At 40.0% G+C, this 72,089-nt stretch overlaps 1 protein-coding gene across 2 annotated transcripts; it reads right to left on the bottom strand.

The window, feature by feature from the left end:
- Positions 1-18,383: 18,383 nt before the first annotated feature.
- On the bottom strand, positions 18,384-71,815 carry DDX4 (DEAD-box helicase 4). Of its 2 annotated transcripts, XM_040977697.1 has the most exons (21): positions 71,744-71,815; positions 62,460-62,520; positions 59,914-59,991; positions 52,571-52,648; positions 51,161-51,211; positions 47,682-47,741; positions 43,336-43,437; positions 42,420-42,500; positions 41,902-41,949; positions 40,177-40,224; positions 40,033-40,080; positions 39,389-39,531; positions 38,604-38,756; positions 34,225-34,379; positions 31,447-31,576; positions 29,988-30,154; positions 26,484-26,629; positions 22,487-22,586; positions 20,527-20,797; positions 20,314-20,424; positions 18,384-19,072 (listed from the first exon to the last, which is right to left on the bottom strand). In XM_040977697.1, exons 1-21 carry the CDS (start codon positions 71,813-71,815, stop codon positions 18,986-18,988), a joined length of 2,190 nt encoding a protein of 729 aa, XP_040833631.1. In that variant the 3' UTR covers positions 18,384-18,985. The 2 variants fall into 2 exon arrangements, with proteins under 2 accessions (XP_040833631.1, XP_040833632.1); XM_040977698.1 differs by lacking the exon at positions 59,914-59,991.
- Between the last annotated feature and the right edge of the window lie 274 nt (positions 71,816-72,089).

Here is a 72,089-nt window from a genome sequence, read left to right as displayed (position 1 = left end):
GCATGGCATCCAGTTTGTGTGCCAGTTTGCATTGTGGTCCATCCAGCTCCATGCTTATGGTCTGAGAAAGTAGTGGAGGATGGCCCAATTCCTTGAGACCCTGTACCCACATGAGACCAGGAAGAGGATCCTGGCTCCAACTTTGAATCAGCTCATCTCTGGCCATTGCAGCCATACGGGGAGTGAACCATTGGATGGAAGATTTTTCTGTCTCTCCTTCTTTCTATAAATCTCCCTTTCTGATGAAAATACTTAAAAAAATTTTTTTTACATTTTTGTTCTAGGAATCGTGCTATTAGACTTTTAACTATAGGAAATAATCACTAGATATTTCAGAGACATACCTCCAAGGACAGTCACTGTGGCAATACTTACAAACCAGAAAAACTGCTAACTAAATTAGAAAGAGCTCCTGGAAAAAAATGACTGCCTGCAGGATTCAGGTAAAGGAACAAGATGTGCCTGGAATGTACCAAAGAGTAAAAAAACATTCAAAACAACAAAAGGACAGGGCATGTCAAAAGGGACTCAGGAATCAATTTGAATGAACTCCCAGGGGCCAAAATAAGCCATCTAAACAACTTCATTAATGTATGCTGGATTATACAGTATCAAATGAGTGTCAGTCCATAATGATATAAACAAATGATTAAGTAAAATGGGGAAATGGAGACAAATTTTACTTTCTGAAAAATTCTAAGTGGTATCTGCAGCTGCATCTTTCTTCAGGAAGTGATGTTTACTTCCCTTTCTGCTCCCCATTTAAGAGTGGACTAAATTTAGAGATTCATTTCCAAAGAACTAAGGATAGAAAGTGAAAAACATTAATTTTTAATGGAGAAGCCTGAAAATCAACCCGATGAAGGTTATCAGCACTGCTGATGTCATAAGTATATCATCTACACTTAAGACAACGTAACAAGAAGGACACTTTGGGGATGGTGCAAGAGCTCAATTGGTTATTTCTCCACCTGTATATGGGCACCAGTTTGTACCCTAGCTCCCTGCTTGTAGTTAGCAAAAGAAATGGAGAATGGACTGAGCCATTCTGACCCTGCACCCATGATGGAGACCTGGAGGGGGCTCCTGGCTTCAGGTCAGGTCAGCCGGGCTCCATGCATTGCAACCATTTGGGGAGTGAGCCAGTAGATGCAAGATCTTTTTTGTCTCCCCTTCTCTTGGAAAATCTACCTTTCAAATAAAAATAAGTCTTTTAAAAATAAAAGAAGGACACTTCATCTCTGCTTTTGCCTACTAAAACCTATTAACAGCAGGCTAATGATGAGACACATATCAAAGAAGCCAATTTGGGGGTATTCTACAGGATTCCAGGTCAGTACTTCTCAAGATGGTTTGGAACTGAAAAGCAAACGGAGACCAACGTAAGGAGAGTCAAAAGACATGACAACTCATGCAATACCCTTCACTGAATCTAGGACAGGAAAAAACATTAATGAAAGAACCAGACTTTCAGAAAAAGTCTACGGGTTCAACTATTAGTGATATATCCATTATTCATTTTATAGTTTTGACAAATACGTCATGGAGACAAAGTTGTTAATAATGGGGAAAAGAAATGTAAAATTATTTCAAAATGAACTTTTATTTTAATCCAGAAAAAAAAAGTATTATCCAAGGTACTGATTTCAAAACCAGTTACTACTTTGAAGCAATATAAAATGGTGCTTTAATACACACTAGGACTGAACTCACACCATTTTACCAGAATCTAACCTAACAGGGGAAGGAAAGTAGTCATGACAAGTCCATCTAGTAAGATGAAAAGCAACAAGAGAAACTGGGTTCAGACACCTGCATCCTGATTAAAGTATGTGGATATGAGGCCCAGCTCCACTTCCAGTGCCAGCTTCCTGCTTGATACGCATCCTGAGAGCCAGTGGTGAGAGCTCCAGTACCCTGTCTCTTCCACCCACATGAGTTCTGGGTCCCTGGCTTTAGCTTGCTCAAGCCATAGCTGTGGCGAGCATTTAGAGAAAGAACCAGAGGATAGGAAATCTCTTTCTCTGCTTTCAGATAAAAACAAAAATACACTTAAAAATTTTACAATAATCATCCTTGGGCAAGAACTTGGAACAACTTTTTAAAAAGTTTTTTATGCCAAAGAGAAAAAGATTTTCTGGTTATTCCTGGAACAGCCACAATGTCCACGTCAGGGTCAGGCTGAATCTAGCCATCCAAGTGGTTGGGTTCCTGCCACCCATGTGGGAGAGCAGGCTAGGATTCCTTGTTCTTAATCTCACCCTGGTTCCATCCTGGCTGTTGTGTCATCTGGGGAGCGAGCCAGTCTGTGGAAGTATATGTATATGTGCTCTTCTCACCCACCTCCTGCTCCTTCACCTTGCAACTGAATCTTTAAAACATGCATACACACAAGACAGAAAAGGAAGACAAAAATACAAGCCAGGAATACGGCCAAAAAACAGAAAACTGATTTAGTAGACAGACATTAATCCAACTATAGCAGTAATCATATAGATGCCTTTAGAAGCAGGGATTTGATGCAGGAGTTAAAACACCACTACTTCTTTATCAGAATGCCTAGGCTGCAGTCTGTTCCTGATTCCAGCTTCATGGAAATGCACACCCTAGAAAGAAGCAGTGATGGCTGAAGTGGCTAGATCTTTATCCATCACATGGAAGACTCAGAGGGAGTGCTGGAATCTTGGCTTTCGTCTGGTCCAGACTAGGCTGTTGAGGGTATCTGGGGGAGTCAATCAGTAGATAGAAACATTTTTCTCTCTGCTTCTCAAATACAGTTTTAGGGGCAAGCTCTGTGGCACAGTAGATAAAGCTGCTGCTTGCAGTGTCGTTATCAGTATGAGTGTGAGTTCACATCCTGCCTGCTCCACTTCTGATCCAGCTCCCTACTAATGTGTCAGGGAAATCAGCAGAGGATAACCCAACATGAGAGATCCAGAAGAAGCTGCAGACTCCTAACTACAGCCTGGCCTAGCCCCAGCCACTAATACCATTGTGGAGTAAAACAGTGGATAAAAGATCCCTCTCTTTGTCTCTCATTCTCTAACGCTGACTTTAAAAGAAATACATTTTAAATATACATATATATGTGTATATGTATACTCAAATGTTAATGCACTAAAGTTAAATAAATAACAGGGATTCTTCAATTAGATTAAAAAAAAAACAAGATCCAACAACATGTTGTCTTTAAGAAACATATTTTAAATATAGTGATACATACAAATTTAAATTAAAGGGACAGAGATAGCTAAGCCATGCTAACATATATCAAAACAAAGTAGCAATCACAACATTAATTTCAGAGAGAAAGATGTCAAAACAAGGAAAGCTATGGGAGATAAAGTGGAGCATTATATAACATTAGAAGATGGAATTCTCCAAGAAAGCACAATAGTCGTTAATTCATGCGTATCGAACAGTAGGGCATCCAAACCTGAGAGAGGCACTGCAGGCAAAGCAGCACACCCACCAGTCAATACTCCCCTAGCAGAAATGGACAGACCCGAGAGGCTCCATGACCCACAATGCACTGCGCTAGGCCCAGCAGTTAAGACGCCCCGTAGAAACCTGCATCCAGGTGAGAGCAGGGAGCTGGAATCAGAAGCTGATGCAAAATCTGGGAGGCAGCAAGTGATGGCTCAAATACTTGAGTTCCTGTCACCAGCTTGGGAGCAGGTTTCCTGGCTCCCAGTTCCTGTCTGGCCCAGCCTTAGTTATCACAGACATTTGAATTCAGATGCAAACTCTGTCTTCCTCTGCTTCTCAGTACTTTTTGTTTTTTAAAAGATAAACCATAAAAAAGACTGAGAATTCACTGCCAAGATTTAAGGTTTGCCACAGCAAACTTCACAGGAAGTAAGAAAAACATTCCCTATCACTGGCTGCACTGCCTCCTACAAAGATGACTGAAGAAAATCCAATAGAGTTCTCTTGTGAGAACTACTAGGAAACACTACTTCCTGCAGGATCAACCCACAGTTTACAAAATCCTAATTTTCTTTGCACCACAAATTTTCAAGATCCCACTCAGCACTGGAACAAGATTACCAAGCAGGAGTACAGCGACAGGGGCCAAAATAGGTGAGGGCTGCAGAAAATGCAGAAGTGGAACAGAACGGTGTGTTTGAGAGCGCACATGATAGAGTCTCAGACAAGACTAGCTGGCTGCATCATGCAGACAACTGGAGAAAGCAAAGCTGAGGCTGGAGAACAGACACAACACGTGCCCTGCGATCTTTCAATTCAATTCTACACATGCAACCTCCACGTTCATCCTGTTTCAACATTGTGGAAGCAAAATGCAGTGTGAGCCCTTCCCAGGAAAAGTCTTCAGCTTAAATGGAAAAAGACTATCAACAAAGTGCTAAAGGAAAAAAATAACAAGTGCCATCAAGCAGCTTTATATAAAGTGCTCTGGGAAATGGGAGAGGGGAGCCATTAGTTCTGCCCTAGGGAACTGGGTCCCAGAAACTTGCGAGAGAAAACGGGTTTTAGCAAAGCCATGTCCCTGAGGAGTGAACCTGCAAAATGAGTAACAAACATTCCTCACAGAAGTGTGGGGTAGCTAGGTGATTCCCAGCAGGCTGTCTCGTCTTGCTAACTTCATCCAGGCAGCTTTCAACACGACTGTCCACTCTCCTCGGGCTGTAGGCAGTGGTCTGTCGGTAAATGTCTAACAGGTTTTCCAAGAGAAATTTTTAGTTTTGATATGTGACTTACACTGACATCTGTGATGTGAAACAATTCTCCCATGGCCAATTTCAAACAACCAATGTGACACAAGTGACCTGGGAAGAGATGTACAGTGGCACATCACACAGGATTCCTACCAGGCTGGCACCAGAGACAGCAATGTCTCTAACAGCACAGGTAGTAGTAATGTGTAGTAAAACAATTCAGGGCTGACTTTTGACTATCTCACTTTCGCTTTGAATACAACTTCTCCAGTTATATAAAGTTTTTAATAGTCATATTTTGCAATCTGCTCACTAAATTTCTGGAAATGCAGCACTTGGCCCTGGTGAGTAGATGACAGCTGCTCCAAGACAATCCTAAACCAACACAGCACACTGCTGATTTCCCCCTGCTGCCACTTCACTATCGCGCCTTCTCTCCCTGACTTCTATGTGTTAGAGTGTCCCAAAGCTTATTTAATGGCATTTTTTAAATTAAAATTTACTATTTGAGTTGAACTTTGGTGTTTATGGCACCTGGAGTTGTTTAATAATTGTCTGAAAATGAATAATGGTAGTTCTATGAAAATCATAAGACTCAATAGCAGTCTTTCTTAGCCAGGTTCCTCACCTGAATTCACACACACAGGAAAGAATTTAAAAGTACATACTACATTTTTTTTAAAAAAGACACATATATACTATATTTTTAAAAAAGGTAGTACCAATATAGATGCATGCATGTTCATTCATATCATATAAAATACAATAAAATCTAGCTAGGGCGCTTGAGATGTATATACAAAACATACTTGAAATTTCTGAATGTTCAGCAATCACAATATCCCTGAAAGATATCTGTGATCTTATAAACAGACACACTGGTAGATAAGACTATTAGACTAAGAAATTCTTGTTTATTTTCCAGAGAATAATTGTCTTAAATTGAGTATTTAATAACTCGTTGTTCTCAGCTCCCAACTCCATGCCTTTAAGAACTGAACTACAATTTCCACTGCGTGGTGGCTTCACAGACTAATAGAAAGTAGCTGGAGTTGTACTGGTTCAACAAAGGAAAATGCCAGCAAAAAGCCCAAGTAGCTAAGAATACAACCCCACTTCAGAAAGAACATTTCAATTAGGTAATTTAAGGTGGATTTCTGAACTCTCCTTTCCTGGAATGTAACAGAATTGCATAACTTCCAAGGAAATACAAGTGGACTCCATTACATTATTGTGCTGAACACTAATGCAGTATATACTTTCTGGAAACTCTACAAACCTTTCAAGCATTTATCTAATTAATCTTCAAGAATGTTTTTGGGATGGGAATTTGGTATAGTGATTAAAACATCACTTGAGATGCCAAGTTCTGATATGGGAGTGTCCGAGTTTGAGGTCTGCTCCCAACAACAGCTTCCTGCTATTACACAATCTGGAGGTCAATGACTGATGGATCAAGTAATTGGGTTCCCAACTCCTCACACAAAACACCCGGATCGGCCTGGTCCAGTCCTAACTTTTGTGGGCATTGGGGAGGAAACCATCAGGTGAGAATGCTGCTTCTGCCACTCAAATCTTTTTTTTTAAAAAAGAACAAATTAGTATTTATGATCTATAATGAAAAATGTCATTTATATTTTCATAGGCTTAAGCATACTTTATAATTATCAAATGGCTTTATCATTGCAACTAACAGAAATAGTAATAAATCCATGAATAAATCCAGCAGTCACTCACTCATTTTTCTTTTATTGCTTCATTAACAGAAAAAAAATTTGCAATTTGAAGTACGGGTCCTAGTCCATGAGATAGGATTTAGCTAGGAAGGATCATGTTTAGAAAGGCAGATTCTGCAGCACAGTGGATGAAGCCACTGCCTACAATGCCAGCATTCCAAATGGACAATTCAACTCCCAGGTGCTCCAATCCTGATACAACTCCCTGACAACGTACTGCAAAATGAAGAGAATGGCCAAAGTGTTTGGGCCCATGCACCTACAAGAGAGACCCAGAAGCTGTTCCTGGCTCCTGACTTGGGTCTGCGCCATTTGGGATGTAAATCAGTGAACACAAGCTATGTCTATCTCTGTCACTCCCTCCATGTAATTCTGCCTTTAAGATAAATTTTCATAAGTCAGAGCTGTATTCAGCTTTAGTTCTCTGTCCCATCTTGCTCCTCCCTCCCCCAAATAGGAGCTGATAAACATGCTGTTCTCCAAAAGAAATTTCCCATGTTGGGGCCCGGCGTGGTAGCTAAGCTGCTAAAGTCCTCACCTTGTGCATGCTGGAACCCCATATGGAAGCGGGTTCATGTCCCAGAGGCCCTGCTTCCCATCCAGCTCCCTGTTTGTGGCCTGGGAAAGCAGTCAAGGACACCCCAAAGTCTTGGGGCCATGCACCTGCATGGGAGACCGGAAGAGGTCCCGACTCCTGGCTTCGAATCAGCACAGCTACGGCCTTCGTGGCCACTTGGGCAGTGAATCAACGAACAGAAGATCTTCCTGTTTATCTGACTTTCCAATAAAAATAAAATAAATCTCAAAAAAAAAATTTCCCACAGCACAGAGGCAAGTCTGTCACGTGCCTGCAGCTCAGCATCTGACAGCCTGCTGGGCACTGCATAAACACTGCTTGCATAAACAGACTATTCTTTATGACTCGCAAATCTCACAGAAATGTTCCCATCCAAATTTCTGTTATCTTCTGTTTCTAAATTTTTAAAAATCCATTCACTTTTGGTCAACATAAAAATGTCTCACTCCTACTCTCAGAGTATTGAGGGAGTCGAGCTGAAAATCTCTGACACTCAATGTCAGTCCTGTGTGTATCCCATAAGGCCAAGAAAAAATGGACTAGCACTCCTAATTTTTTATCAGGAATGTAATAATTTTTTTGGTTTTGATTTCAAATATATTTTCCCTTCAATTCACTGTCCAATCTCTTCCTACTTTTTAATATTCTACATAAAGTGCATGTGATTTATGCAAGTGCAGACCCCACACACTGCATTTGGCTTAATAGTTTGTTAACAAAAAGCCCCACATTTTGACTTTCTGCAACATCAACAAGTTATATAGCCAATTCTCTCTCCAAGTCTGACCCATAATGAGGGATGCTAATCAGAATCATCTAAAGAGTTTGTTCTCAGCAGACATGCTGGATACATCTAGAACTCACCTCTGGCTTTAGATACATTTACAGATACATGAGTTTCTGTTTTTCTGGTCACAAAACCTCTCTCTCTCCCTCTGCTTTCTCTCCTAGCATGGAGTAGAACACAGCATGAACCCAAACTAGCATCCAATGGGGTTCTGGGACAATCAACCAGCTAACTGCTATGCTACACCACACGTTAAAATTTATCAACAAGCACAACCCAGTCCCTTCTGAAAGGCTCAGGGGCAGATTAGAAGGAATACTATCAAATCTATGCAAACTAGTAGAGGAAGCTTTCACAGTGACCAGCTTCTAACAGCAGACAGGAAACTGTGGCTCCACACACAGCATTCTAAGAAAAGGAAGGACATGCGCTGTGTCCCAGAGCATAGTGAAGAAGTGTTTAGGGCAATGGGAAAACGGGGAGGAAGAGAAGGGGACAGAAGGAGGGGAACCCCTATACCTGCACAACTGTATCATGGAAAATCATGATAATAAAAATACATAAATAAGAAAAGCGTTTAGGGGAGTAACTCTTGCCAAACCATACCAGTGACTATGTTAAAAAGAATCCTCTACAACCACAGGCCAGACTGAATGACTGGGTTTCACCCCCCAGATGAAAATTCATACTGTTACGTCTCAAAGAAAGGGAACAGCAGTATATGAGTATCATTTTTGGAATGATAATTCACTGAGAATAACCATTCTAGAAGCCCAATTACTCTCCTTTCTCTTTCCCTTTCTTCCTCCCAACAGCTCTTAAACTCCCTCTCGAACAGCATAGAGAGCAGATGTGAGCCACCTATTGGGAGGGGGGGGCAGCGTTGAGAGGGGGAGCGCAGATCAAAGCCAAGGTTTACAAAAATCAATATTTCTGCCAGAAAGGGGCTTTTTTTTCCCTGAGACTAACTGTTGCTTCTGATCCCAATCGACAACAAAACTTGGACAACAGATAAATAACCCAGTGGTAACTGCAATCTCTTCTCCGGATCATTCCTTGTTAGTCTGCAGAATGGGTGAGGCAAAGGTAGCAAGGTGCTGTGAAGTACATTCAGGAATAAAGCGGGACACAAGAGTTGCTTTAAAGCACACTGTCTTATCTCAAGGGTCTAGGGGGCAGATTCAAACAACACAATGTCTAGAGCATGACAGTGCAGAAGTACAGAATCTAAACAGCCTTTATTATTAATGGTATACCTCCTGTAAACACATCAACCTTGGCCACGTTTAGTCGAAGCCAGAGAATTCAAACTGTAAGTTAACCAAGATTCTGAAATAACAATACATACAGAGCCATGATCTAACTAAAAAGCTGAAAGATATTTATGCAACTAGAAGTATCTAAATTCACTAAAGCCAAAAATCCTATGTTAAATGCAATGGACTCTTGTGTTCTGCCTTTGTAATATAACCTTTACCTTTGATATTTATGTTTGTGGGAAACACCTTCTGCTTACTTAATATCATAGAGACCTAAATTAGGACTTATGCCTAAAATGCAAAACTTCCCAAAGAAGAACAAAAACAAAACCCTGGGCCCAGTGAGATGACTTAGTAGCTAAATCCTCACCTTGTACTCCTGGGATCCCATATGAGCACCGGTTGGTGTCCTGGCTGCCCTGCTTCCCATCCAGCTCCCTGGTTGTGGCCTGGGAAAAACAGTCAAGGACAGCCCAAAGCTTTGGGAGCCTGCACCCACGTGCAAGAGACCTGGAAGAAGTTCCTGGCTCCTGGCTTCGGATCAGTTCGGCTCTGGCCATTGCAGCCACTTGGAGTGAATGGAGGATCTTTCTGGATCTCTTTCTCTCTGTGAACATGCCTTTCCAATGAAAATACATAAATCTGAAGGGGGAAAAACAGCAGTAAAACTTTCAGGAAGCAAAAGGGCTGAGACCTTTCCTCCAGGAAGTCTTCTGCCAGAGCAGCTCTCCCCACTGCTGGTGGAAGCAGCCCAGGTGCAGACACCACATTCAGCTCCAGAGAAGGCAGGGTTTGGTTGCTAAGGGGGAGTGCTCATTCCTTTGTGGATTCTCCCACTTTAAACATGGGTGGTCTCGTGACCTGTTATCACCAATAGAATTCACCAAAGTAACACCACGCTAGTTCCAGATGTAAAACTTAAAAGAGGTTTTAGCAGCTTCTGCTTTTACATTCTTGGGAGCCCTGAGCGGGCACATAAAAACTGTGGCTATTTGCTGGAGAATCCCCATACAGAGACCCTGTGGAAAGGCTAGGTAGAGGAAAGGCGCTAACAGCACTTAAAGGAGATCCCAGAGACCCAGTAAGAATCAACACTACTCCTACAGGTCCCAATTGTCAGCCATTGGAGCCATCCAAGCTGGCAGTAGTCAAGTATACTGAAGAAGCCTTCAGGCACCACACAGGACAGCAGGAAGGTATCCTGACCCACAGATGGAAGCTCTTTGTGTCTCTCCTTCTCTGTGTAAATCTGTGTCTCCAGTAAAAAATGAAATAAATCTTTAAAAAGAATGTTAATATGCCCCAAATTTTGGTCAATCTGAGTCAACCAGAGTCATCATTTCACTGATGAGTTACATACACAGATAAGAAAAAAGAAAACTATCACTACTTAGTGGTGAACCTCCATTTTATTCATTGTACCCATGATTATTAACCATATTTAGACCCTAATACATTGAAAATTCTATTTTAAATCATAGCAGTAAATTTAGGATTAACACCTCTTTTTTTTAAGGTTTTATTTTTATTGGAAAGTCAGATATACAGATATCGGGGGTCCTCCTGCCCACGGAAGAAATCACCCAACACTTGAGAGAGTCTCAAAGATCTTATGACTGTTACACTCCAGCCCCTCCCCCGCCAAGTCCCCGCTTAACTGTCAAACTTGTCCAATCAGCTTAAAGATACCCAAGGCACACCAATCAGGGCAAAGGGCCAATCACAGGGCAGGAAATTGTCAGTGTCCCCAACATACAGAGAGGAGGTGAAACAGAGGAAGATCTTCCATCTGCTGATTCACTCCCCAAGCAGCCACAACAGCTGAACCTGTGCCAATCCGAAGCCAGGAGCCTCTTTCAAGTCTCCCACACAAGTGCAGGGTCCCAAGGCTTTTGGCCATCCTCAACTACCTTCCCAGGCCACAAGCAAGGAGCTGGATGGGAAGCGGGGCCACCAGGATTAGAACTGGCACCCATATAGGATGCCAGCACATGCAAGGTGAGTACTTTAGTCGTTAGGCTGCTGTGCTGCACCCCAGCACCTCTATTTCTTTCTTTCTTTTTTAAGATTTATTTATGTATTGGAAAGTCAGAGAGGAAGATCTTCCGTCCGATGATTCACTCCCCAAGTGAGTGCAACGGCCGATGCTATGCTGATCTAAAGCCAGGATCCAGGAACTTCTTCCAGGTATCCCACATGGGTGCAGGGTCCCAAAGCTTTGGGCCATCCTCTACTGCTTTCCTAGGCCACAAGCAGGGAGCTGGATGGGAAGTGCAGCTGCCGGGATTAGAACCAGCATCCATACGGGATCCCGGTGCATTCAAGGCGAGGACTTTAACCACTAGGCCACGCCGCTGGGCCCAGCACCTCTATTTCTAAATAATTGAAATAAATTATTGGAACGGAATTCTCCTTTTCAGATGACTGGCAACACAATAAAATACCTCTGCTGAAGAAAACTCAGCTTGAAATTTTCAGCAGTTGCAGTTCAACCTTCAACTGACAAGATACAAGTTGTCAATAAGTCTCCACAAGTAGCCTCCTCTGAGAGGAATCAATTAATTGATAGATGAATATAATAAGATGCCAAAAAACAGTCAATTAGTAAGCCTCAGTCATGCAGAATAATATCCCAAGGGCAAATTACAATTAAGAGTTTGAATCATCAGTTGGCAATGTGGTCACTCACTAGCTTCCCAATAACGATGTGCATTTAGCACTGATAAAGCAGCGAACATTAAAACCTGGGCATTAAGACACAATCACACTGGCACTCAGGTACAATAACTTTTCTTCTTACACAGGTCTCTTCAAAATAAGTGTATGTTCACTACACAGACTGTTTGACTTCATTAAATAAAAGCCACAGGGAGAAAATCAGTTATTTCTTTTAGACTAAGTAAAACCTAACAGCAGGATATGCTAGGCATCATACACCTGGCAACTCACACCAAGGCTACACCAAGTAGTTATTTACTATGGTAGTTAAGGCTACACCAAGTAATTATTTACTATGAGCTGTCATTCTCACCCTGTTATACAAGAGCTGCTTCTATACATTTTTTAGAAAGCATTTTGAAGTGCATTGACATTTTTGAGAATTTCTTTTCATCTCTCACACAAAAATCTTCTCCCCAAGATAAAGCAACAAATTTGTTTAACATACCCTTAAGAATTTGAGATTGTAAAGCCCTACATTCATAAACAGAGGAAAATTTGCTTTTTGTTCCTGAATGAAGAGTCCAAAAAAAAAAAAGACTCCAAATTCAGAAAACACAGAACAAAACTAAAAGCATCTTTCAAGAAACCCACAATAGGAAACCAAATCTCAGATATTCCTCAATGATTCCTTAACCACCACCTAAATTATAGCAAAACATTTACTCCAGAAAGGACTCAGAACAGACCTGAATTGCCAGTCCTGAAAAAACTTCTGTGCTCACTGCAGTGTGCAGCACGCGCATGCCCACCCTCCTTGCATGGAGTGCCTTGGGGGAAGTCTGCTAACAGGATACAGGAAAGTAGATGAACCTCCTGAAACTCTGTTGTAAGGTTTTCCCTTAATTCATATCCGATCCACAGATCAGCCACTGCAGTTCTGCAGGGAGAGCTGCAGTAAGATCCCTGTTGCCCGTCCTCCTGACCACCCATCCACCTTCCCTTCAGTAATACTCACCTGGGTGCTACCAGCATGTGCTCCCTGCAGCTCTGTTGCAGCAGCCCCACATAACCAACCTGCGTTCTGTTTTGGGAAGTCTGGTGCTACTCGGCAGAGCTCTCCATGTTCACTGGCGGAGGCACTCTTCCAAGGCTGACAGCTGCATGTGGCTCCCCCGCTGATCCACCCTCAGGCAGCCACCCAGTGACTCAGGGTCTGCACTCTCCTGGCCAGCGCCCAAGGTCAGGGCTTGGGGATGCTGTAAATCTCTTCAGGCATGAATTATACAGAGGAACCTCTGGGAACAACACCCTGGGCTTGGCGGAGCTTACAATCAGGGCTTCTTGAAGTTGTTATAGTAGGGTTTTCCAGAAGGCGCTTAGGATACTAAACAAGTTTTCCGCTTCCAAATAAAACACCTATGGAGACCAATGAAATCAGAACAATCATTTCCTCCTTTCCCAAGATCCCAGGGACAGATAGTGGGAGAAGGCCACCATCCTGCACCTTCTCTACACCACTGTCATTCTTGAGCCCTCGGATCAATAGCTGATGGTTGCTGTCCGCATTTTGTGCTTTACTTCCACTCCTAATAAAGTATAAAGAATTCAAGGAAGGAATGTTAACCTTCATCAGTCATCTCTCAGGGTCTCTCAGGGTCTCTCCTGAGAGCAGTTTAAACAGAATGAGAAAAAAGAATACTAGATTTCTAAGAGTGAAGGAAAAAACACAAAAATGGGATTAGTAAATTTGACTTAAGCTGTCCCTGAGCTGCTTTGTAATATACACACAGCTTTTAAAGTGATGGTTACGACTGATGCCTCCAGGGCTGGCACAGTGACACAGCATGCTAATCCTCCACCTTATGATATTGGCATCCCATATGGGCAATGGCTTATGTCCCAGTCCATTTCTGATTCAACTCTATGCTTTTGCCTTGAAAAAGCAGTAGAGGATGGCTAAAGTCCTTGGAACCTTGCACCCACATGGGAGACCAAGTAGAACTTTCTGGCTTCCAGGCCCAGCATGAGGGCTCACTGGCTAAACCCTCACCTTGCAAGTACTATGATCCTATATGGGTGAGTGCTGGTTCTAGACCCAGTTGCTCCACTTCCCATCCAGCTCCCTGCTTGTGGCCTGGGAAAGCAGTAGAGGATGGCTCGAAGCCTGGAGCCCTGCAGTCATGTGGGAGACCTGGAATAAGTTCATGGCTCCTGTGGAGTGAACCAACAGATGGATTATCTTTCTGTATCTCTTTCTGTAAATCTGATCTTTCCAATAAAAAAATAAATAGATCTTAAAATAAGTTCTTGGCTGCCAGCTTTAGACGGCTAACCTTTAGCCTTTGCAGCCATTTGGGGAGTATACAAGTGGATAGGAGACCTTCTCTCCTCTCTGTAAAAAAAATGACTTCCTAATAAAAATAAATAAATCTGTAAATAAATCTACAATTTTCTACTTATTTTATTGGAAAGGCATATTTTTATAGAGAGAAGGTCTTCCACCTGCTGGTTCACTCCCCAAATGGCTGCAGTGGCCAGAGCTGAGCCAATGCAAAGCCAGCAGTCAGGAGCTTCTTCCTGTTCACCCACACAGGTGCAGGATCCCAAGACTTTGGACCAAGCTTTACTGATTTCCCAGACCACAAGTAGAGAGCTGAATTTCACGAAGTAGAGCAGCAGACCACAAAATAGCACCAATCCAGGATGCTGGGGCTTGGAGGCAGAGGGTTAGCCAATTAGGCCATTGCACCATCCCCATAAATCTTTTTAAAATTAAAAAAAAACTAAAATAATAATAAAAGACTGCTACAACTATACAGCAGTCAAACAATTACCCAATGTAATTTGATCTGAAGCTGGGAGCCAGGAGTTTCTTCCGGATCTCCCTTGTGGGCACAGAAGTCTAACGCCTTGAGTCATCCTCCACTGCTTTCCCAGGACATCAACAAGGAGCTGAATCAGAAGTGAAGCAACCAGGACACGAATCAGTGCCCATATAGGATGTCAGCATTTGCAGGAAGAGGATTAGCCTGAAACAGTACCACATGGCCCCATTTTTTGAGATCTTTCAAGAACACTAAGTGTAAATCTAGAAAGAAAATAATGATAAAAGTAACACCACCACCACCACATAATTCTTCCAGCAAGAAAAAAAGACAAACTACATGTTCCACAAATGGTTCCAAAAGAATATGGCCCTAATTTAAAACAAACTGTTACATGAAATGTCTTGGCAGAATTTTCATCCGACTCTAACACTTAGTATCATTCTCTCCTCCAGAGAAGACACAAAATTAAAATAATAATAATAATAATAATTGGTTCATCTAACATCTTTACATAAACACTGAATTGATTCTCAACTTCAACATCAACCAATAGGCCTAACAGAGAATTAATTATTATAGAATTTAAATACCAACCTGGGGGAAAATATATCTGTACAGAGTATATATTTTATAAGTATCACTTAAAAACAGAAGGGAAAGATGTCTTTATCACTACCTCATAAAATACAACTTTATGGTGAGTTAAACAGAGGCAAATTAGGGCCTGGCACAATAGTTCGGTGGTTAAATATTAGCCTTGCATGTGCCAGGATCCCATATGAGCACTGGCTCATGTCCTGGCTGCTCTACTTCCCATCCAGGTCCCTGCTGCAGCCTGTGAAAACAGCCGAGGATGGCCTAAAGCCTTCTGCACCTGCATGGGAGACTCAGAAGAAGCTCCTGGTTTCAGCTCAGCTCAGCTCAGCTCCAGCCATTGTGGCCATGTGTGGAATGAACCAGTGGATGGAAAATCTCTGTCTCTCCTCTCTGTAAATCTGACCTTCCTATAAAAATAAATCTTTTAAAAGAGAGCGTGAGCAAACAAGCAAGCAAGTTAAAGGTTTATCTGTAAAACAGAAAGCCAACAGATGTCCAAACTTGACAAGATGAAAGTAAACTATAATGGCAATGATCAGAAACAAAGGTAGACGACTGAGGGATACTGCAAAGACATAAGATACTGCTTTATGTTAAAAAATGCTTCTGTATCCAGCACAATGTCTCAACCAGTTAATCCTCCACCTCCAAGTGCTGGTTCATGTCTTGTTGCTTTGCTTTCCATCCAGCTCTCTGCTTATGGCCTGGGAAAGCATTAAAGTATGGCCCAAAGTCTTGGAAGCCCATACCTATGTGGGAAACCTGGAAGAAATTCCTGGCTTCAATCGGCTCAGTTCCAGCTGTTGCAGCCACTTGGAAAGTAAACCAGAGGATGGAAGATCTTTTTTCTTTTTCTCTGTAAATCTACCTTTCCAATAAAAAAACATTTTTGAAAGATTTGTTTTATTTTTATTGGAAAGTCAGATATACAGAAAGGAAGAGAGATAGAGAGGAAGATCTTCCATCCCATGATTCACTCCCCAGGAGGCCGCAACAGCTGGAGTTGAGCCAATCTGAAGCCAGGAGCTTCTTCTGGGTCTCCCACATGGGTGCAGGGTCCCAAAGCTTTGGGCTGTCCTCGACTGCTTTCCCAGGACACAAGCAGGGAGCTGGATGGGAAGCGGGGTTACCGGGATTAGAACCGGCGCCCATATGGGATCCTGGGCGTGCAAGGCGAGGACCTTAACCACTGCACCATCGCGCCGGGCTCAATAAAAAAAAATTTTTTTAATCACTTCTATAGAATTTTGTTTTCTAGTTATATAAGTACTAGTTACTTTAATGATTTTTTTAAAAAATTTTTTTATTCAGAGAGGAGGAGAGGCAGAGAAAAAGATTTTCTGTCGCTGGTTCACTCCCCAAGTGGCTTCAACGGCCAGAACTAAGCCAGTCCAAAGCTGGGAGCCAGGAACTTCTTCCAGGTCTCCTTCACAGGTGCAGGGTCCCAAGGCTTTGGGCCGGCCTCAACCACTTTCTCAGGCCACAAGCAGGGAGCTGGATGGAAGTGGAGTAGCCGGAATTAGAACTGGTGCCCAAATGGGATGCTGGCACATGCAAGGCAAGGACTTTAACCAAGAGGCCACTGCATTGAACCCCACTTTGATAATTTTTAAAGAATTAATTAAAATCTATTGGTAGAGATTCTGCGAAGGTAAATGAACATATGGATATTTATGATCTATAATGGTGAATATGATTTTCTTTCTTGCTATATATTTGAGTAATTCTACTACGATAATTTAACACATTAACCTAGATAAACTTTTTAAAAATAACCAAGGCATCTATAATTATGCTTAAAAAGGTTTAAGAGAAATGGAATTTAAAAGACACAACAAACTTTTCATTATCTTTTTAAATCTTTTTTTAAAAGATTTATTTATTATTATTATTATTATTTTTATTGGAAAGGCAGATATACAGAGAGGAGAGACAGAGAGGAAGATCTTCCATCTGATGATTCACTCCCCAAGTGAGCGCAACGGCCGATACTATGCCAATCCAAAGACCCTTCATATGACCAGGAAGTTCTCTTAATTAAAAAAAAAAAGATAAGAATGGCCTGTTCTCTTGTCAAACAAAGATAAAATTCAGACACATAAATAACAATGCATACACCACTTATTGTCTTTCCCAGAAGTGAGACTACCAAGTAAAAGTGAAATACTTCCATGTTTTTATTAGCTAAACTTCCCTTCCATGTTGTCCATGTCTTTGTGTATTTGTGAGTATTCCTACATATTCACACACAAAGATTACTCATTGATTATGTGCAGTGGTCACATTACTTTTGTCTATTTTTAAGCTTTATATGTATTATGTCATTAAATTAAAAAAATAAAATCTGTTGTTTCCTTTTTCTGTCCTTAAAGCTCAACAAACTTTGGGCCAGCGCAAAGGCTCAGTGGCTAAATTCTTGTCCGATACACACTGAGAGCCCATACACACATCAGTGTGTGTGCTGGCTGCTCCACTTCCCTTCCACCTCCCTGCTTGTGGCCTGGAAAAACAGCAGAGGATGGTCCAAAGCCTGAGATCCTGTACTCACATGGGAGACCCAGAAGGAGCTCCTGGCCCTGGCTTCAGATTGGCTCAGCTGAGGCTGTTGTGGCAACTGGATAGCAAACCAATGCACTAAAGATCTTTCTCTCTCTTCATAAAATTTGCTTTTCCAATAAAAATAAGTCTTTTTAAAAAAGTGATCCGTAGTTCAAAAGTTTAATATTTAGTTTCTAACTTTTGAAGTTGAATTTATTGTAATTCACATAAAATTAACTTTGAATATAGCATGCATTGGCATCTAACTAGTTTTCTAACACCACCTATTGAATATGCCTTACTTTTTTGCATCTGACACTGCAGTAACTAAGTTCCTGTGATGACATTAAACACTCATGTGTGCCTACTGTTGTCTCTCCACCATTCATACCTCATTTGTTTTACTAAAATTTGTATTCATTCCTTTAATGGTAAACCATTAATAAATTTAAAACTTATATTATAGAAATAATAAGTTCAAGACAAAATGATAAATGAAAAAATACAGGGTTATTTCATGAACCATAAAATGCAATTTAAAAATTAGGGCAAGAGTGAATAGAATTAATTCTTGGATTTGATTTCTAAGATATATTGTCATTACATCTGTATAACATATTCTGTGATATCACAGGATGAAAGCAATTAAATTTTTTAAAATAACAGTTGAGAATTATATGAAAGAAAGAAAAATTAAAAGTGCTGTTGGAAGACTTAAGGGAAAAATGTGTTTCATCCTTTATTTTCAAGGGAAGTCTGTATATCATAAAAACAAACATTCGTTTCATCTTTGGATACAGAACTGAAGTTGCACACATTTAACCATTTTCATCACACATCAGATGATCTAAAACCAAAGTCACCTTGAAAGGCTACAGTCTTCTACTGTTTTATGAAAATCGTTATCACATTATAGTGATCACTATTTCTTTAAAGACTCAATTAAAAATGAAACAATAATTTTAACTAAAAGCATATCATATCCCATTGCTTGTTTCTTAGAATCAACAAACACCGTTTCAAGACTAAGCCTTTAGACATGAAACATGTCTAAGTCTCCTAAAGAATATTCTAGAAATAAGCAAGACATTTAGAATGCTTTAATATTTCCAGTAAACACCACCTGCTTCAGGAACTGCAATGCTGTAACTTGTAGCATTTCACATAACTAGTCAGTCAGAATATTTTAAAGGGTGGGAGTGAGAACAGAAGGACAGAAGACACAAGAATGTCCAGTTTCACACTTCTGTTAATAACTCAAAAATCAAAATTATTTTCTTCTCTGCATCAAAACTATACCCCAGGTTTGACACGTTTTCAACTTTAATCCCATGACTCATCATCTACAGGATTGGGAGTTTGCGAAGAAGAAAATCCTGCAGTGTTCAATGTGCTCTTGCCCTGGAAATTCTTAAAAAAACAGAAAAACAGAAAGAGAAAATATTTACTTTTATGAGTTTTAAAGTTACATCATCTAAAGTAAGTAAAACCACACACTTTTTCTAGGTTGCCTTTATAAAATACATAAAGAGCTTTAGTTTCACTAAATCAGACTAGAAAAAAAATGTATTTCAAAATTGGAGGACAAAATATTTCAAGGAAAAGATTTTTTAAGTGACTATACTTTCAGGCAAGTAGAAAACAATGTTTGTGGTATATTTCAACAAAGAAGAATAGCAAGTATGAATACTGCTTCCATATAAAAACTGAAATGTCAGAAAAGCTTTGTAAATTGATAACTCCAATATGCTCTCTTTGGTCAAGAGAGTCAAAATACCAAACTTAAATTTTGTAAATAGCTCAGAAGATGCAAGTAAATTTGGGAAAGGAGGATGTTTAAATATAAATCTCTCAAAGTTAATTCATTTTGTTTGCAACCAAAAATATAATCCAGCAATGAGCCAGTGCTAGTGATCAGGGTGACAGCTGAGCACCAGTGTCCCAGCTCTGCGTGCCTGGGTTTGACTCCCAGCTCCAGCATCTGATTCCAGCCTCTCACCAGTGTGCGCACAGCAGCAGGTAATGGCCTGGGTGATTATGTCTTCCCAGTCGTGTAGAACTGAACTGAGGTTTCCAACTTTCAGCCCAGTTCTAAACCACTCAAGGATGAACCAAATGTTCTCTATGTGCTCTCTCAGCCTCTTGAACAAATGTTCAACAAATCATTAACTTGAAAAGCAGAGTTGCAGAGACAAAGAAATCTTTCACTCCCTAGTTTACTACTCAAATGACCACAATGGCTAGGACTGGGCCGGCCTAAAGCCAGGAGCCTCACCTACATCTCTTGCATTGCTGACAGAGGCCCAAGTACTTGGGCCATCTTCCTCTGCTTTCCCAAACACATTAGCAGGAAGCTGGATCAGAAGTAGAGCAACCGTGACTCAAACCTGTGCTTACATGAGATGCTGATGCTGCAAGCAGTACATTAACCTAATATGCCACATTCAAGCCCAATTAAAAAAAAAAACAACTTCTTTTAGCATATGTAAGCATACATACAAAGAAATAATAAAGTAGCTACCCTCATTTAGGTAAATCAAATGTTTAATTATGCAAATAACTGTTCAAATACATCATTAAATATTCTTACTTCACAGTATTAAGCACACTTACAACTGAAAGCCATGTTAAAAAATTTCCCCTCGACTAACCTTTCTAGTATCCACTGATGCAAACATGTTTCCTCTTGTACTACCACTAAAGCCAGGAGTGTATGAACTAAAGGCAATTTCTTCCAACCATGCAGGAACATCCTGTTGAGCCTTAAAAAAATCATATGCAAACAAGTCTCAAAGATTAGAAAACTCAATTTTTTAAATATACATAAAATATCTACTTTTAACAATAAAGCAATTAACACTTACATCTGTCAGTACTTTCACAAGAGGCTGTGCTAAATGGTTATCTGACTCAGGATCAAAGAAGGAAATAGCTCTGCCAGTATTCCCACAACGACCAGTGCGCCCAATTCGATGAACATACTCATCAATAGCAGAAGGAAGATCAAAATTGATAACGTGTTGAACATTTTCAATATCCAGCCCTCGGGCAGCTACTGAAGTAGCAACAAGAACTGGACATTTTCCACAACGAAAATCTCCAAGAGCTTGCTCTCTTTCCCTCTGTTCTCGATCACTTGAAAGAAAAACATATTTCATGACATACATTTTTAATAATATTAAAAACAGCATTTAATAATCTATCCACTTCTTATATGCCTGCCACTGCACTTCCAAAGCATCACTTTATTTAACCCTTGCTGTATTTTGAGTGGAACAATTATCCCTAGTTGCAGATGATACAAGGTGACAGCTAACTTAACAATGCTTTGAAAAGTTCATGGAAAATTTGCAGTATTATTTAATTACATGTCCGTGAACTTATCTGAATCATGCTCATATGCAGAGCCAGAATATAAGTTCAAGTATGACAAATGTCAAATTCTACTTACTAATAATCTCTATGCTGACAAAAAAATTTTTTAAACTATTGGATTAAATGTTTGCTTAAACACAACCATCATTTTCTACTGTCAGAGGTTTGCATGTAATAGCCAATGGGTGGTTAATCCATTAGAACCATACTGATCAGGCAGCTGTACCCACCAGTACATGAGATCGCTGGTGTGGGAGATGGACTGAACCTGTATTAACTGGCACACTCAATAGTCTAGTCTGAGATTACCGCAGTCAAGGTTTCTTGGAGATTCCCCAACTATACCAATGGACTCAAATTTCATCCTCAAGGTAAACCACAAGATAAATATTCCAATCTTGGAGTGCATGCATTACATCTGGGCTTCCTTGGCCAATGGTGCCTGTGCAGTACACAATGTACCCAAAAAGGCATGGGGGATTATGACAGCTAGCTTATCTAGGCCAGTTGAGGACGTTGAGTGCTGCATCCGAAGAGGGAAAGCAAAAACAGATTGGACAACTCTCCTGGCTAAGCTTTGCAACAAGTGATGGCATTCATGGACACACTAAGGTAGACCTGGTGAGGCAGAAGACCTTAGAAAAATTTTCCCAACCCTGGCATGACAAAACCAACAAACTCTCAGAAGCATCAAAACAACTTAAATAACATGGGTCTCTAAGGCATCATCAAATGACCATCCCCACTAACTCTGAGTGCTGATATAGTTGGATAGCAAGGAGTCATCCCCTCTCTCCCCCAGCACCCCCATTAACACTGGAGAAGAAAGAACTGAAACATTTTTATTCACCCACCTCCCTCCACACCTGGAGCCTCCTCACCCAAAACAGAGGTCCACATGGATATGCATGCCTTTCAACTGTGTAATCAGTATTTTAAACCTTAAAATGTTAGGCCCACATTGCTTCTTGATTCACCAAATAACTAAGGTGAAATCAATTTGATTCACCAAATAACTAAGGTGAAATCAAATGATAAAGTCATACTAATATTATATTTGTAACCACTTTGATATAGTAAAGGCAGGCATCAGAAATAACTGTATTTAGCTTGAAAAAAAACTTTATACATAATGAACAGAGATTCTTTGGTGGATCTCTTGAGAAGTTCCCACTCCCAATGTATAGTCTAAAGCAAATCTTTAACTGTCCATCCCTGCAAATCAATTCTTCTAAAAATTAAGCATGAAGAGGAAGGAAGTTTAGGCCTCCTGGGTATTACTTCTACCTTCCCATGGCAAGGAAAAAAGAAAATGAATGAGTACTGATTGCATATTGAGATAATTCTGACTCCTAATCCTAAGATTTTTATTAGCTACATATAAACTCATGTTTCTTAAATGCCAAGGAGAATTCAGTCCTCTACTAGGAATCCTATCAATGTACTTACCCATGAATGCTTGTAGTTGCTATCTTTTCTTGACAAAGAAAAGTTGCAATAAAATCTGCTTTTTTCTTAGTTTCCACAAAAACCATTGTTCTTTCATCACCTGAGGCAATCACCAACAAATTACAACATCAGGAAGACATAAAAGTAGAAAAAAAGAGTTGAAACAGTTGGTTTCAATTTCCTCAGTTGTGTAAGTACCAAGATCCAGGTCTAAAAAGGGACTCAATTTTTTTCTGAATAAATATCAAAGACAAAAACACAAGGACTGTTTTCTTCTTTTGTAAATGCCTTTACTCTCTACTTTCCAAAATAATATAATCTTTCTTTCATCTCTGACTCTCCAAGGCATATATAATAGTGACATCCAACCTAACTCCACTGAACTCTAGTAATTCTTGGTGTGGTATTATTTAATTTAAACCCCTTTACTTCTTAAATATTTTATATAACATTAAATGTTAGGCTTATCCCAGCTTCTGAACTTATTAATGTATATTTACTTATTTGCTTCAAGTATTTAACTTGTAAAAATGCCAGCAATGGTCCAATGTTTTTTACATACAATTCTCCTACAAAATGTTAGACAAACACGATTTTGTTCTCTTGACGGAAGGAAAGATGAAATAATGAAATAATCATTCCTTACCGACCATTACACTCCCATCAGTTCGCTTCATTCACAAATTCAACAAATATTATACTGTCTCCTAGATGCCAGTCTCCAGATATTAAAGATATAAAATTTCTGCTCTAAGGTTTGGCACCACGGAACTAGGGTTCCATTTGGGCCCCACTTTGAGTCCTGGCTTCTTCACTTTTGATCCAGTTGCCTGCTTCTGGCCTGAAAAAGCAATGGAGGATGGCTCAAGTCCTTGGGTCCCAGGACCCACATGAGAGACCTAGAAGAAGTTCCCAAGTCCTAGCTTCAGACTGGCTCAGCACCAGCTATTGGGGTCATTTGGGAGGTGAACCAGTGGATGAAAGATCTTTGTTTCTCCTCTCTGCAACTCTTTCAAATAAAAATAAACAAATCTTTAAAAATTCTGTTTTACTGTGGAGAGGGCAATAATATGTGTTAGTCCTAAAGAGGAAAAAGTCTGAAGGAACAGGTCAAAAGGCTGTTACTTTACTGATTTATTTTTATTTGAAAAGCAAAGTCCCAGAGAGATCTTTTCTCCTCTTGTTCATTCCTCAAACGGCTTCAACTGAGCTGATATGAAACCTGGAACTTCTTCTGGTTCTCCCACCTGAGAACTTGGGCCATCCTTCCCTGCTTTTAGTCCATTAGCAGGGAGCTGGTTTAGAAGTCGAGCACCTGGGACATGAACCAGCTCCAATATAGAATGCAGTGCCACAGGCAGAGGCTTAGCCAGTTACTCCATGGCATCACCCTCTAACACAGGATTACTTTACACAATTAGATTTCATTTGAGTAATAATATAAAATCATAAACTGCCCATTTATCTGGGGAAAGAGCATTAAAGATGGAGGGACATAAAGGACGAAGGCTCTGGAGACATGGACTTTCTGTGCTAACAAAACAGAGGCCCCCTCCAGACCTCTAAATTCTGTGCAGAACGAACTGCAAGTACAAAGGTCATGAGGCAGCAATGCTTCGGGTTTACATGAAAAACAGTCATGAGGAAAGTGTGGCTGGAACATGGAGAGAACAGCAGAGCATAGGGGATGAAGTCAGTGGGGTAGTGGGAGGGCATATTGTCCATGGCCTGAAATAAGGTCACTGCAAGAACTTTATTACTCTGAGAAGGGAAACTATTGGATTTTGAACAGAAAAATGACATGATCTTTATTTAAACTGAGCAGCTAATAAGTTCTAGATATATTTTGATGGTAGAAAAAAACAGGATTTTGTTAACAGATCAAATAGATAGCTAGAGGATGAAATCCCCAAATTTTGTACTTGAGTAACTAGAAGCATGAACTAACATTACTTGATACGAAGACTACACAGGACAATGATTTAGAGACGATGTTTAAGCCCCCCCAAAATCAAAATGGTAGCTGATTGTCATCATAACAACTGAACAAAATCTTTGTCACATTGTAATTTTGTATTTATTTGAAGTTAATGATTTTATGTTTTAAGAAAAATATTCTTTCATCAGTTTTGGATGATAAGGTGTGTGAAGCTAAAACTGACTCCTAGAATAGAGGAGAGACCAGGTACATAGACTATTGAACAGTTCTCATTTTTCTTAGTTCCCCAATCCCAAGAAAAGACTTATCTGTTTATTTGTAAGAGGAGAGAAAGAGGGAAAGGAAGGAAGGAAGGGAGGGAGGGAGGGAGGGAGAAAGAAAAAAACGTAGGTAGGTAGGTAGGTAGGTAGGTAGGAAGGAAGGAAGGAAGGTAGGTAGGTAGGTAGGTAGGTAGGTAGGTAGGTAGGTAGGTAGGTAGGTGGATCTTCCATTCAGATTCATTCCCCAGATGTCTACAACAGCCAGCACTGGGTCAAGCCAAAGCTAGAAACCCTACCCAGATCTCCCATGCAGGTAACAGTGGCCCAAACACTTGGGCCATCCTCCACTTTCCTTTCCTGGACCAAAAGCCAAGCTGGGAAACAAAGCAGTGCCCAAATGAGATTCCTGCACAGAGAGTAGTACCAGCTTTACTTGCTACACCAAAACACCAGCCATTAAGTTCCCCCTGCTCCCACCCACCTACTTGTTTGACATTCGTTGTAGTTCAGACAATACACTGCTATTCCCCACTGGTTACAGCAATGATTAGCTGGTTTTATGATCAGATTTGGTGTATTTTTTTTTAATAAATCAACTGTCTTTTCTATGTTAGATAATAATTCTGCTGATGATCTTTATTTCTTTATTCCTCCACTGTGAGCTAAAATTGAAAAGGAAGATTTAGAATAGAGAAATTTAACTTGCTTCTTTGCCTTCTGTACTTTACTTGTCTTACTTGCTGAGAATAGCTGAATAGGATGTCTTTGGTAAATGATTAGGCTCAATTGGGATTCAGGATACAAAATTCAACAGTGGCCCTGAGATAAGTATCTCAGGAGGAATCAAGGTAAAATAGTGAGGAACCGAAAAGTCTCTGACTTCTTGGAGGAGGCTCCAAAGGTCTGAGAAAAGTAAACTTGGTCTGAAAAAAAAAGCAAACTCAAGGAAAATTGTGACAAAGAACTAAAAGAAACAGCAGTCTTATGATGTAATGGTCAGGAAAAAATAGCCCCTAACTTTACTGTTCTATGATTCTATTTGTACCTATTAGTAAGCTATTTTTCAAAATGCTGTGTAAGTGATTTTGGCCTACAAAAGACAGGTGATGTAGCGACTTGGTACAGATGTGCCACCCTCCTGTGTGAGGAACTGGCCTTCGTCTCAGTGCGCTGGCATCTGAATAATCCTCCTGCTTTTGCATCAAGCCTCGTCTTCGTTGATCATTGGGGAGACTCACTTTCTCAAGAGTCGGTAAGGCTGTCCTCACATTGCGCGGCCTTACAAAATCAACCAGGAATTTAGAAAGGACTCGTGAGACAAGCCTTTTTCTTAGTGGTTATGTCTATGTCCCCTCAGCAGAGTAACCAGATTCAATGCTTGGCTCCAGCTCTGACCCCAGGCTCCTGGAGGCGGCAGGTGAGGGCTTCAGAAGCTGGATCCCTCAAATCCATGTGGGAGGGACTGAGTTTACAATGTCAGCCCTGGCTCAGCCCTAGTCATTACAGACATCTGAGGAGTCAATTAGCAGATGGAAGAATAAATACCTCCCCTCATTCTTTAAAAAGTAATCAAAATACTTCTGTTGGGATAGTATTTAGTCAAATGCTGTTAAACTAAGTCTCCAATACCTCCTAATCCCATTATGGAGAGAAAAGGCCTACATATATAGTTTGCACAGAAAATGGAACCATAATATATTTAAGTTACATTAAAAACAAACTATGTAGCTATTTTATAAAAAATCACTTTTGAAAAATCATAATTATGATTTCAGAAAATCACATCAGTATAACATACCTATGTTTCGCAGAATTTCAACAAGCTTTTCTCGTTTTGCATACTGGCCAACCTGAAGAACGGTCTGCTGAACATCTCTACATGCTCCACCCACTTGTCCAACAGCAACAAACAAATAACTTGATTTTAAAAACTCCCCAGCCAACCTTGAAAAACAAAACATTACTCCTTATCTCCTCCATTAATACAATAGTCACAGAATTCTAAGTGTAGCTACAATATTAGGCAGTGGATTATTATAGCTGAAACAGGAAATGGTGATTTAATTGAAATATCACATCCAAGGCTCAATACAAAATGTTAAAATTTTGCAAAAAACATAACTTCGTGTCAAACCATGGTTACATAATTTTCACCAGTTTTTCGATCAATAGAAACTATATAAAATGTGCATCATCATAATAATTGTGAGCTGATGAGAGATACCTAGCCTACCAGTTTAGCCACAATAGGATGCCTATACTGGGGTGCCTGCCTCCATCTCTGGATGCATGATTCAGACCCAGACTCTTCAAGGAATCAGTGATGGCTAAAGTGTTTGGGTCCCCACTGCCCATGTAGGAGACGTGAACTGAGTCCCTCCCTCAGGATTTTCATCCCAGCTCCACCCTGATCACTAAAGGTATTTGTGAAGAAGACCAGCAGATGGTAGTTCTCTTCCAGCCTCTCAAATAAATGTATAGGATTTTAAAGTGTGATATAAAATAAACATCTGCAATATGTAGCCATTTATTAAAAGTTGGAACATATGCACAAACTTTATTCTTCACTTACTGCATTTCTGTATATTTTTAGGAATTGTTTTCTGTAATATGGCCAGTTGAATTATGCTGCTTCAAATGAATAATTATGAGCAAACGAAAGCATAGTGCAATGCTTTTCATGTCACAATATGCAGATAAAATAATACTTGTACAGTACAGCTGGGTAGAAAATAGGAGGTAAAAGGTCTAGGGGCTGGGCAGAGCCAGACTGCACAGATGTGCACCAAAGACTGAGGGTCTCAAATCCCGACACACAGGAACTTACTATCAGTGTACAGTCCTGCTTTGTATCACCCTCAACCAGGAGGTGGGAGAAGATAGCAATTAGAGACCTGACTTATTAAGGATAAATGGAGACACTCAAATCTATCTTCAGTCTCCTCCCCTGTGCAGTCAGTCCTGTGTTTCTTAGCTGTGCCCTCAAATGCCATAAAATAGTTCAAACTCACCATATCCAGAACCTTAACAAACCATTCACTGCCTCTTGTCTCTGGACCTGCTCTTGAACCATACAAGAAAATACCTCCACCTATAGAACAGCATCATCTCACCCAAGCACAAATACTGACATTATCTGAAATTCTTTATTGATTTTTCATTCACTAAAATGATACTGTCTGAGTGTCCTGCACCATGAATTCATGGCTCAGGGCCTCTGTATTCCAGGACAGAGACGAACAAAAGGGGAAGCTGAGTAAGAAGCCTTTTATTTTTCTTCTTAAGTTTTTCAGTATGTAAAGGTCTTCCAAAACTCCCTCAAATCAAAGTTCAGAACTCAGGAATTATACTAGGCAGAAAACTGTTAGTCAGTAAATACAAGAGCAAAGGTAACACAGGCTGAGCCACAGTAACAACAACCTCAGACATGAGTCAAAGAACCTTTAGCTCCCCTTCAGGGGTTATACATAATGCTCTGAAATACAAACTGGAGCTATTTTACAGAAATCAAGACCTTGCCAGATCAAAGTGTTGACCCCAGGCATGCAGTCCCCAGGCAGAAAACAGTTCCCATCTGCTGATTACTTCCCCAAATGCCAGAAAAAGCCAGGGTTGAGGCAGGTCAAAACGGGGAGCTGGGAACTCAATCCAGGTCTCCTACGTGAGTGTTAGGAACTGAAGAGCTTGAATCATTACCTCTTGTCTCCCAGTGTTGGGATTGGAATGACTTTGGAATCAAGAGCTGTATGAAGCTGCAAATCAAACCCAGGCACTCTAGTATGGGATGTGGGCATCCGCACCATTAAGCCAAAGACCTGCCTGCCTGTACCACTTCAAATTTAAGATATAACCTGGTTGTCTAAAAAATGCTTGTTTTGGGCCCGGCAGCGTGGCCTAGTGGCTAAAGTCCTTGCCTTGAACATGCAGGGATCCCATATGGATGCCGGTTCTAAACCCCGCAGCTCCACTTCCCATCCAGCTCCCTGCTTGTGGCCTGGGAAAGCAGTTGAGGATGGCCCAATGCTTTGGGACCCTGCACCCGTGTAGGAGACCCGGAAGAAGTTCCTGAATCTCGGCTTCGTATCGACATAGCACCAGCCATTGTGCTCACTTGGGGAGTGAATCATAACGGAAAATCTTCCTCTCTATCTCTCCTCCTCTCTGTATATCTGACTTTGTAATAAAAATAAATAAATCTTAAAAAAAAAAAAAAGCTTGTTTTGTGCACTGTTAAGGAAAAAAAAAAAACACCAACTGATCCAATGCTTTCTTAAGATTTATTTTTTCATCAATATAGAGTTCTTTTTAACTTCACACAGACTTCTACTTAAACACTAAGTTAAAAAAAAATCAATAACCAACACCACAATTCCAGAGCTTATAAGAGTCTGATGACTTAACATAGGAACCCATAAAACATTCTCTTCAAAGAGGAGATGAACTGCATAGCAAAAGAGATGCTGAAGTACATCTGTAAACATGGGATCCACAAGTCTTACTGTACCACTCAGAAGCTAGTATTCTGAAAGAACAACGGAACATTCCAGGGATAGGGGGAGGGGCAACACCCTCAAGGGCCAGCTTGGAAGCAAACCTTCATCAGAACACATCAACACCCAAAAGAGCACAGCAACCAAAACAAAAAATCTCCATATGGTTCATGAGTCCAGAAACCAAAGGTTTTAAGTAAAAATAGCCAATCTACCAACACAACTACCTATTTTTGAACCTGTGCTCCTTTTGCCTCCATCCACTCCAAATTGAGGGTCTTCAGATTTAAAGACCTCAGTTCTCAAAAAGAGAGTAATTCCATTAGGAAAAAGAACAGGAGTCCTACCTGAAGTATAAGTTATCAGTATTAGTAGACATCTGAGCCTCCTATGCAAGGGACAAGCTAAGAGAAGAACTGTCATAGTGAAGGGACACTGCATCCTAACCTCTGAACTCACAAACCACATGGCAAATGGTGTGACTCTCAAATATCTGCCAATAATTGATAGGTGACTTTTCTACCAAAGATCCATTGATCCAAATTTATTAGGTTGGAATGCCCAAAACTAAAGATAATTTCATGTATTAAATTCTTGTTCAATCCTAAGATCTGTTATAACATGTATGTCCTTTCAAATTAAAATGTGATGCTAATGAATAAAAGTCACAATATTTTTTAGAAACACAACTTTTTAAACCACCTGTTAGAATCTTAAATTTTAAAAATCCAATCTCAGAGACAATATTCAATTGCGCTGACTTCCATACAGATGTTTATTGATACAACTAAGATATTAAGAAAAACTTTTACCTTTGAATTTCTTCTGGAAATGTTGCACTGAACATAAGGGTTTGACGTTGTTCCTTTGACGGCATTCCTGGGCAAGAAATTAACTTCTTCATTTCTGGTCCAAAACCCATATCCAACATGCGATCTGCTTCATCCAAAACTAAATACTTGACTTGTTTGAGACCAATCTTTAAGGGTATTTCCGTGGATGAAAAGAAGAAAATGTACACTAGTTTATATTAAACGAAGATACTAACAAACAATTCTTAAGGATAAAATAACATTAGCAGTGTCTTTCTGTCATTAAATTTCTCCAATGTATAAAATATTTTTAAAATTAAGGCTAAAATAAATATCTAAATCAATACTGTATAACAGAACTTTCTACAATTAGAAGTTCTATTGTCTACAATCTAGCATGTGAGCCATTAGCCATAGGCAACTATTACATGATCCAAGTATGGCTAATATGAATGTGGAAATAAAAATGTTAACATTTTTCAACTGAAACAGACACAAATGTTGGTGCTTACAGTATTTGGATTGCGCAGATGTAGACTGCATTAGCTAATAAAGTCAGATTCTTTCATATTAAAATCTTGTTAACAACATAACATTCAAATATCTTATAACTGGTCATTTTTCTCCCCCACCCCCTCTTAAGATCCTTAATTAACTCTCCATTCTCTGATCATTCACAACTAGGAAACTTCTCTTATTTCATATAAATAATTACTGATGTAAAGAGAAAACATCATTGCAAGTTTTTGGGAGCACACAAAGCATCAGATGAGGGGATCTTGGTCTCTCTTTCTCTCTCAAAGACAACAAAGTTTTAAAAAAAATTTTTTTGATGCAAAACAAATATGAAACCCATGTAGTTTTCTCATAATATACATTTTGCATGAACAATTCAGAAGACAACTCATGCACACAAGATCAAAAACTTTCTGCACCAAAATAAACCTATCTTTCAATTTCACTTTTTTTCCACAAACCAAATTTTTGAGTATTCTCTTAATCTCTTTGAGCTTTTCTTTTTTTCTTGTTTTCTGCTGGGATACTGTGAATGCATTCTTAAACAATCTGATGGAACCCAACATGTGAACAGTGTTGAAATAATATATCTCGAGTGGCAAGATTGACAGAAATTCATAACTGTTGCACTTGAGCAAGAACCTCAGAGCATGTCCTACATCCGGGACCTGGGGAGGGTGGGAAAGTGGGTGGGCCTTCTCCCTTAATACCCCCCTTTAAACATGAAGGTAACAATATGGAAAACATACTAGTATTATCCACTTTCCTGTAGCCCTTGAACCTTCTTACCCTAGTTAACTATGTAAAGATTGTCAAAATAAAAATAAAATTAAATTAAATTAAAAAGAAATAATATATCTCATAGTACCCCACTCTTTCCCTTTCCTGCATATTCACAAAGCAAAATTGTCAGTTTCACATCTTGCCATCCATGCAGGCCTACCTTTTCTTTACCTATGATATCCATCAGTCTTCCAGGAGTAGCACACAATATATTAACACCTTGTACTATCTGCCGAATTGAATGCCCCAACTGGGTTCCCCCATAGACAACAACAGCTCTTACACAAGTCCTGTTGACAAGATAAACATCACTTTTTAGTTACTTGAAAATTAGACATTTACTTCTAACAATATGTACAACAAATCTATACAGAAAAAAAGGAACGATTATATATTCACTTAACTTTAAAAAATAAATTCTGCCCAAAAAGCTGAAAATATGGAGAAAAATAATAAATTTTGGAAAAACATTGCGGTGGGTGTTTAGCTAGCAACTAAGATCCCATATTCCACATCAGAATGTCTGGATTCTACTCCCAGCTTCAGCTGCTGATTGCAGTTTCCCCTCAAGGCAGACCTGGGAAGCAACAGGACACAGCTGCTCAAGTGACTGGGTCCCTTTCACCCAGAGAAAAGCACTGCATTCCACGTTCTGCTTCGAAGCCTGGTTATTAAGACTTGGCCACTGCAAGCATTTGGACAGTAGACAACCAAATGGAGCTTTGCTTGTATTTCTCTACTTCTCACATTAGAGGATCAAAGAGAGAGAGAGAGAGAAAGAAAGAAACTATGTTCTTTCACTTGATTCAAAAGCCTAAAAGCAAAGCAGTACATGAGTAGCAAGAAACAAACACCAGGGCTCAGCATTGTGGCCACCTGCAATACTGGCTGCCCATTTAGACCCTGATTTGAGTCCCAACTGCTTCACTTCTGATGGAGTTCTCTGCTAACAACCTGGGAAAAGCAGAAGATGGTCCAAATACTTGGGCCCCTGCCACCCATGTGGGAGATACAAAACAAATTATCCTGGCTTCAGACTGGCCCAGCCATTTGGGTGATGAACTAGCACCTGGAAGATCTCTTTGTATCTCCTCTATATAACTCTTTCAAATGGATTTTTTAAAATCTGTATTCAAAAAAAACTAACTTTATAATAAACTGATAACAAATGGATAATTTACAAAGCAAGACTAATTAAATACTCAAAAAATAGTTCAATCCCATGGTAAATTAAAAAAGATGATGATACCTTTGAGGATTTTTATTATATGTGCTGCCAAAGCAAGCACACCTTTGATAGTTTTAGAAATACATCAATTCTTCAATATTCTTCCCTTCAAACACAGGTATTGACTTCCCTTCCCTCATTAATAGAAGGAAATATGGGAAGGCTGGCTTCATGACTGTGTGCAACTTATGAAGCCCAATAGGTTCCAAGCTCAAGAGATGTTATGTCCTGCTATTGCTACCTTAAAACCTGTGTTAATTTTAGAACCAAGAGCCTTGCTTCATTCCACACTAGTTCCAACAAATTCAATAGTCAGAATGGGCCAAATGTAGTGACTTGCCTCTTACAAACAGAATATAACAGTAACAGAAGTAACTTTTCAGACTATTTTGTGAAAATTCTTATGTGCTCTGTTCTCACTTTCTCTCAACTCACAGAAGACCATAATCACTTCCTCAGGATAATCAAGCACCTTTATGGAATGGTCCAGTCAAGCCTCCAGGTGAGTGTTACCCTGGCTGACATCCCGTCTGCAGCCTTGTAAGGATTCCAAACCAGAATCACCTTGTGTAGCTAGTTCCCAACTCCTAAACCCTCAGAAATGTTCATTGTTTTAAGCTACTAAATTTTAAGATAGTTTGTTAGGCAGTAGTGAAGACAGAGAAACAGATCTTCCATCAATGGTTTCACTTCCAAAATGGCCCCAATGGCTGGGGCTGGGCCAACCCAAAGCCAGGAGCTTCTTCCGGATCTCCTTCCTGGATGCAGGTACTCAAACACCTGGACCATTCTCCACTGCTTTCCCAGGCTTGTTAGCAGGGATGAATTAGAAGTGGATCAGCTAGGACTTGAAATTGTGCCCATATTGGATGCTGGTGCTGGTGCTGCAGGCAGCAGCCTAAAGGCTACACTATAGCATCAGCCACTAAAAAACAGGTTTCTCTATTATGAAGTTACATATAAAAATAAAGAACTGGGCCTGGCGTGGTGGTACAAGTGGTTAAGGTTCTCGCCTTGCACGCCTGGGACCCCATGTGGGCACCAGTTCTATCCTGGCAGCCCCGCTTCCCTTCCAGCTCCCTGCCTGTGGCCCGGGAAAGCAGTCAAGGACGGCCCCAAGCTTTGGAACCCTGCACCCGCGTAGGAGACCCGGAGGAGTCTCCTGGCTTTGGATCGGCATAGCATCAGCCGTTGCGCCCACTTGGGGAGTGAATCATCGGACGGAGGATCTTCCTCTCTGTCTCTCCTCTCTGTATGTCCGCCTTTCCAATAAAAATAATAATAATAAATGTATTATAAAAAATAAAGAACTGTTAGGAACACACTAAGTTCATTGTTCAACATGCAGTAAAAGTTATTAAAAATATCAACATATTGACTTTTTATGCTGTTATTTTTAATAAGTATATTTCTTCTACTGCTTCTTAGCCTTCTGGTTAAGATCAAGCATTTAAAAATATCAACATATTGACTTTTTATGCTGTTATTTTTAATAAGTATATTTCTTCTACTGCTTCTTAGCCTTCTGGTTAAGATCAAGCATAACATTTCTTCTAACAAATAAATAGGATTTCATAACTTTTTAAGTGCACATCAAACAAAATAGCTAAAAACTAAATGAATGCCTTATTACCGAATTCTTTCAAAATAAGAGAGACTAAAAATAACTCCAAAGAGAAAATCTGAGAATAGCACTTCAAATATACTTACCCAAAAGAAAATTTTCTGGCTTCCAAATAAATCTGGTTGATGAGTTCTCGAGTTGGTGCTACGATGATACACTCTGGCTCCTGTAGCTCTTTAAAACGACTGGAAGTTACTCTCTCACGCATCAGATGAGCCAATATTGGCAAGAGAAAAGCTGCCTAGGAATTAAATTGCCTAACTCACAAATTTATACTCAATTTATCCCTACCAAAAGTAACTTGTCATGCCCTTATACCCTCACCCTCCAGCTTCCTCTTTCACCTCGCTGGCAAATTTAAGGAAAGAAATGGGAATTTCAGTTCAATGAGTTCTTAAGTTTGGATGCTCATACATACATACAACATAAAATGGTTGACAAAAAAGTTATCAGAAACTGTACTTAAGTTTTAATAAAGCACTCAAATTCTAAACATTAGTATTAACCTACTTATACAGGTGAATATAGGTATGATTTCATGAAATCATCTAACCACAAAATCCTTCTAGAAGTTACACCTGGTAAGAGACGCTTTGTGTTATGGTTTTATTTGAATAAACAAAACACTTGTTAAAATCTACCTCCAAAACTCTCACCAATCAGCTGCTGTATTACACAGCTCACTTATCTTTCCCTTTACGTCAGTAACAGAAGCTGATCAACATCAATGGTCTGATCCTTCCATCATGGCACCAAGGCAGCCTCCTAGAGCCTAGAGACTAGCGCTAGGGACTGGCATAAAGGAGGTCAGGAAACTACCCCCAAGTGTTTGGGTCCCAGGTGGGTGGGGGTGTTAGGGCCCCAGGCTGGCATGGTGTGTTACGGGACTGGGCTTGTGCTCATTTGCTTGAGTCCTGGCTGGGTGAGGACTGGGGTTCCAGGCCGGCATATGTGCCTGAGGACTGGTTCTGGGGTCCTATATGGGCAGACAGGGCTCCAGGTAAGCATGCCACCCCACTAGAAGATGGAGCTGATGAACCCATAAACTTACAGGGGTATGTATGGTCAGGGAACTGGGTATCGAATGTGTCAGAGGTTGGGGACTGCTGACGGAGTATGTTACAGGTGAAGAATGACTTCTAGGGGACTTGTGCTGACAAGACCACTGTAATTGCAGTAAGCTAAGGTTGAGTGGTTTGGAGGAGAAGTTAAGGGACCTTTCTGGGTCAAACTGATGCACCCGCCCACATGAAAGACCTGAGTTGAGCTAGCTAGCACCAATAATCACTGACTACAACCTACTTGTGTACACTAAAGTTAGGACTGGGCGCCTACCTGGCAGGGCTAGATCCCAGTATCCACCAGTGAGTGTCAGAAGAGGGGATGGGTCACGTTAACATTGGGCCATGACACTAACCAGCACACAAGAGAATTAGGTCTGGGGACAGATTCTGTCGGGGGAGATACATGGGCTCATCACTGTGGAACTGCAATATCTGCTGGTTTGTTCAAAAGCTGAGCTGGGTGACGGGCTGAGCAAGGTTATGACCATGGGACCCCAAGACATTCATGGGTACTGAGGTTGGTAATAGGCCCAGCTGGTCCAGGCTGCAGCACCCATAGGTACACCCAGGAATAGGGTGTGAGGCAGGCTGGGTTGCAACATCCACCAGCACACAGAAAGACCATGACAGAGGGGGGACAAGCCTATAGTGGGTAAGGGCTTAGCACATGCTAGTACATGTGAGATCTAAGTCTGGGAGTGGGTCTGGTGGGAGAACTTGGAGAACTCCCCTGGCAGGCCATAGCTCCCATTGGTGAGCACGTGAGTCAGAGCTGGGTGTTGGTCAGGCCAGGCAAGGTTGCTCCATTTATCATCATGTGTGGGCTAATTCTGAAAGTACAGACTAGGCAGGGTCAAGCCAAACCTTAACACCCTAACATGTACATAAGCCAGGATGGAGTATGGGCCATACTGAGCTAGGCTATCATACCTAACGATCTGCATGAAAGCCATGGAAGGGGCAGACTGGACAGGTTTTAGGTGGCAGCATCTGCCAATCAGAGCTGGGATTGGAGGTGGGCCGGCCCAGGCCAGGAGGCAACATCCAATGGCAAAAGCCAAGACAGGGGTTGGGCTATGCCAGGCTGGATCGGAACTACTGGCACACACAACATCTGTGGTTGGAAGCAGGTTGGTCAGGGAGCTAAGGACACACTCCTGCTGGGCTGCGGTTTCCAACGGTGATCTCAAGAACAAGAATGGGGGTGGTAAATTGGCCTAGCCATGGCTGTAGTATACCTTGGCATGGGTGTGGACTGTGTCTGAGATGTGCCAGACCAGGCAAGGCTCCAACACCTGCTGGTGTTTGTGAGAGCCAGGGTGGGTATAGGGCAGGCTGGGCTATATCTGGCCATCTGCTGAACCATACAAAAACTGGGTCTGAGGGTGGACAAGGTGTATCTGGGCTATAGCACCCAATGGTAAGGGCTGGAATGGGTGTGAGCCAGTGGAGCAAGGCCACCATACCTGTCAGGACAGGAGGTGAGCCAAGTCAGGCTGGGCCAAGGACACACCAGTGTGCAAGATCTGCCACTGGGAGTTAACCTGATAGAAAAGCTTGGGGAACTCCTTTGACAGGATGCAATCCCTGTAGCACCAGAATCAAGACTGAAAGCAGCCTGGCCCAGGCCAGATTATAGTATCCACTGGCATATGTGTGGGTCAGGTCTGGGGGTGGGCCAGCCTGGGCCAATTCATAACACCCACGGGCAGAGAGGGTGCAAGTCAGGCCAGGTTGGGCCTCAACACCAGCAAGTTAACATTGGTGCCAGGACTAGGGACTGGCTGGGCTGGGCTAGGCTGTAGCAACCACCAGCATGAGCTTGAATTGGGAGCAGACCTGGTCAGGCTGGGCTACAGCACCTGCTGGCAAATGCTGAGGTGAAGCAGGCCATGCCAGATTGGGCTGTAATACCCACCAGCACATGTGAGACGCTGTTCGGGGGCGGGAGGAGGTACAAGCCCAGTAAGGGGTGAACCTGAGAAATGGGACCAGGGGAAGACCAGGCTAGGCAGGGCTACAACACCTGTTGGCCTGCATGTGAACTGGGTTAGGGAGAGACCCAGGCTGGGTTAAGCAACTGTATTCCCTGGTGCATGTGTGAGCCAGAGTGAGTATAGACTGGTCCAGCTTTGACACAGCATCAGCTGGCAAGTACTGGGAATGGGGGCAAGTCTTATCCAGCTGGACTACAGAACCACCTGGAAAGTTCAAGATCCAGGGTTGGGAGTAGTACAGAAACTGGGGGTACCTCTCTGATGGGATATAGCTCCCACCAGTGAGCATGAGAAGTAGGGCAAGGGGTGGATCGGGCTGAATAGGTGGTAGAACCCACCAACATAAGTATGGGCTGAAAAGATGGGTCAGTTGGGCTTAGCTAGGCTGCAGCACCAATATGTGTATACAAAACCAAAATGAGATGCAGAACAGAATGAACCAGTCTGCTGTACATATTATCACACAGGAACCAGGGTTGGCAGGCCTGGAGGGGGTAACTCTTGGTCACTCCAAATGGACTGCAGTTCCTGTTGGCATATACATGGGTCAAGTGCGTAGTGAGCAGAGGTGAACTGGGTGACAGCATCCATTGCTTTCCATAAGAGATGGGCTGGAAACAGAAGTGACCCAGCAACTGCAACTACCACTGTGTACAGGCTGATGTTGGTGATGGACTGATCAGACAGACCTCTTACTGGTTAGCATACATAGGAGTCAGGTCTGGGGTCATTTCAGATGAGGTTTCTTTGGGAGCCCCCCACAACTGAACCGCTAGACTCAGAATTCCAACCACGGGGAGGGCCGCAGGATCTGCAGTGTGACTGTGGAGTGCATGTATCAGAACTGGGCCTCCTCGGTGGCTAAGATGGAGCAGTGGAGAGCATGTCCAGATGCACATCGGATACATGGCAGTTCACTGGGGTCTATAGAGGTCATCTAGTACCACAGCAGAGGAAGGAGGGCAGAATAAATTGGTCAACTACCCCAGCCAATTGTTGCCAGCAAGTATCTGGGTGAATGGAGACCCTAAGGTGGACTATGTCAGCCAGCCGCCCTTGGAAGGGTTTCCTCATCCTTGGAACCACGAAATCAACAGCATTTCAGAACCATCAAAACCACATGAGCAGGGCCCGGCGGTGTGGCCTAGCGGCTAAAGTCCTCACCTTGAATGTGACCGGGATCCCATGTGGGCGCCGGTTCTAATCCCGGCAGCTCCACTTCCCATCCAGCTCCCTGCTTGTGGCCTGGGAAAGCAGTCGAGGATGGCCCAAAGCTGCAGGCCGGCCCAGGCCAGGTTATAGTATCCATTGGCATATGTGTGGGTCAGGTCTGGGGGTGGGTGTAAACAGTATTAAAAATGAATTTTAAGTAAAAGGATGAATATATGTGGGAAAATGACTCACGGTTTTCCCAGATCCTGTTTGAGCACAAGCCATCAAATCTCTTCCAGCAAGTATAATAGGAATGCTGTATTTCTGCACAGGAGTAAGCTTTGTATAGCCAGCTTTAGCAATGTTGTTATTCAATGTCTGACAAAGATTGGCTTCTTCAAAAGTCTGAAAGAAAAAAAAAGCATTAATTAAATTCCATATAGCATATGCACATCATTGCACATATTCCATTTGAACCAGTTGAAATTCTGTTAATGTAACTTTATTAACAAACTTCTACTTTATATAACTAAAGTTACTTTACCAAAATGCCTCCACTGAAAAGAAAGATCTTACTGTAACTTAATAGAATTAGAAATATTTCTCAGACAGCAGTTCTAAAAATGTTTTCCTGACCCCTTAAAATCCGTGAAGCATTCAAAACTCTGGTCAGTAATAAGAGTTTAATGTAATTACTAATAAGGACAGATGGCTCCCCGACATTCCTCATAAAACCATTCTCCTAAACCAGACCTTCTCGCCTATTTAGGCTGCAAACATTTTCAAATTTAGGAAAAGTATTCTTTTTTGGTAAATTCAAATAAAGTTCTCATTCTGGTCTGGAGTGTGATGGAAGCTTTTTTTTGATGTATCAATTAATTCTATTTTAGATGGTACACACGGTTCTACATTTCCAACATAAGACATTAGATACTGAATGTGAAGTTTCTTTGCTGATACCAACTTAAAGAAATATGCCGTGCATTTAAAACCAGAGTTTGCCTCATCGTCACTACAGAAACAATTAATATACTGACCAGAATTGCTGGCGGTGGGTCTTGTCCAGAAACCTCCACAAGAATAGTATCATACTTGTCAAAGTTTATGCCTGTCTGATAATGTGCAAAGATGGAATCCTCATCCTCAGGTGGAGGAGGGGGTATGTAGGTCACTTTTGGTCCTTGGAATTAAAATTAAAAACAGACGTTTACATTACACAGACTACAGGAGAAAAAACACAAAAATCAACAAAACCAAATTTAAAAGCTATAACACCTCTCTCCACTTATCACAAGTCTTCACTGTTCAATTTTTTTAATTAGTCTGCTTTTAAGCTTTTGGCATTTTCAGGGGTGGGTATTTGGCATAGCAGTTGAGACATCACTTGGGATACCCTGCATCTCATATCCAAGGGCCTGGGTTCTAGTTCCCCCTCTGCTCCCAATTCCTGCTTCCTGCTCATCTGCTAATGTGCACCCTGGGAGGCAGCAAGTCATGGCTCAAGTGACTGGGTCCTTGAGACCCAGACAGGGGACCTGGGTTGAGGTCTAGGCTCTCAACTTAGTCTTGGGCCACAGAAAGAGAGTGCCTCTCTCTCTCTGCCTATCAAATAAATACAAAAAAAATTTTTTAATTTATTGAGATGAAATACATATTCAGGTATAACACAAAACTAACATACCTTGAGTATCACCACTTTCTTCTCCTTCAGCTTCTGACTTCCAAGAATCTTATAGGAATTCAAGTAGACAAACATTTTTAAGATTGAGTGGTAAAAAAAATACTTACTATAATAATTGAATATTTTATCAAAAGTAAAACTTACTCTTTCCAGAACCTGTTATTATTTCTTCATTTAAACCTTTGTAACCACCTATTTAAAAAATTAGAGTCAGTCAAGACATAAAGCTATACATACCTTTATTTTGTCTTCAAAGATGACAATTTCTAAGAACAGACAGGTACCTTTAATGTCCCTTCTTATAAATAATAATTAACAGAATAAACAAAATCTTAAGCATTTTAAGTTTCCTTAGTATTCAAAATGCTATCTTTGTGTTGATAAGACTCATTTTGTATCAGAATTACTTGCAGCCAAGGAACAATCCTAAATTTTAGGTGAACTGCAGTTGGATCTGTTAATTCTGTCCTGTAAACTACCTTTCTTTCAGAGATTTAGTCACCTTCTGTGTCACTGTAGGGACTGCATTAGCTTCAAAATGCTTATTAAAGGAATGAGCATTTAGCCTAGCATTTAAAACACCAGTTAAGCTGATGTTTTGTTGGGGATTTTAACTGACCGGAACTTTACTCTGTTAGCTCTACCTTCAGGCCAGAGAAGGTCTCCCCAAGAGGCCACTGAACTTATCTGGACAGTAAGACACTGGACTTTATGCTAGGTATATGCTTGCAATGAAGGAATTTCAACTGAACTTGAACCGCGGTTATGCAGCAAGGTGGAGCAATTCACTATGGAAGGAAGGGTGTGGGAGGGGTGGGGGGAATCCCCAGTGCTTATAAAACTGTATCACATAACCCAATGTTAGTAACAAATAAAAAAAAATTTAAAAAAAAATAAATAAAACACCAGTTAAGACACAAGCCTTCCCTATTGGTGTACTGAGTTTGACAGCTGGCTCCTGAGAGCTTCCTTATGCTAATGCAGACCCTGGAAGCTAACAGTGATGAATCAACTAACTGGTTTCTTGCCACCTACACAGAAGACCTAGACTGAGTTCCTGGTGCCCAATAGGGGTCTAGCACAGGGCAATGACACACATCCGGAGAGTGAGCCAGGCAGATGGGAGTTCTCGCTCTGTCTCTAACATAAAAACAATTTTAAAACAGAAAATGAATTAGATACATTTTAAATATGTGAGCTCTCTAGCATTTTGTACTATATGTTGACAAGTCTTGAAATTCTCCTTTACACTTGAACATATGTGGAGGAACTGGTTCAACGAGTCTTTAATAAACTTTTCCTACATTCAGAAATCCAAGAATCAGGGTAGTGGTGAGGGGAGAAACAGGCTGTTACTCTGAAAAGTTCTCAGACAACTCATGATTATGACTGCTGAAAATCTCTTAAAGTGATTCATCAAACTATTTACTATTCAAGCATTTTATTTTCTATGACATTCAAATATTTATACTCTAAAAAATTCAGAGTAAAAAACACACATACTGAACTCTCTAAGACCAAATCAAACTATCCCATATTATAACAGGAATTTGTACAAACATATCGCAATATTAACATCTATACAGAATTCAACTTATAATTACATTATTTAATTTAGTTATTAAGGAATTTTATGTGATTTTTAGTTTGCTTATTGTAAGTGAAGTTCAGTCAACAATCTTATAAATAAATCTGTGGTATATAGTGCCAATAAAAGGATCAAAAAGAATATATGCATTTCTCTCCAAAATCAACTGTGTATTTACACTCCAAAAGGTCTCTATAAAAGTAGTAACAATTACCTTTAACTTCAAACAGTAAGTCCGAATTATAGTCTTAATCTGTTACAGTAAACCAATCAGAACTTACCTCGTCCACTTCCACTGCCACTTCTGCTTTGAAACGTGTCACCATTACCTAAAAGACATTGTAAGGCAGACTATGCATAGGAAACAGTTCCTCAAGTATGGAAACCAAAATGTGCATTTCTAGCCAATGTGGAATAATCACTTAAGAGTCCTTCACCCTTACCCTTTAATTCTAGATGTAATTTAAACCTGACCATCATTTGAACATTTTTAAATAGTTTTTAAAAATTTCTCTTCAAATCATACAAATTATTTCCCTCAAGTCAAAAATGTTTCTTTCAGAACAATGCAAGTTTCCATTTCTTTCCTCTAATCAAAATACAATTCACATCTCAAACTAACTAGTGGATAACAGAAGAAGAAATAATTCATCATGGACAAACTTTGTCAATATGTTTTTGTCTCCAAAGCAGAGACATGAGCCAGAAGCCAAACTTAAATGTATGCATTAGGGGCACTGATCCTAATGCAAAAGTATACAGGAATGATTAACATAAAGTAATTAGTTCTATTCCTGACCTGTGGTACTTAAGGCTGATCTTCTAGAACCGTAAAAGCCAGCAGAGCGCTGCATCCCTTCATCTTCATTGTTTTCATTATCTTGATTTGTAGAAAATAAAATTAGACATTACTTTCAAGAAGTTCTTAAATCTTTCACATAAAGTGGAAAAATTAAGTTATATTGCCATGAAAAATGTACATTATTGCACAAAGAATTTCTCTACAAATCAGTTCTTTCAACTACACATTATGTCTTAAGTAGTTTTCATCAAAACCATTTTATAAAAGAAGGTAGGGTCAATTTTATGCCAAACTGACACCAGCCAGCAAAAGTTAAATCTCCAAAAGCAACACACTTCACATGCATCTTTTCAACCACTTACCCTCCAGAACAGCACACACTGTTACCCGATCAAGCCTGACCAGGCCTGCACAGTCACGCACTAATCTACTACACTTCTGCTGAACTAGCACTATAGATTTATGTTTTTAGCTTTTCAAATTACTGATCTGTGTTGGAGACACAAGAATTCCAACAATGACTTGTGAAGATGTTAACTTTGGAAAAGAATGAAGGCTGGAGGCTTTTAAAGCAGAAAGCCACAGGGGTAAAGGCAGGCACTGGGGGATGTGTAGAGCCACAGCGAAGGCCACCTACTTTGCTTATAAGGCCAGTCAAGTAAGCAAGGCTCTAAAGCCCTCAACAATGAATAATATTGCACAATCAAGTCACAAAAACTTCTGGAAAAATGTACATATCCAACCTCACTTATACACAACTACGTGTCTAAGAAATGTTAGAACACATTTCCTTTATATGACACACTGTGCTAAACCATTATCACAGAATCCTAATTAGCTGGCTTTACATGATAATTTTTTAAATCTTTTTTTTCTTCAAAACAAAGCACACCATTTACAATTGACTACTAACTTGGACTTCCTAGACCAAATCCAGCACGGCAACCTCGGAAACTACCTCTTCCACCTCTTCTGGGGGGACCTGAAGCTTCTGAGCCATTTCCATCTTGATAGCCTAAAATATTAAAACACAACACACAAGAACACGACAAAACAACAACAAAGAAATCACGGGGACATCGCAACAAATTTGAGTTAAGGCTTGTATAATATAATTCAATGACTTTAGATAAGTACTTAAGGCATTAAACAGATGGTTACTAAAAATGCCACATTTGACCTAAAATGTTATTCTCAATATGAACAGCTATTTTTAAAAAATCCCCCCCACGGTTTACTAAAAATGAACACTAATAATTATTCTAACTCTACTATTAACTGATTTCTGCAAGCCACAGGTAGATTAAACAAATCCAGGGGTTACATTTGCTCCCAAGAAAGTAGTCAACAGCTTACTCAAAGATGACATATTTGGACACACATTTAAGTCTAATTCCCATTATAAACATTTTTTTCATTGATCCAACTGAGTACCCACAGTCACTAAAAATGGTTCATTAAACTTGATTCCACCTAGGGCAGAACCAGATCAATCCAAATCCCAAGTACTAAACAGGACAGGAAATAAAGAAATTGAGTTTTTAGCTTATGAACTTAAAACTGTTTGCACCAAAAGAAAAGGAATGAAATTTACCGTGCTATGTTTAGAAAACTATATTTTAAAAACATGCTTATAAAATGAGAAAACAAATTCAAAGTAGATTCACTTACACATCTATTGCCTATACTTTACATTCTTCAACCATCTGTACTAATAGCTAAGTTTACTTTTCATTCTAAATTGTTTCCATTTAAGAAATTCTGTTGGGGAGGTCTATCTCTTGAAAAAGAGCTTATCTTGTGTTACTTTCATGGATATGAAACATACATATAAGCTCGAAACATAATAAAATGAAGCCTGTGTACCCATGATCTAGTCTTAATTAAAACATTCCTGACATCTGCCTCGTTTCTCGTCCTGAACTTTCCATCCACTTAACTGTTATCCTGAATTGTCTTACACTTTCTTGTTCTTCTTTTATTTTTAATACATATATTTATCCTTAAATAGCACATTGTTCGGTTTTATTTCAGAGCTTTGCATAACACAATCATACAGAACATCTGAGGAGACTACAGAAAGTTCACAGGAAATCGACAATAAGTTTATACTGATGTAAAAGAATTCGATTCAATACCTATCTTCTTAATTGCCAATCTACATGAACTTTTTCAAGTGCTAGTATATTGTACATCTTTCTTTTATTCAGCTTTGGTAATGTGTGAAACCACTGCATTCACTTTCATCATTCAGTATTTTACTGTATATGTGTACATCTCTGTATTACCTTCCATCTATTGTACAAGTTTTACTTCTTTTTAAACTGCTAAAGTTGAACATTTCGCTCATATTTTTTTTCTAATGGATGCACTTAAAGCTATAAAGCTCCCTCTACAGTTGAGCAGCCTTGGCATAGCAAGTTAAATCGTCATTTGTGACACCAGCATTGTATCTTAGAGCTCTATCTCTAACCCAGTTCTCTGCTAATGTGCCAAAAACAAACAAACAAACAAACAGCAGGAGATGGCCCAGTATTGGGGGAGGAGACTGGAACAACCCAGCCCTGCTGGTTTTAGCCATTTAGGGGAGTGAATCAAATGACAGAATGTCTCTGTTTCTGGCACGGACAGTCCCTCCGTGCCACTGTCTTCCAAATAAATAAACCTCTCTTCCCATCAGCTCCCTGTTGGTGGCCTGGGGAAGCAGTAGAGGATGGCCCAAGGCCTGGCCTTTTCTCTCTGTTACTTGCTCCCAATTGATAGTCTATATATTGCAACCCCAAATTCTCTCATTCTGAAGCAGACAATCAAAAAATGTGCAAAAACTAGAAATATCTTTTTTGAAAATTCTAGAAGTGGATCAAAGACTTGCAGCAATACAAGCAGTATTCAAAAGAAAAAATGCTGATCATTGGCTAGAACAGCAAACTTTTGTGGCATTTTAACCTATCCCAGTACTTCTCCTAGCAATCACACTTCAAAGGATACAAGGACATTTTACAAACTTCATGAAAAATACAATTCAAATTTATTTTGTTGCAAAACATTGAGATACATGCATAGTCTTTTTCTTCATGAAATTTTCATGAACTTTTAAAAATATTCTAATTTAACTTGAAGTTTTAAAACCAGGGACTTAGATCACAGAACACGATCATGTACAGCAGTATTTTCACAACAGACAAAAACAGAAAAACAGCTCCTATGGACCTGGAACACCCTTCACTGCTTTCCCAGACTGTAAGCAAAGAGTTGAATTGGAAGTGAAGCAGCTAACACAGACCAGCACCCATATAAGCTGTTGGCACCAGTCGGCAGAGGATCAGCCAGTATTGGGAACTCCTGATCTTGGTCCGTCCCTGCCCAGCTACAGCAGGCATTGTGAACTCCTGGTTTTGGTCCATCTCTGCCCAGCTACAGCAGGCACTGGGGAATGAACCAGCAGATGGACTATGTTTCTCTCCCTTTCTGTGACACATTGCCTTTCCAATAAATAGTTTTTGAAAGAAATCCTAACCCCCCAAGGTATTAGTAAGCAGGTTCCTTGGAGGATGACTACACGTCCAGGAAAGAAGCACCCTGAATGCTTTAGTTCTGTCATAAAGAAAGCCCCAGAAAGCTGTTTTGCTCCTTCACCAACTGATGACAGAGAGAAGCCACCATCTATGAACCACAAAACAAGTCTTCATTAGTCATTGAATCTGAAAATGTCTTGTGATCTTAGAATTCCCAGAATTCAGAACTGTGAGAAATAAAATATCTGCCAGCTTCCTAGTCTGTGGTAGTTTATTTTGTAACAACAGCCAGAACTAAGTTCTCCTTTGTTGAGGACAGGGTTTGTTTTTTTTTTATAACGATAAGCTATCACTAAATATCATATGGAGTGCAAAAAAACTAAAACTAATCCAGGCAATCTTTTAAATAAAAAAATTAACCTTGGAAGACATTATGTGTCATGACCTATTCTGAAGCTCTATTAAGTAATTAGCTTATGTGGGCAGTGGTGCAAAAACAAAGTGACCAATGGAATAGAATTAAACCCAAAAAGAGATACACATATTATATTGCCACATAAGTTAGAACAAAAGCAGCTTGGGAACACAGAGTAGGAGGGACAGTCTTCAGTAAGTGATCCTGAGTCAAGTAGACCACCATATGGAAAAAATACATGCCTTGATTCTTATCTTCTAATAGACAAAAATAAATTCCACATGAATTGCCATTTGAACATGGACTCCAAAAGATAAACATTCTGAAACGGATCTAAAATGCCTTCACCAGGGTGGTTATTGGTCCTGCAGTATGGGATGCACACATTTTACATAACAGCGCCTAAGTTAAGAGTATCAGCTGCTATACTTTGATCCAGCTTCCGGATAAAGTAGGTGCCTCAGAAGGTAGCAGATAGTCCAAATGCCCGAGTTCCTCCACCCACACAGGAAGTGCAGATCCTGGCTTTAGCCTGGCCCAATCTTGGCACTTGCAGGCATCTGTTTGTCTCTCTTTCAAATAAAATGAACATTTTTAAAAATTGAGAAAGCGGAGTATCTTCATGGCCTTTTGAGGAGTCGACAAGTATCCTTCCCTCAGCCTCAGGTCTTTAAGTCCCTGCTGCACTTGACCCAGCTAACCACCTAATAATGGTCAACACAAAGGGAAGTTCCCAAGCTGCAACAAAAACATTGATCTGTCTGGTTATTCTTCAGTTTCAAATGATAAGCCCTTTTTTAGGGTTTGACTTATATGTAAACTTCATAGTAAACTCACAGTATTTTGATGAGTTTTGCTGTTTCAGTTTTACAGTGTCTATCCACATATAAAGAAGAAATAAGCAGAGTAATTTTTATACACTCTCATTTCAAATTCATTAGAGACAGAATTAGAAAAGTATGGTAGAATACTACTTGACTTGAACAAAATAATCTACAATTTCTTCCCTTTCCCAAATTTCTAATACCTATTGAGAGACTCAATCATACCCAGCTCATCTCAATCATGACTGACCAAGATTTATACTGTCCCTCATGTGGACCTCATAACATATAGTGCAAAGTTTAGAAACAACACGTGTACCCAATGACTTCACAAAGTGGAACTGGTGAATAATCTCTCCATTATTAAAATCAGAGAACATATGCCCAAGTATTTTTCTTCAAAGGTTTTTCTCCACCAGAAGTTTTTGTTATTTCAACACTTACAAAGTTAGTTTCATCAGTTTGGGCTATCATAAGTACAAATGTTCCAAAACATTGTCCTTACCACCTCTCTTGGAAAATCCTCTTTTCCGTGTTTGATAATCTTCACAGTCATTATTAGATTCTTGAATAAAAGTTTAACATGTTAATAGCTACCAAAATAACATAATTGTTAAAGAATAGAACTTACCAGATAAATCAGAAAAGCTAAATTTTTATAAGTTATAATACATTTTAGCTTTACCTCTTGTGATTTTAATAGACATATAAAATTTTACTGAATTTCTTAAACAAATTATATAATGTGTACTAGTGTTAAATATTAAGAATATAACTGAGAGACTGCTGTTTGTCAAGTGCTACCCTAGGCAAAAACAAGAATTTAATAAATATCAACTTGACTAAAAATACTTTCAGAATTATTTAAACTATTAAGTAATCAACTGGTATTCAAATGTAGTCCAGCAAACAAGTAGAAAACGTGTCTGCCCTATTTACAGATACCATCATGTATTTTTCTGTAACTTACCATTCTTAACAAACCTGAGACATCAGTGTTTTCTTAAAGACATGCAAATTTTCCTCATTCATCATAATAAAATAACTCGGGAATAGCCTGGCTTTTTTGTTGTTGATGACATTGACAAGTAGCATTACTGGGATTTTTAACTAATAATATAAGTATCACTACACTGAGACCTGCATAAGAGTTATCTGGAGATTAAAATTAATTCCTAGACCTCCTGGAATGTTTTATTCTGAAAAGTGAAGCATGGGGACTGGCATAATAGCTCAGTTAGCTAATCCAATCCCCTGTAAGTGCCAGCATCCTATAATGGGAATCAGTTGTTGTTCCAGCTCCTCCACTTCCCATCCAGCTCCCTGCTTAAGGCCTGGGAAAGAAGTGAAAAATGGTTCAAAGCCTTAGGACTCTGCACCTATATGAGACCCAGAGGAGGCTCATGGCTCCTGATAAGCTCAACTCTGGCCATCGTGGCCATTTGATGAGTGAACCACTGGGAAAAGATCTTTGTCTCTCCTCCTTTCTGTAAATCTGCCTTTCCAATCAAAAATAAATAAGAAAGAAGAAGGAAAGAGAAGGGAAGGGAAAGGAAGGCGAGTAGAGGGGAAGAGACAGGAGAGGAGGGGAGGTAAGGGGAGCGGAAAAGAAAAGAAGAAAGGAGAGAGTGTGTAGCAGGGAAAGGAGAGAGGGAGAAAGAGGGAGGGAGAGGAAGTAGAGTAATAACCAGGAATGAACAATTTTTAAGAAGTCTAAGTCCTCAGTATTAATCTAACTTTAAGCTTTCAAGGCTTCAACAAAGCTGCACTTAGGAAATGCACAAATGATTTCAAGGGATCTTGTATATGTGACTGATGTTTAATATCTAAGAACTTAAAGTCACTCAGCAGCTCGCAGGTTATTAGCTAGGTTCCTGTGATAGTACCAACTTACTTAACAATCTATACTGTTATACAATAAACAATGACCACAGCTCTGGTTGCACATCTCTATTTGAGCTGTAGTAGTCAAGTAGGAAAGATTCCTGAGAAATCATCTAATAAACTGCCATGAAAGTGGGATTTAATACAGAGGAGATAAGTCAGAAAGAAAACATTTTATAACACAATTTAATCCTGGTAAATAAATATAGCATTCTTTGCCCAAAAGGAAAAAAAAAAAAAACTAATTTGGAACTGACAACAAAAAAATGAGTCTCTCATTATTTTCAGCTGATTATTTCCCCAAGACAAACAGTTCTTTTGTATGCACTGAAAATTAAATAGAATAATGTTACCAGAGAGGTTAGGTGGTGGACACATGGAAATAATTTGTAATACTTTTTCAACTGCTTGTAAATCACACTAGTTTAAAATAAACATTAAAAAGAAAAATGATCTCTGTAGAGACTGAAAGTCTAGCACAACTAAAATGTAACAATGACTTCAAGATTGGTTAGAACCTGCTAATAACTATGTAAGAATAACATATACAATTTACATCTAGTACTGTTCTAAATGCTTGGTTTGTAATAACTTTTTAACTGTCACAACCTTGTAAAGCAGGTATCAATCTCATTTTATAAGCAGGGGAAATAATATGCAGAGAAGTTAAATACTTTATGCAAGATAATGAGGTTTCTAGGACCACGATGTTAGTCTCAAATGTATGGTGTTCAGCTATAAATCCTGGTCTTTTATATTACACTGTACAACCCAGGAAAATGAGAACGAGGAGAAGGCACCACAAAACACACTATTCACTTTGTGCAGAATGAAAACTTCTACCATATTCTCAAAACCCACACCAAGGAGCTTGGCAACAACTTTGATAATTAATTTAATCCATACCTAATTTTTTTAATGTTCTAGAAGCTAAGGACGAAAACATAAAAAGATAGGTTAAAGTGAAGAAATTAAGCCACTACATAAAAGAAAGTTCTCTCAAGACTTGTGAGAAACTGGAATTTGTGTTCAAAAGTTCTCTGGTGTCCAAGGACAGGAAGTTGTCCTGACAAGTAAAATTGATCTTAAATGTCAAGGATGTTAACCCTTGAAAAATTAGAATACAAACAAGCAAAAATGCAAAAGATGAAATCTGATGCTGTTTTCCTTCTCTCACAAATACTATTTTTATGTCATATATGTTATCACTTAAATAAGACAGAAAAAGAGAAGCAGGGAGACCAAACTGGTAATTTGGAGGAACAATCTTACATGATACATTAAAATCCCACCTTATTACAAAATGGCTTTAAGGTTGATTTGGACTTTGAAAATCAAAGAACAAACCTTAAATAGCTATGAATTACGGCCAGCATTCATTGTTTACCATAAAAACAGTCTGCTATTGAGCTTTGTTCTTTTACATGTATTCTCAGTTTGCCTAACAACCTATAAAATGGATGGCCTCTAACCTACAGAACAGGAAACTATGGCTTAAGATTAAGCAACTTGTTCTATCACTCAGCTTAGCAGGTAAACAGGGCAGAAGCAAGAACCAAGTACAGAATTCAAAACAGACTATGTTATGAAGATTCCATAAGCAATAACTACAAAACAGAAGCAGCATCAGAATCATGATTCTTTTTAAACACAAGCTCCAAGGCTTTTACACAGTTCTAACAGATTTGGGAAAGCAACATTTATGCTAGTCTCGTCATTTTCTATATTCCTGTAAACCAGAATGTTAAGTATCTTTGATAGAAATGTCTTTATTTTAGGCAGTAATTCATATTATTATAATTTTTGTCATAGACTTACTGGAATCTAAATGGTACCTTAAATGATTGTTCTTTCCATTTTCACCTGTTCTTAGCACAGCATTCAAAAGCTGTACCCCTCAGACTGACTAACACAAACAGCAAAGCTGAACATGTGAATCTGTCACTGGCAACCCAGTAACATCCTTGACAGCTCTGGATTACAGCTCATTTATACAAGAAGAGTTATAACTAAACCAGACCAAGACATTTAATCCTCATTGTTCTATGGCATGTATTCTTCAAACATGATATTGAAGTTACTGCAAAACATTAAACTTACCTCTCCAGAAACCAGAGCTATCACCTTCTTCAAACTTGTTATGTGAAAAACCTACGCAAAATATAAAGAATTTTGTAAAATTCTGAAAACAATTTCCTGAACTGTTTTTAAAAAAGGGGGTGAGCTTAGAAAAACTACTGCCACTGATCCTCCTTTAAAATAATTCACATAAGATGGACTATCAGTCAAGACCCATTCAGGCTACATTACAATTTCTTTTTCAATTTATCAACTCCATCCTCTTAAGATTATAAATAACTATTTCATTCTTATGTTACTGCAAATTAATACACTCCTCTACATGCACATGGACAGAACAGGCGTGCATGGCAGCATGACAATACACTTTCTAACCAAAGTATTGACACTTAAAACATTTCACAAATTGCTAACTTCTTTAAGAATTAAGTCAAATTATACAATAATTATATACTACTATAATTTTATTCATTCTGAGATTTTAAATTGCACTTGATATGTGTCAGCTGATTATGGTTTATAGTCCTTGCCTAGTTTCCTGCTGGACCATGATCCTTTTATTTTTCATTTGTTGAACTCTTTATTTAGTAGAGCCAGTAAGCCTTTGACTTGGACTATAATGTAAACCTAAAACGTTATCTCAAAAATGTTAAGTTCTAAAAGTCATAATTCACTATTCAGTAACTTCTCCCTTCCCACTAACACAGAAATTTTGTTACCATCTTTCTGTTTATCACTTAACACAACAAGTTTTTAATTAAGCTATGCCTTCAGATTTCACTTTTTATAAACACCTCTCTCCCCCTCTCAAACCTTTAAATACAGCTTCCAGAATTATGCATCTCTGGACAAATTCTCTACAACTAATTTTAAAAGTAAAAATGTTGAATCTTAATTCTTTGCAAAATAAATAAATAAATAATTCTTAGCGTAGATAACAAATATGAGGGTACTTCAAAAAGTTAACAGAAAATAAAAGGTTAAGCTGCCACTTATGGCACTGGTTTAAGTTCTACCTGCTCAACCTCCAATCCAGCCCCCTGCTAGTATACCTGGGAAACCAGATGATGGCCCAAGCACCCCCACACGGAAGTCTCTATCGGAGTTCCTGGCTCCTGGCTTTGGTCTGGCCCAGTCCTGGCCATTGGAGCCATTTAGGGAATCAGCAGATCTAACAGCTATGATAAATGGCCAGGGAGGGAGGTGGAAAGCTACTATACTGCCTTTCAAATAAATTTTTAAAATCCCTAAAAACTATTTCATTTGCTACTTGAAAGTGTGATAAAGAAAGTGAAAGCATTCCCTGAAGATCCTCAAAAATTCTTGGGAAAGGTATCTACTTTATATATCTAGTAAACTTAAATAAAAACCAAAAACTTGAAAAATGTGGGGTCACTTCAGTTATGATTTTAAGATATCTTACATATTTACCTCTACTTCCAAAGCCCTTCACAACTCCAAAACCACCTCCCGCGGACATATTCTCTTTTCTAGTAGATTCGCCAGCATCTGAAAAAGTTCAGATAAACTCTTCACATATCAAGTTAAGTACATCATCAAAAGCTAGAAACCAACTGAATCTCCACTAAAGGGACTTCCAAAATGGGAAGAGTATTAGAGACACAGTAGTAAGCAACACACCTGGCAACTTTTAAAATACAAAAATTATGACACTAAGGTAAAAACACCAATTCACTACTGATGAAATGCACCTTTTGTCAGCGGCTTATTTACTGGAGACTTACAATCAGGAAAATCAGTAGCAATGTTCTATATGCTCAAACCTCACTCGAAGCACCAATTATTACACATCGCCCCTGTGAGAAAGTCACAGCTATTGAAAATTTTATAATCTTGTTCTACTTTTTAACTGCTTATATTTCTAGTACTTGTATCTCTATGAATCTTTCAACTTTTGGAATTACAAAATTATGGGATAGATGTTAAAGTCACTGGGATTCCCCATATCTCATATGAGTATGCTTGGATTTGAGCTCTGCTTCTGCTTCAGCTTGCTGCTATCCAGATGGAGTTTTTGGCTCCTGGCTTCAGCCTGGTCCAGTCCTGGGTGTTACAGGCATTTGGGAAATGAACCAGTAGATGGAAGATCTCTGTCATTCTTTCAAACAAAACAATAAAGTTAAAAATTTTATCTCAGAGGATGGGCATTTAGTTAAATAGTTAAGAAGCTAATTAAAACACCCACATTCCATTATTAGCTCGGAGATAATGAGCAGCTCTGGCTCTTGACTCGCGTTTTCTGCTAATGCAGACCCTGGGAGATAGTGATGATGGCTCAACTAAACGAGTGTCTCAGCTTCAGTCCTGCTCAGTCCAGTTCTGAATTTAGAGAAGGAGCCAGCAAATTGGACTGTCTCCTCTGTATCTCTAAATGCCCTGCGGACTGTTTACAAAAAAAACTTTTTTTTCATTGCCCACCCCCTATGAAAGAACTTTTAATCAAAAGTAGGACGAGATTATATAAGAAAAATTGGAAGTTTTACTTTCTTCCATGTAATTCTGAATACCCAAGACTTCAGCTCACATTAAACAACTTCCCACACTTTACACTGTGAATATCTAATATTTTCACCTTTCCACATGCTATTGCTTTAATATGACAGTTTTCATTTTTTCCACTTTTCCTACAGAAAGCCATTTCACTGGACACCGGTTTTGACAAGCTTCATTCAGCCCTCCATCGTAATCTTTCCTCCACATGTCCAAGGTACATTGTCTGCACCTTTTTTCAGTAAGAGCTACCCCAAAAGTTCATGGGAAATATTTATTACAGAAAAACTATGCATGCATTTCAATTTTCACACCAAAATAAACTTAGTTTTCCATAAACATTTGGAAATACTCTAGTATTTCTTTCCTTATGCTTCTCTATCACTAAACTAAGAATTCTGAAGGCTGAGATTGGATGGCAAGCAGCACAGTTATTTAAAAGAAACAGGAAATATTTTTAAAACAGCATAAACTGACACTTTAAATCATCCCTGGGAAAAACTAAAGCATGTCTGGTAATCACTACAAATCTTTTTTCTAATTTTATTTTTGATGATGTTTACATAGTTGCACAGTTGAGAAGGATGCATGTGCATGAGGACTAATGATTAGGGTGGGAAGGGTCCAGGAATAGGGCAAGTGGATGAGATCATGTTTCCAAGTTTCTTTTTATTCTTCCCGTATCTGGGAGAAGGCGGGAGAGAAGGGGAGAAGCCACATCCAGCAGCATCCTAACTACATCAGTACCCAGGGATGGGGAACAGCCACTCAGTGTCCTCCCAGGATCCCTGATGTGGAGTATGCTCCAAGGGTTCTGCTCTCCATCATGTCCTTGTTAAAGGGGGAGTTAAAGGAGATCTAGGAGATTCCTCAGGGTACCTGCAAAACTGTATGTTCACTTGGGTATTTTCACCAGATTTTAAAGATCTCTGCATCTCAAGAAATTAAAGTCACAATTCAGCAAGCACAAAAAACTAATCAACATTATGCTAAAATCTGAGAAGCTGTCAACATCAAAATCATAACCAAGTATGCAAGTTTTACTGGGAAAAAAAAAAACTACATAAACTGCTACCAGTGGGCATTTGCCTTAGTATTGAAACACCTGCCTAGATCCTAATCCGGTTCTATTCCCAGTTCCAGACTCCTCCTAACACATACTCTGACAGCCAGCCTTTGATGGCTCAAGCAGCTAGTCGCTGCCAACCCCAGTGGGGTTCAGGTTCAGGTCCCAGATTGACCTGGCTGGCCCAGCCTCAGATGTTATGGACATGTGGAGAATAAGCCAGAGGATACAAAATCTCTTTTTCTTTCTACCTTTCAATGAAATACAAAAAGCATTAATCAAAAGTACTAAATAAAAAGAATACTTCCAAAAATGTCAGGTAAACGATAAAGTAAGGAAGCTTTACATTCAAGGCTCTACAGGATTTCTTAGAGTATATGAAGTATAATGAGAACTGTTTTGAGTACTAATTTTTAACTGAGCTCTGATCAGAAATTTAATGTGTATTTCAACCTAAAACTACAGAAGTAAATTTAGGGTAAAATCTGACTCTGTGATTGTTTCTTCATTGAAAAGGGATTTCAAAAAGTATCACACAACTTCTTCACTTAATATATTTCAAAATACTAAAATATATATATATTTCAAAATACTTAGATATTCCTAAATGTAATATTTGAGATACATCATTTCTAATATTAGAAATACAATCCACAGTTGAATCTTACAGCACAATTAAAAAGTCCAAATCAGCTATGCATCTTACTACAGGCTTGAGAAACAACATATGCTAATTTGAGGGATTTTTATTAGTAACATGGAGATTTTAAACGTAAAAACTAAATTGCATATTTAGTTTTCCAAAAGTCAGATGAATATGACACATCAATCTAGTTACTGGCTCCTTCTGTAAGGAATCTCTAGTGATCTTTAAAAATGATTCACTATTGGGCCCAGTGTGGTAGTCTGCGAAAACCCTCACCTTGCATGCACCAGGATCCCATATGGGCACCAGTTCTAAACCCAGCAGCCTTGCTTCCTCCCACCCAGCTGCTTGCTTGTGGCCTGGGAAAGTAGCCAAGGACAGCCCAAATCCTTGGGACCCTGCACCTATGGGGGAGACCTGGAAGAGGCTCCTGGGTTTGGATCAGCTCAGCTGTGGCTACTGCAGCTACTTGGGGAGTGAAATCAGCGAATGGAAGATCTTTCTCTCTGTCTCTTCTCCTCTCTGTGTATCTGACTTTACAATTAAAAATAAATATATCTTTTAAAAAAAAGAAGCAATGTGTGCTTGTAAGACTGGAGGGGAGAACAGAGGAGAAGGGAGGGAACTTGGGGAGTGGGGAAGGAGACCCCAGTGCCTATTAAACTGTATCAAAAAACAATAAAAAAAAAAAAAGGAAGCAATGTGTGTTATTACAACTGAACCGTGAGTTGGCCCACGCCCAACAGTGAGGTTGAAAAGAGTCAGTGGCCCAAAATGAGTGAATTTCCATTGCACAAGCTTAAAAATGCAGAGTAACACTGAGTTTAATGGTTTAGATGTAGATTCTCTGGTTATCGAACACATCTAGGTGAACAAACCTCAAACTACATCATTCTACCTACAGATTGCACAGTCCTATTAATCACACATAGTCTGATTACCCCACAAGTTAGCCTCATGTGATTCCCCCCACCACATTAAGATGATCCTCATCAAAAGGAGCATACTGTTTCTAAAGCAGAAGAGCAGGTGATACAGAAAAAAAATTCCCTTCAGAAACTGCAGAAACTAAACTCATAGCTTGGAAATACATTCAACACAAAATACAAATTTTAAAGAACAGCTTCCAATGATTATGAATATATATGAAAAATACCAATAAACTTTAAAAAAAAACAAATTCAAGGGTAAGGGTTAATGTGTACTGAAAATTACCAAACATAACTAATAGGTGTCATCTAAAAGAAAACTCGTCATACAGCTTTTAAACTTTAGCAGGGCAAATTCCTAGCATTTTACTATCAAATCTAAAACAGCAGCACAGACAGGTTAAGCAGCTTCTTACGATGATGCCAGCAATCCATATGGGTACCAGACCAAGTCCCAGCTGCCACATTCAGCCCCCGGCTAATGTGCCTGGGAAAGTAAGAGGATGGCCAAGATTACTGGCTCCGGAGCTCCTGAATCTAGTCTGTTGCAACCCCAATTGTTGCAGCACTTTGGGGAGTGAACTAGCAGGTACAAGTCTCCCTTTTAAATTCTGTCTTTCAAAATAAAGAAAGTTTCCACCAAACTCCAGTGAGGTTGGCCTATGTTCAGAATTCTGCTAACAACACCTGCTAGCATGGATGTGGGGAGAAAGGTACCCTCCTTCACTGCTACTGGGAATGTAGGATAGTACATCCACTGTGGAAATCAGTATGGACAGTGCTTAGAGAACTCCAAACAAACCTACCATATGACCCACCCACTCATCCCGCTCCTAGGAATACAGCCAAAGGAAATGAAATCTGCATATGAGAAGGGGATCTGTAATCCTATATTCACAGCAGCACAATCTACAAAAGCAAAGACATGGAAACAATCCAGATGCTCGTCCAAAGAGTGGTTAAATAAACTGTGGTACATCTACTCCATGGAATACTACTCAGCCATTACAAAGAATGAAATCATACCATATGCAACTAGATGGTTCCAACTAGAGACCCTTATGCTCAGCAAAATAAGTCAATCCCCAAAGGACAAACACCATATGTTCTCTCTGATATAAAGCAGCTATCATGCAAACTGTAAGATCAATAACCCTTTCCATACTATTTTTGCTGCAACCCATGTGTTTTGATGTTTTCGTTTTCATTTGCATTTCTTCCAAACAGTTTCATTTCTCTTGTCTAATTTATCACTGGCTCATGGGTCACATGATGGCATCATTTTACCCAGGAGGCTTTTGTGTTTTCTTTTCTTCACCCACACATTGGTTATTCAGTGACAAGTGTTTTGACTCCAACGTGCTGTTTATTTTTTGTTTTAACTTCATTACTGATATTGACTTTTTTTTCAAGGCTCTCTCATTTAAGGGAATGTATGGCTTAACAGAGACTATCCAGATGTGAAGATACAATGCAGTATGCATCTCTACTTCCAAATCAAACATGGATTCCCAATGAAACAGTCGGACATATCTACACAATGGGATGCTGGACTGTATGACATTGTCTGTACCAGCAATGGTGGGGCACACTTAAATAACAGACTGATGAACTTATGACTGCTTATGAAGGACTGTACTATTGTAATAATTTGAGGGAAAATTAGTCGGGGCAAGGGAATTTGGGTAGGGTGTAGAGAAATCCCAGACCCTATAAAATTGTACCATAAAATTCAAAATTTAAAGTCTTTAAAAAATGGACCACTGATAGGTATTTTGCTAAACCAGATTCTTTTAAATCAAGTGCTGATGTTCTATAAGCAAATTTAAAAATGATATTTACTGGAAAGGCAGATCAGATTTACAGCAAGAAGGAGAGAAAGATTTTTCACCTGCTGGTTCACTCCCCAAGCAGCCACAATGGCTGAAGCTGAACCAATCCAAAGCCTGGATCCAGGAGCTTCTTTCGGGTTTCCCATGCTGGTGCAAGGTCCCAAGGCTTTGGGCCATCTTCCACTGCTTTTCTAGGACACAGGCAGGGAGCTGGATGGGAAGAGAGGCTGCGACAGGATCCAGTACCCATTTGGGACCCCAGAGCTTAAAGGGGGATGGTTAGCCAATTGAGCCATTGCACCAGGCCCTAAATGTAAAATTTTAAACTGCAGGTTTGGGACAACAATCTCTTCAACTTAATTCTAGTTAGTTATAAGACCTTATTCTATTGCTTTGCAAGATTCAAAAGAGCAAATCTCTACTTTGCACTGCAAGCTTCTACAAACCTTTTTTTCACATAATTGCTAGAAGTCAACAAATATGTTAAAACAAGAAGCTCAATGATGACATATTTGCCCATCTCTTCCAAACACAAGTGTTTCATCCACTTCAATTTCCTTTAGTTCCAAACAAGTTTTTAAAAAACAGCAAACAGAATTTTAACTGAAAAATTTTTTAAATTTAATTTTATTTGGGATTCCCCCCCAAATTCCCACCCCTTGACAGATTTTCCCCATGTTGCTACCATAGTATAGTCTTTCATAAAGAGTCATAATTTTATCAGTCTCTTATTTACGTGTGCTCCAACATTGCTGCTGCAGACAGGGTCAGACAGTCCGGCATCCCATTGTCTGCACATTTCCAACAGTTTCACTAGGAGTCCATCTTTTGTTTGGAAGTAGGAATGCATTATTGCATTCTACCCCAACATCTGGATATGATAGATCCCAGTACTGCATCACTATACATTTCCATAAATGAGAATCCATGAAACAAGGTCAACAACTGGTATGAATTAGAGCAACAGCCACAACAACAACAAATTACAGCACCATGAAAAAACATGCCACTGAGTAACCAACACAAAGGAACCAACAAAAAGGAAACACAAACGTTTCTTGGGGAAAATGGTGCCACTGTGTAATCCACAAGCCAGCAATGAATTCGACAAAAGAAAGCATTCGGAATAAATGAAACTGAAATAAAAAAAACATCAAAACACATGGGATGTAGCCAAAAAAAAAAAAAACAATATGGATCAGGTTATTGAGGTTACACTTTCCATGCTGGTTTCCTTATATTAGAACATATGCTATTTGTTCTTTTGTGATTGATTCATTTCACTGAGCATAATGGTCTCTGGTTGGGACCAACTAGTTGCAAATGGCATGATTTCATTCTTAATAGCTGAATAATATTCTATGAAGTAGATGTACCACAGTTTATTTAACCACTCTTCTTTGGATGAGCATCTGGATTGTTTCCATGTCTTTGCTTTTGTAGATTGTGCTGCTGTGAATATAGGATTACAGATCCCCTTCTCATATGCAGATTTCATTTCCTTTGGCTGTATTCCTAGGAGCGGGATGAGTGGGTGGGTCATATGGTAGGTTTGTTTGGAGTTCTCTAAGCACTGTCCATACTGATTTCCACAGTGGATGTACTATCCTACATTCCCAGTAGCAGTGAAGGAAGGTACCTTTCTCCCCACATCCACTTAACTGAAAAACTTTTAACTCAATATCCCAACATTCTACCTATACACTGAATTGCAACAGACTTGACTTCATATGAAACATCTACAAAAGCCTCTACTCATACCATTCTTCAAGGAAGACAAAGACAGTTACCTCTGTTTCCCAAACTTCTCCCAGAGCCAAATCCACTCCTCATGAAATGATCTCTTCTAGAAGATCCATCGTCCATATCTGAGGAAAAGAACATTTCTAAAGTAAAAACAAACAAGAATCCAGGTGGTACTCAAGCTTCAAGCCTTTTAATGTGCTATACATGGCAGGAAAACAATTATATTAAGAGGGACAATGACCTTAGTAGAAAAATGGATTACAAATATGAACATATGACTCTCCAAAAGAGAAATGAATGGCAACTAAATCTCATTTGTACTGAAAGAATTGAAAATCCTAATAAGAGACAGAATCTATAACCACATGTAGAGTAGTTTTAGGTTTACTAACACTCAGGTCAGGGACACAGGGAAATAAATGCACACTGTATTTAATTATAAACCTGATCAAAGTTTTGATCCTAACTTAAAAGGCACATATTCTTTAAAACTATGCTAACATTAATTTCTCCAATGGACATATTCCCATGGTTACAAAGATGCACATAGGGATGTTTTTAGAAGCACTGCCTGTAGCAGCAAGAAAAGTCATCAAGGATGAAGAAAGAATTAGGATCATCCAGAGAATAGTACGCACTGGGTTCACAGCTATGAACATTAATGAACATCAAAGAAATTATATTTAATAACAGATAAAAGGTGTATAAAACAGACCACAGAAGTCACAATGTAAATTCTACAATTTATAAAAATTAGTATAATACATATAAATTATCTTATTACAATGGCTCAAATGAGAAGCTATTAAATGATAAAACTTTCTGAAGATTCTCTAATATTTAGAAATGTATCCTTCAAAACACTTCTATACAACCCATAACTCAGAAAATTAAACTTTAAAAATACTTAAAATTCTATGATAAAAGTGTTAATAGTTCTTAACCAAGAAATCCAGCATTTTATGTCCCATCAGCCTCAGATGCAACAGGATGCCCAATCTCCCCCAGGGACAAGAGCCCGGGGAGTGTGCCCTGGCTTTGGGCACACAGTGCATGTTATGTTGCCTCCTATGCGGACTCCTGGGCAGGGGAGCAACACGCCCAGGTGCACACGAAGCATACGTTGGCCTGCTTCTGTGAGCCAGTCAAGACCCTTAGATGCTACTTCAAAAGACAAAAAAAGACGACTTCTCAGAGTGGCAGTAACAATGCAGGGGTCGCAGCCATTGGCACCAACCAGACTTCCTATGGCTCATGAGATGAATCCATCAGATGAGAGGTTTCTGAACCAGGGACACACAATGCCTATACTCCTAAACAGCCAGAAGCTAAAGAAATGAGATGAAACTACATCCTTCAGCAATCTTTAAGAATAGGGGCAGGAAATCTCAGGAAGAAACAAAATGTGACAGGCTAGTAGGAAGCTTAGAGTCACAAACTGGAAGCAGTACCTCCTCCACCTAGTGTAATCAGGCCTGTCTACTCATTAAGCGACCCCTTCCCCAGGATGTACACCCCTAACCTGGGACTTGGTGGGGGATGTGGGGAAGGTACCATTAGCCACTTCCTTTCTAGACTCAGGAGAAGCCAAGTAATGGGGGAGGCACATTCTCTCTCCCCATGAACACAAGCTAAAAATGTAAACATCTCTCTTCTATCTTTTTCCTCTCTGCTCAATCTATCCCTGAATGAGTTTATGATTTGCTCGCCTTTTAAATAAGCTTTGACTAAAATGCTTTACCTTAGTCACCAATTTTCCAAGAGAAATGATTAAATTTTTTCCTGGCACTACTAACCCTTTCACCCTAAAAGGAGGACCAACTGGAATTCATTTAGACAGAGTGAATTCACAGTAATTCAAATTTAGAGAGTGAACTGAAGATGGTTTAGCATGATGAAGAAGTTCTGAAAGTGGGTGATGGCTGCAAAGCAATATGAATTAATGTCACAAAACTGTACACTTAAAATAAGATGCTGAAATTTGTGTTATATGTATTTTACCATAACACAAAAAAATTATTGCAGTAACAGATTTCAACATACTTTTGACAAAGTAAAAGGCAACTGCTGTGAGTTTAATTTCCTAGCTCAAATTCTATCACTTCCACCCATCTTCTCATTCACATCAACTCTATAAAAGAGGGGGACACCCCAGCAGCAGTCAGTACAGAAAAGAAAATTGTTTCTATCTTGATATTATTTCTTATTAGAATTTTTCCTCAATTAGGCATCGTATAGCATGGCAGATTTGACTTGACAAGTCAGTACTACTGTAACTTGCTTTAAACAACCTTACTGTCCAGAGTCCTACTCCCTCAGCTGAGTAGCCCTGAAAATATCCTAGCAACCTGCAAGCCAAACATGCAACTTCCTAATTGGGCAGAGGTTTTACACCAACCTACAAAACCACATACTATACTATGCTTCTCCCCAATATGTGACAAATACGTGGATATTTGTCCCAGCCCAAATATCCACATCACAATGACTTCTCGCTGGAAGTGCTAAAAATAACTTCTCTTTAAGATGTCTGCTGGCCAGCTCCTCATCAACAGATGAAATTCTGTCATCTTTTTGTCCTCACACATACCTGATGACGAAGGCAGGGTCCTGCTGGGAGGGTCTCCATTTGCTCCAGAAGAGAATCTATCCTATAAGGAAAAAGATTGGTTTTTTCACTTTCTAGAACAGACTGTAACATTATCTATTTCACAAATAGTAGAAAATCAGAGATTTCTCTTTTTAACAGAAGATGCAATTCTAACCACAAACTTCCACTCTGTGGGTGTCTGAAACTGTGATCACAGCAAACCATAAATGTCCTAATTTTACCTTTGTTAAGATTCATTCATTCATTTTTTTTAAGATTTATTTATTTATTGGAAAGTCAGATATACAGAGAGGAGAGACAGAGAGGAAGATCTTTCGTCCAATGATTCACTCCCCAAGTGAGCGCAACGGCCGATGCTATGCCGATCCGAAGCCAGGATCTAGGAACTTCCGGGTCTCCCACACGGGTGCAGGGTCCCAAAGCTTTGGGCCATCCTCCACTGCTTTCCCAGGCCACAAGCAGGGAGCCGGATGGAAGTGGTGCCGGGATTAGAACCAGTGCCCATATGGGATCCTGGGCACATTCAAGGTGAGGACTTTAGCCACTAGGCCATGCCGCCGGGCCCCAATCATTCATTTTTAAAAGTCAGAGTTACAAACAGAAGGGGAGAGATAGTGAGAAAAAGAGTTTTCATCTGCTGCCTCAACCCCTAGGATAGCTACCATGCCAGTGCAGGGCCAGGCCGAAGCCCAGGCAGATCTTCCACACGGCCAGGCTGAGCCCCAGGCAGTTCTTCCACATGGTAGCCAGTGCCCAAACACTTGGATCATCTGCTGCTTCCCCAAGACCATCAGTAGGAAGCTAGAGCTGAAGTGCAGCAGCTGACCCGGTGCAGTAGCCTAGCTGCTAAATTCCTTGCCTTGCATGTGCCAGGATCCCACATGGGCATCGGTTCCAATCCTGACAACTCTGCTTCCCATCCAGCTCCCTGTTTGTGGCCTGGGAAAGCAGTCAAAGATGGCCCAAGACCTTGGGACCCTGCACCCACATGGGAGACCTGAAGGAGGCTCCAGGCTCCTGTCTTCAGATCGGCGCAGCTCCAGCCTTCATGGCCACTTAGGGAGTGATTTAGCAGATGAAGATATTCCTGTCTCTCCTTCCTGTGTATATCTGATCAATAAAAATAACATATAAATCTTTTTCAAAAAGTGAAGCATCTGGCATTCAAATGTGTGCCCATATGGGATGCTGGCAACACAAACAGCAGCTTTATCCACTATGCCGCAACACCAGCCCCACCTGACAGATACTATTTTACCTACACACACATAGACTGTGTAAGTCTATGGTAAAATTTACCTTGTAAGTTATAAATACTATGACATATAATTACAGACCATAAATATACCATTAACAAGGTTATGTGAATACAGTCCTAACACACTATCTTACCAATAATTAGGACAAGTCTTATAATGATGTCTGATAACACAATGCCAATGTGATGAGATGGAGTGAGGTGATGTGCGCATCGTGACACAGCATTAGGCTAGCACTGACTTCCTAATAATATACTAATACGAAGATCATGTGATTCAGGAGCTTTCCTTGACCACAGGGTGGGCATCACACACAGCATGGATATGTTGAACAAAGGGACAATTCACACACAAGGCAAGTGAGACAGGACTGTGGCAGGTCTCATCACACTACTGAGAATGACACATAATCTAAAACCTAGGACTTTCTTATTCCCGGAAATTCTTTAGAAAACATTTATTTATTTTAAAGGTAGAGACACAGAGAAAGACGCACAAACGGCATTGATCGATTGGTTAACTCCCCACAGTGGCCAGGGCCCAGGCTGAAGCCAGGAGCCAAAAAGTAAATTCAGGCCTCTAACACAAACAGTAAGGGCCCAACTGCTTGAGCTCTCACCTACTGCCTGCCACGGACTGCTCTTTCACTGGCAATACCCACGTCAGTCCTTCCAACTCTATGTCCCCAACCACCTCCAGTTCCTCTCCCCCTCTTTTGCCCTCTCCTTCTCTGACTTCATTTCCCACTACTTCTATCTCACTGTATCTTAGTTGTATTATTGTTACCTAATGGCTACTCCTAGATATCAAGTCCCAATCCCAGAAACGTGTAAATTTTACCTTTTTTGAAAGAAGTTCCAGTGGACTAAATTGAGGACTTTTTAAAAATATTTCTTTTGGGCCTGGCACCATGGCCTAGCCTTGAACACACCGGGATCCCATACGAGCTGCCGGTTCTTATCCCGGCAGCTCTGCTTCCCATCCAGCTCCCTGCTTGTGGCCTGGGAAAGCAGTCGAGGACAGCCCAAAGCCTTGGGACCCTGCACCCATGTGGGAGACCCGGAAGAAGTTCCTGGATCCTGGCTTCGAATTGGCATAGCACCGCCCATTGCACTCACTTGGGGAGTGAATCATCGGACGGAAGATCTTCCTCTGTGTCTTTCCTCCTCTCTGTATATCTGACTTTCCAATCAATAAATAAATCTTTAAAAAATATATTTCTTTTTATTTGTCTGAAAGGGAGAGTTACAGAAAGAAGACATAGAAGAAAAGAGTGGGAAGGGGAGGGGGTGGAGAGGAGAGAAGGAAGAGAGAGATCTTCCATTTGCTGGTTCACTCCCCAGATGGCCACAAGAGCCAGAGCTGGGCCAGACCCACAGCTGCTTCTGGGCCTTTCACTCGGGTGTAGGGGCTGAAGTACTTGGGCTACTTTCCCAGGTATGATAGCAGGGAGCCGTACTGGAATTGAAACATCGGAGACTCAAACCGGTGCCTGCTATGCCACACTTCAGCCCTGAATGGCCCTGGGTTACCTGAATGGGTCCACCATGCCATCCCAAATGCCTTACAACAGGCCAAGCAAAGGATCTCACACACAGAGGGAGAGCACCATGTGAAGACAGAGAACTGCAACCGCAAGCCAGGGAATGAACCACCGGGCTGCCCAGATGAAAACGAATGTCTAACCAGTGGCTTCCAGAACTATAAATTAACAAACTTTCTAAATTCATTTATTTACGTATTTATTTGAAAGCCAGAGTACAGAAGAGAAAGAGGGAGAAGAGAGAGAGATCTTTTGTCCACTTGTTCACTCTCCAGATGGCTTCAACAGCCTGTCAAATATTTTCCCTTTTGTGAAGTTTTTAGTATTTATAATTGCTTCATTGTCAAATGTGCTTATTTTATCGCCCCTAATAAAATACAATGTCTAAGACAGTGAGCAGCTTAACCATACTCAACACTCTCTCAAGCACCTTAGCTGGACCCAAAATACATTTAGTCAGAGGTTTTCCTATTCTTTTGTTTCTAGAACACTTAGCACTTCTTCAACCAAATTCAGAAATTTAAAATGCTTAATGCATAAGCATTCTCAATATAGTTACAAATATTTCCATTTTAGTGAACATCTTTCTTTTATCTATATTCATCATTTTTAATTTTCTATTAAATGCACTTATTTTCTAATCTAACTATATAAATGGTCTTATATGTACATAAATATATAAAAATAACTACATAAATGGTTTATATAATGATTTATATATATAGTGGTTTATATATGTAAAATATATAAACTATATAAGTCACCTAATAAAATTGTAATTGTAGAGAAATTAAGTATTTCACTCTTTCCACTTTAATTGCAATAGTTTCAGCCTTCTGAAATGTGCCACAAAACATCAAAGAGAAAGGATAGCTGGATACACTTATTCCCACAGTCAGATGCATCATTGGGCCAGCATCGGGCCTAGCAGTCAAGACAGCACTTGGGATGATCACCCACGGAGTGCCCATGTGCTGGCACCTGCTCTACTTCCTAATTCAGTTTCCTGTTGGCGTGCACCCTGGTAGGCAGCAGATGATGGCTCAAGCACTTAGTCTCTGTCACCTGGGCGGGAGATCTGGCTTGAGTTTCTGTGTCCTGGTTTTGACCTGGCCCATGCCAGTTGCACAGGCATTTGGGAGTCCACCAGCAGGTGAGAGCTGTCTGCACATATGCCCAGCCAGCTCTATTTAAAAGAAAATTTAAAAGCAGCATTACATCTAAAAAAAAAATCCAGTTGACTATCTGGTACACTCCCATATCCATACATTCTGAAACTCATGCCAGTAAGCCTGCATGCAATGTAAAAATGCATAACCACTTGGCGTTCTTTACTCTATAACGCTACATAATCAATCTTACCTTAGATCTTTCATTGTTCTATCCTGAGGTAGTGCACTCACTTGAGTATCAAGTCTTAAAGATTCTAAGGCGCTTCCAGAGCAGTGCCTTACTGTTTCAAAACTGTCTGTATATGTTATAAACCTCCAAATAAAGCTGCTAAAAAGGACTCAAGGAACAGTAATCACAGATATTGTTACGGACGTTACTAATCCAAAACTCCTGATCTTAGCCAAAGGCCAAGAAGTGACGTAAAACACCATCAACTTTAAAGGGAAGCAAGCATTTCTCTCAAAACATAAATTCAGTTAAGATAGCTAGTCAAAATGGGGGTCTTTAAAAGAAACGACCTCGAATGAAAGACCTCAGATTTCTCTCACATAGAAATGTATTCACCCCTAGTATGCAATTTTTATTCAACCAAGACAAGCAAACAAAGTCATCAATTACACCACACCCCTGGATGACAACCTAATGGAACAACTAGTACCAGATGTCAAGTTTGCAGACCAGTGCAAAATACTAAAATTGATACCCCATAATATATTAAGAATTACAGGTTTGAATCAGCAATTTGGCCAGGGATTTGACCACCTGTTAGGATGCCTGCCTCCCACACTAGGTTCGTGGCTCTGGCTCTGAATTCAGCTTCCAACCAGCGTAGATTGGGAGTAAGCAGGTGGTGGTTCAAGATCAAGATGCTTGCCCAGGCCCAAACTTGGCAGGTTTCTTCTCCCTTCCTCCCATCTCTTTGCCTCTCAAATTTAACAAAATTAAGAATTATGGCATAAATTGTCAACATCAACCAATATTCAAGGTAATATTTCCAGTGCCAATAAATAAGCTAGGTTATTGAATAATGAATTTGAAAAAGGTGAATTCCAAAAATGTATTGTACACAATATGTACAATAAGCTACAGTACAGTGTACAGTGTGATGAATTCTTCATAAAGCCTATCTGTGTAAATTAAACTTTGCATCATAACAAATCTATGAAGATTAAGGGGGAACCATAAAATGTTTTACATCCAACTAATTTCCTATTTTAAAATAAATTTCAAAATAACAATCTGAAGATTGTTGTTTCAATATCATAATTGAAAGCTAACATCATCTTAAAATGCTCACAAAAACTCCTATTATGGTATATCATTTTCCATGTTATGTAACTACAAGAAAGTATTTCTAGGTAGTAATGCAAATAGCAGTGAAGAGTAGAAAGAAACTACACTCAACAATGAGGACCAGAGTCTGCGTCATGGCACTGGGTTTAACTCACTGATGCAGACACCTGCAGCCCGTATCAGGACGCTGATTGGAGTTTTCTGTTAATACACTTGGAAAGGCAGCAGATAATGGCCAAGTGCTTAGGCCCTAGCCCCCACCCACAGACCCACAGGTCTGGGCCCCACGCCTTCAGCATGGCCCACTCCCAGTTGAGGACATTTGCACACAGAACCACTGACAGAAGATTTGTCTCTACTCCTGTCACGCTGCCTTTCAAATAATAAAACTTTTAAAAAATTACTGCCACATACAATTATGTAAAACAGAAGAAAATTCACTGGGACTAGTAGAGTGGCTCAACAGGCTAATCCTTCACCTGCCAGTGCCTACATCCTTTATGAGTGCCAGTTCATGTTCCAGCTGCTCCACTGCCTGATCCAGCTCCCTGTTTGTGGCCTGGAAGGCAACAAAGAATGACTCAAGTCATTAGGATCCTGCACCCAAGTGGGAAACTGACAGAAGCTCTGGCTTCTGAGTGCCATCCGGCTCAGTTCTGGTCATTGTGGGGCTTTGAAAAGTGAACCCGGGCCCGGCGGCATAGCCTAGTGGCTAAAGTCCTCGCCTTGAATGCACCAGGACCCCATAAGGGTGTCAGTTCTAAAACCCGGCAGCTCCGCTTCCCATCCAGCTCCCTGCTGTGGCCTGGGAAAGTAGTGGAGGATGGCCCAAAGCTTTGGGACCCTGCAGCCATGTGGGAGATCTGGAAGAGGTTCCTGGTTCCCGGCTTTGGATTGGTGCAGCACCGGCCGTTGAGCTCACTTGGGGAGTGAATCATCGGACGGAAGATCAGATCTTCCTCTCTGTCTCTCCTTCTCTCTGTATATCTGACTTTCCAATAAAAAATAAATAAATCTTAAAAAAAAAAAGTGAACCCGGGGATGAGAGATCTCTGTCTCTCCTTCTCTTTGTCAATATGCCTTTCAAATAAAAAGAAATAAATCTTTTTTAAAAACTTATTTAAAATTTTAATGGAAGTGGTTATTCCAATCAGCAATATTTGGGGGTGATTTTTCTCTTTTATGATGGGAAATGGATGACAAAGATGTAACATACAAAAGATACTATTTCTTTCTTTATTCTCCCTGCAAGGCAGAAAGAAACAGAAAGAGCTTTCTATATTCTGCCTGCTAGCTCAACTTCCCAAATGCCTGTAGCAGGCAGGGCAGGGTCAGGCCAGAGCATGGAACTTAATTCAGGTCCCCTGTGTGGGTGGCAAGCCTTCACTTCTGCCTCCCAGGATAAGCATTTGCCATAAGCTAGAAGTAGAAGCAGACCTAGGACTCACACTCAGGCATTCTGATATGTAATGGGGCACCCCAAGGGATGTCTAAACTGCTATTCCAAAAGTGTATCCCAGAAGATACTATTTACAAAATAGGGTGCAAGACAAGAAAGATCAGCAATTGGGAATCATATTTGGAGTAGTCTAATATAAGTTCCTCATATCAATGAAATTCAATTAAGATAAAAGTTAGCTTATTTGTAAAAAATAATAAGAAGAATTTCCACTAAGGCGTGACCACCAGATATGGTTAAAAATGACATGGTTAAAAATGACAGAGATTTCAAACAAGAAATTCTGAAGGGAGAAAAACTACTTTTGCAGACACTGTCAAAACTTAATTCTTACAAAACTTAATTGCAAAAACAATTCTTTAAATTGTACTATTTTCCAGGATGGGCATTTAGCAATTAAGATGCCAGGTGGATGCCCACATCCCATCATCAAGGGCCTGGGTCCAAGTACTGGCTTCGGTTCGAATTCCAGCTTCTTGTTAACGAGCACCATAGCAGGTAGCTGTTGACTCAAGCAGTTGAGTGCCTGACACCCTTGTGGGAGACCTGGATGGAGTTCCTGGATCCTGGTTTCGGGCAGGCCCAGCCTGGCTGCTGTATTCATTTGAAAGGCAGAGTTACAGAGAGAGGGAGAGACAGAGTCAGGGGAAGCAGGGAGACTCGCCCACTGGTTCACTGCTCAAATGGTTGCAACTGACAGGCAGAAGCCAAAAGCTAGAAATCCTGTAATTGGGGAGCCAATAATGTGGCACAGTGGTTAAGCTACCAGCTATAAAGCTGGCATGCCATGTGCGTACCAGCTGTTCCAATCATTTCCAATCCAGCTCCCTTCTAATGTACCTGGGAGAGCAGCCAAAGCAGCAAGTACTTTGGTCCCTGTTACCAATGTAGGAGACCCAGATGAAGCTCCTGGTTTCAAACTAGCCCAACCCCAGCAACTGCAGTCATCTGGCGAGTAAACTAGCAGACGGAAGATCTCTCTATGTTTCAAATTAAATATCTTTTTAGAAAATTTAAAAAATATATTAATTTTTAATATGGTTTTCAAGCCAGAACTGAAATGCAAAAGCCTATCCATGTTCCTTCTTTTGAATTACAATGTAACTTCCACAATGGTATTAGGGAAAAATTCTGATGATTCGTGCATCAAACCAATGATTTCACCTCGATCAACATTATACACATATATGTATATATACATATATATGTGTATATATATATATTTTACTGCAAAGTCAGATATATACAGAGAGGAAGAGAGACAGAGAGGAAGATATTCCGTCTGATGACTCACTCCCCAAGTGACCGCAACGGCTGGTACTGCACTGATCCAAAGCTGGGAACCAGGAACCTCTTCCAGGTCTCCCAGGCGGGCACAGGGTCCCAAAGCTTTGGGCCATCCTCCACTACTTTCCCAGGCCACAAGCAGGGAGCTGGATGGGAAGTGGAGCTGCCGGGATTAGAACCAGTGTCCATATGGGATCTTGGTACATTCAAGGCGAAGACTTTAGCCACTAGGCCATGTCACCAGGCCTTATAAATATATTTTTAAATACCTTCTCTTGAGCATACCATTTGTGATTTATGGGGTAAAGTTACCACCTGTGACAGCAGTTAAACACTCAAGTGTTCCACTTTTGATCCAGCCCGCTACTAATGACCTAGGAAATCCACAGGCAATAGCTCAAGTATCTGGGCCCCTAACATGCATGTGGGAGACCTGAAGAAGCTGCTGGTCACCACTGCCATCCTGGGAGTATACCAGCACATGGAAGATCTGCCTCTCTCTCTCTAACTCCTACTTTCAAAACACATAATATAAAAAAAAAAAAAAAAAAACCTTCCCACATAAAATTAATTTTCAGAATTCAACATACTAACCAAAATCAAAATCAAATTGTTATTAGTATTTACACAGAGAAGAGGAGAGACAGAGGAAGATCTTCCATCTGCTGATTTACTGCCCAAGTGGCCGCAATGGCCAAAGCTGAGCTGATCCAAAGCCAGGAGCCTCTTCTGGGTCTCCTACGTGCTGTGCAGGGTACCAAGGCTTCGGGTTGTCCTCAACTGCTTTCCCAGACCACAAGCAAGCAGCTGGATGGGAAGTGGCGCCACCGAGACACAAACTGGTGCCAATATGGAATCCTGGTCACGTGCAAGGCAAGGATTTTAGTCGCTCAGCTACCACACCAGGCCCCAAATTATTATTTTCAATTTCCCATATAAGCGTCTGCCAGTCAACCACATTTGTGCAAGCCTACTTTCACCTGTGGTTAGTTAGTCCTCAATCGGTGAGGTTTAAATTATGTTGTGAATATTATTATACCTATTTTGGTTTCTAATTCTCAAATTACCTTAATCTATTTAAGGCTGAGCATGCCTCCTCCTCATCCTCTTCACTTAACTAATTAATAACAATAATATGTAGATAAACACTAAAAACAGTATCTGTAATTGAGACCTATCCCTCTAAGGCGCTTTGTTAAAAAAAAAAAATCAACAGCATTCGCAAACCCAAATGCTGAAGTTCCTTTACCTTCTCCACCCCAGGGACATAGGAAGACACGTGAGGTTTGATGATTTCTGCTTCCCAATCCTCATCTCCCATGGTGACTTCGAATTCTAGTATCAAAAATAATCACAGTAATTGGTTAAATCAGGTCATTTTATCTTCAAACGCATAATCAACCATCCTTTCACGTACACGTCTTGCAACTCCCCGAAGTAAGGTACTGATCTTCCAATGAAAATTGTGTTTCTTACCTAGAGGTGTTCTTTTTATCCTTAAAATCCAGTCAAAGCATTTACCTACTCATTTTAGCAATGCGGGGGCCTTCCCCCAAGATCCGTCTGTAGAATTTATCTCCTCCTTTAAGGGTCCC

This window comes from Ochotona curzoniae, unplaced genomic scaffold (assembly GCF_017591425.1).
Source record: "Ochotona curzoniae isolate NIBS_2020 unplaced genomic scaffold, NIBS_Ocur_1.0 contig_2754, whole genome shotgun sequence".
NCBI classification, from domain to species: Eukaryota; Metazoa; Chordata; class Mammalia; order Lagomorpha; family Ochotonidae; genus Ochotona; species Ochotona curzoniae.
This window is presented reverse-complemented; position numbering and strand designations above follow the sequence as displayed.

Excerpts from the sequence above, each read along its gene's own strand:
- DDX4 (XM_040977697.1), bottom strand. The coding sequence starts at position 71,815 with ATGGGAGATGAGGATTGGGAAGCAGAAATCATCAAACCTCACGTGTCT. Across the intron at positions 51,212-52,570 it reads GAAGGGCTTTGGAAGTAGAG|GTTTTTCACATAACAAGTTT; the intron begins GTAAATATGTAA and ends TATTTTGCGTAG. Across the intron at positions 38,757-39,388 it reads ACCCACCGCCAGCAATTCTG|ACTTTTGAAGAAGCCAATCT; the intron begins GTCAGTATATTA and ends TTTTTCTTTCAG.